At 59.5% G+C, this 67,811-nt stretch overlaps 5 protein-coding genes across 5 annotated transcripts in view; 3 read left to right on the top strand and 2 right to left on the bottom strand.

Moving 5' to 3' along the window:
* PTGES (prostaglandin E synthase) overlaps nt 1-3,606 on the top strand; it is a 10,314-nt gene extending 6,708 nt beyond the window's left edge. The window contains exon 3 of the mRNA XM_079113967.1: nt 2,557-3,606. Coding sequence (XP_078970093.1) covers nt 2,557-2,806 — 250 coding nt within the window. The 3' untranslated portion in view covers nt 2,807-3,606. The remainder of the gene's footprint in view (nt 1-2,556) is intronic.
* Nucleotides 3,607-11,329: 7,723 nt separating this feature from the next.
* PRRX2 (paired related homeobox 2) lies at nt 11,330-43,742 on the bottom strand. The gene is made up of 4 exons (XM_079113358.1): nt 43,304-43,742; nt 13,360-13,547; nt 12,599-12,777; nt 11,330-11,797 (listed from the first exon to the last, which is right to left on the bottom strand). The coding sequence occupies exons 1-4, from the start codon at nt 43,554-43,556 to the stop codon at nt 11,662-11,664; spliced, it is 756 nt and encodes a 251-aa protein (XP_078969484.1). The 5' UTR covers nt 43,557-43,742; the 3' UTR covers nt 11,330-11,661.
* Nucleotides 43,743-58,744: 15,002 nt separating this feature from the next.
* ASB6 (ankyrin repeat and SOCS box containing 6) lies at nt 58,745-63,945 on the top strand. The gene is made up of 6 exons (XM_079113350.1): nt 58,745-59,007; nt 60,329-60,510; nt 61,445-61,551; nt 61,645-61,753; nt 62,223-62,309; nt 62,424-63,945. Exons 1-6 carry the CDS (start codon nt 58,895-58,897, stop codon nt 63,089-63,091), a joined length of 1,266 nt encoding a protein of 421 aa, XP_078969476.1. The 5' UTR covers nt 58,745-58,894; the 3' UTR covers nt 63,092-63,945.
* A 558-nt stretch (nt 63,946-64,503) lies between these two features.
* The window catches only part of NTMT1 (N-terminal Xaa-Pro-Lys N-methyltransferase 1), a 6,174-nt gene continuing 2,866 nt past the window's right edge, over nt 64,504-67,811 (bottom strand). The window contains 5 exon segments of the mRNA XM_079113351.1: nt 64,504-64,863; nt 65,552-65,804; nt 66,520-66,552; nt 66,554-66,649; nt 66,651-66,738. Of these exon segments, the coding sequence (XP_078969477.1) occupies nt 64,607-64,863; nt 65,552-65,804; nt 66,520-66,552; nt 66,554-66,649; nt 66,651-66,683 (672 nt within the window). The 5' untranslated portion in view covers nt 66,684-66,738 and the 3' untranslated portion in view covers nt 64,504-64,606.
* Nucleotides 66,751-67,811, top strand: part of LOC306645469 (uncharacterized protein C9orf50) — a 13,265-nt gene continuing 12,204 nt past the window's right edge. Inside the window, exon 1 of the mRNA XM_079113356.1 lies at nt 66,751-67,811. This exon is cut by the window's right edge and continues 1,487 nt beyond it. The gene's annotated coding sequence lies outside the window, so the exon portion shown is untranslated.

The raw sequence follows: 67,811 nt of genomic DNA, 5'->3' as shown, positions 1-67,811 counted from the left end.
GCCCCTTAGATGTCACCCCATGAGGTCACTTTGCAGATGGTGGACCCAGGCCCAGAGAGACTGAGACTTGCCGGAGGTCCCGGCGGGCTGGTTCCCAGCGGCCGGAGGCAGCGGCGAGGCCCCTTTCTACAGCACCACAGAAATGCTTTTTACCCACTTGACCCGGCGGCAAAACCAAGATGGCCATTAACATCTGCGTCCAGCCCAGGTGGTGGGAACTGAAGGCGCACCTCGGGGTGTCCCCGCTGGGCTTTCTGGGTACACGCACGGCGCTCCTGGCAGCATCCCGAGGAGGGCGCTGTGGCCTCTCAGGAAGAGGCCGAGGGCCAGGGCTGGGCGGCCCCTGAGCTGCCCCAGCCCTCCCTCTGGGCGTCCCTCGCGTCGCCAAGCAGCTGCACCGTGGTGGGGAGCAGGTGGGCGGGGAGAGCTGCTGAGCGGCCAGCAGCGCCCCCGCTGCGGACCCCTCCCCACGGCGGTCGCCTGTCCCCGTGAAGTGCTCTGTGTCCCCGTGCTGTTGGCGGCGGGGGTGGCCGTGCTGCTGGAGCCCAGCAAGTCCCGTCTCGTGGGCTTGGTGACTGAGCTTAGAAACCTGTTATTGGGATGACACATTTCGCCCAGCGCCTCCCTACGTGACTCCCTCGGCGTCTGCACCGGGATCTGCGGTCGGCCGGCCGGCGGAGGGACTTTGCTCAGAGGCCCTCATCTCCCCTCGTCCGCCTCCCGGGGGCCCAGGGCCGGGTCAGAGCCCTCCCTGCCCCTTGCTCCCACGCTGGGGACCTGACCTGGTGGCTGCCCCGTGGCTGGGCTAGGAGGCAGCGGTTTCCAAGCTGGGGGCTCCGCAGGGCCCCTGCTGGCCGTGTGCTCCGCGCCTGTGCTGCAGGGAGACATGGCCTTTGGACGGAAGCTCTCCCCCAGTTTCGCCTTTTGAATGGGATGATTGAACCCAGGGGTGCTTAACACTGAGCCACTTCCTCAGCCATATATATACATATATATGTATATATATATATATATATATATATATATATGTATATATATAATTTTTTTCTTTAAATTTTGGGACAGGGTCTCGCTGAGTTGCTTAGAGCCTCGCTAAGTTGGCTGAGGCTGGCTTTGAACTTACCATCCTCCTGCCTCAGCCTCCCCAGCCTTTGGGATTACAGGCGCCGGCCACTGCACCTGGCACAGTGTTGTTTTTCCTAGATGAACATGCAGTTCTTGAACAGTCTTCAGGTGGCACGGCCTTGTGGTCACTACAGGGCAGCAGACCTTGTTTTGAGACGTGCTTAGCTCACTGGGGTTTCCGAGGGTGCCCCTCCAACTCGTGTGTGGTGGATGCAGGTGGTGGGGGCTCCCTAGGGTCCTGGGGTGGAGTGATTTGGGGGAAAACCCACCATTTCCTTCCTGACTTCCAAGCGAGGTAAGGGACTTGTTTCAGGAGTGGCTGTGGCGTCGGCCTGGCCCTCCTCCCTCCCTGGTCAGCACCCCAGGCTGCATCCCCTGCTCTGCCTGCTTTTTTCCTGGCCAGGCAAAATGCTGTGGCCCTCGCCTAAGATTCCTCTTTCCAATGGAGGAGGGAGGAAGCCTCCAAGTCCATCACCATGCAGGGGCTGCTGGGCCGGGCCTGGCCTGGTGACCCAGAATCACTGGTGAGGTGCATTCCAGCTGGCAGGCCTCGAGAAGGGGCTTCTGTTCCAGCAGAGTCCCCACATCGTACACATGCAGCCCGTCTTTGGAGGTCATGGCTAGGGCACTGGGCGCCTATTTATTTGCCCACCCAATGTGGCCACTGTGGCTTCTGGTGTTCGCTTGGAATCTAACTTACCATGCAACCTCTCCATCCTCCACAAAGGAAGCTGACCTCCGGAGGGGCCACGGAAGTGTGGGCCAGCGCTGGCAGAGCCCGGGAGAGTTTTCTTTCTTGGTCATGTATTTTTGGTGGGGTAGTGGCCAGCCTCTCTGCCACACATAGGCAGACAGTCCCTTTAAACAGAAGAGTGGGCAGTGCAAAGTGGGCTTTTCAGGCTCTGGAGGTAGGCTGCAAACAGCCGGCATGGGCCCATCTTGCTATCATCCCTGGGGAGTGGCTCTTGGATTTCAGAGCAGGAGACAGACAGACAGCTGGACGCAGGGGAGGCCGGAGCCTGCACGCGGGAGGCGGGCACCGGTTCCTGCTGGCAGAGGAGTCTGGAGTCCCAGCTCCACCCCGCCAGCCCTGACCCCACTTTTCCTGCCTGGCGTCCAAGGGCCAGAGGGACAATGCGGGAGAGTGGCAGGGGCTGGGTCCCCATGATCCCTAAGCTGCGGTGTGCAACCCCCACCCCCTACCGACCTGTTCACAGGCTTGGTTGTCTGGGGCAGAAGCAGGAGCCACTGTCCCTTGACTCCGCAGTGCTGCTTTGTCCTGGCCAGGAAGCGATGCAAATGCCTGGCACCCCTGGAAAGCCCCCAGTGGGCCGGGGCCCTACGGGGGCACAGTCCCAGCCTCCTGACATTCTCAGAGTGGCTGTGTCCCCAGCCCTGACCCCGGCTGACCACACCCGTTTGCCTCCCCAGAGCCCACCGCAATGACATGGAGACCATCTACCCCTTCCTCTTCCTGGGCCTGGTCTACTCGTTCCTGGGGCCCAGCCCTGTGGCCGCCTGGACACACTTCCTGGTCTTCCTCCTGGGCCGCCTGGCGCACACCGTGGCCTACCTGGGGAAGCTGCGGGCGCCCATCCGCTCCGTGTCCTACACCCTGGCCCAGCTGCCCTGTGCCTCCATGGCCCTGCAGATCCTTTGGGAAGCAGCCCGCCACCTGTGACCAGCAGCTGACGCCTCCTCAGCCACCAGACCATGGGCAAGAGCCGCCATGACTGTCCCTGGGGACCCCGTGTCCCTTCCAGATGGTGATGGGCTCCAGGTCCTGGCTCCTCAACCTGCTGAGGGTGTGGATCCTTGAGCCCAGTGGTCCTGTGTGCGTGTGTGTGTCTTAGCCCTGTGGATTCCTGGATAAAGTGACCCATTGCAGAACTGATGGAAATCCTTCAGTTCAATACCAGCCTTAACCCCCTCCCTCCTTGAGTGACCACAGGGGAGACTGAAGTGTGGACTTCACAGGCCCATTCCAGAGACCCTGGCCCTCTGTGTTTTGTAACAGTCAGCAAGAGGGCCCAGGCAATGGGCAGGCCTGGGAGGGCCAGTCCCCTCCAGAGATAGGGCCAGGGGCGGGCAGGGTGCTTGCGGCCCCTTTGGAGGAAGGAAGTCCACAGGGCGGGTGGGGTTATGCTTCTGGGTTCCCTGCGAACACTTTTTTGCCATCTGCCCAAATTCCTCTGCTGGATTCCTCTCTGGCTCAGGCGTGGATGGGAGGGTTCGAGGCCAGGGCAGCCTTCTCTAAGGCTTCACTCCCTCCAAGGGGCTGTCAGTCAAGGACAATGGGCTTTGAGTGACCAACCACTAAAAGGAACTTTCTGGCTCCTTCAGTATCTGTGAGGTTTGAACACTGCGGATTTCCACCCCTGTGGGGATCGTGTGTGCGTGTCTCCTCTCCTAGGTTCTGGTCTACATGTGTGTGGTAGTTTTTAATCATTAAACAGCAGGGTCTGACCCGTGTGGCCACCACCTATCCTCTCCTGTTTGACCTGGTGTCTGCCGCTACTCACCTGGCCTGGCACTGCAGCTTGCTGGGCATTTTGCTGGCAGGTGTCTGGGCCCACCTGGCAGGACACAGTCTCGCACACGGAGACCCCTGCCGGGTGTTCGGTCACACAGCCGTCGGCTGCTCCAAGCCAGCGTCCTTCCTCCTGCCCCGGGCAGGAGAAATGGCACCTGGTTTGGGGGTTCAGAATGCCGACTGCCCCAACCAGGTCGCCTCCAACTTCATGGCCTGACGCCATCAGCTGCAGGACACTGAGGCTCCAGGAGGTGGACACCGTGAGGTTCGGGGTCAGCTCCAGCCCAGGCTTCTGGGCTCCAAGCCCCTGTTCTGAACCACCAGGCTATGGTGCCCTGCCCTCCATGGAGGACCGCCCTGCCGCTGCAGGCTCTGCTGCCTGGTGATGAGACTGCCTGGGGGGTCCTCAGGGCTGCAGGGCTCGGGACCCTAGGCCTCAACAGGAGGCCACCCGTTCTGGGGGTGGGCAACACTGACCCCTGGTGGTGAGAGGGAGCCTCTGCTCCTGGGCTGTGGCTGCTTCGGCTGTGGCGGCCGCACCTGCGCCTGGAGAGAAGCTGAGACCTGGGCGGGTTGCGTGGCAGCTTGGGGCTGGACACAGGCCCTCTCCACACTCTCCACACTCGCCGGCTCCTTCAGACAATCCCTGGAGGAGGCGTTTCTGCCTTTGAGATGAGGGGGTAAGCAGCGTGGAGAGGCGGCCTGCCCGAGCTCCCTGCCCCAGGAGGGCAGGCTCCCGTCTCAGAACCTGCCATGTGCTGGGGCCTCTCATCTCACATGTTCCTCCAGGAAGCTGGGCAACATCAGCCCTGTCCCCTGCAGCTCCCGGGGTGGGGGCAGCATGGCTCCAAGGGCCGAGCTCCTGCTGGGGTGGGAGCCCAAGGGAGGGTCCTCACCCTGCTGGGGAGGGTCCGCTTCCCCGGGGCCACGACCTTAGGTGGTGGAGTAAGTCCGCTGGTTTGGGTGGGGATCTTTTTGTCTAGGGACTGGACGCAGGGGTGCTTCACCACCGAGCCACATTCCCAGCCCTTTTTTCATATTTTGTTTAGAGACAGGGTCTTGCTAATTTGCTGAGGCTGGCTTTGAACTCGGGAGCCTCCTGCCTCAGCCTTCTGAGTCACTGGGATTACAAGCGAGTGCCACCACACCCGACTGGCAGGGAATTTCAAATGTGGACATCCCAGAGCAAGGACAGAAGCGCTCCTCCGTTGCGGGGTCCCTGGGGCTCAAGACTTCTAAGTACAGGAAAGGTGTGGGTAGACAGGCGCGCCTCTTCAGTCCTGGGTGGCGCCCTGTGAGGCGGGGACAGCCTGGGGACCCCTCGGGAGGCAGAGCTCAATTCCTACAGACCTGGGGCCTCTCGGGTCCCCACACGTGCCTCGGGAGATCACTGCCATGGAGGATGGGCCTCCAGGCTGGCCAGAGTGGAGGAGGGACCCATCTCCGCTGGGGAGAGGCGTCGTTTGAATAGCAGCCTGAAGGATGGATGGGATTTAAAAATTAATTCCATGTTCTCACAAGTAACGGGCAAAGTCTAAGGTCTAGAAACCACAGAAAAGCTCAAAGCGGAAACCACAGGCCTGCGAGGGCCCCTGCACCCACCCTCGTCCCCGCAGCCACCACTCACCCAGAGCCTGGGGTGCCTGCTACTTGTGTGCAGAGCTTCCGGGGCTGTGTCCCACGCAGAGGAGGCCCGTCCTCCTGAGGAGAGAGGCCCCGAGGTCGCGGCACCACCCTGTGGCGGTGCTGGGGACGTGGGGCCCTGGGAACGGAGTGCTGTGCCCCAGGGCCGCCCAGCCCAGGTCCTGGCCGCTGTCTTCTCCATAACCTGGGCTCTCCTAGGACGCATCCCCGGGGACAGGCCGGGGTCTGGGCTGTGCCCTGGTGCCGTGTCCCGGCTGCAGGCCCCTGGGCACGCCTCGGTGAGCGAATGGATGCGTGATCAGCCGTGTCCACTCCACAGGGACAGAGATGCAGAGTCATTTTGATCCAGAACGGAATTCCACCACAAGGCATCAGTTCTGCAGCTTCTGGCACCATGGAGCCGGGGCATGGTTCAGATGTGGGGTGTCCATGCTCAGGGGCTCGCGGGCACGCTCCTGTCCTGCCTGAGGTCTCCCTGCCGGGCTCTCCGTGGTTCTGAACACGGGTTTTAGCCACACCCTGGCCTCCGCCAGCCTGGATGCCCTCCTCATTTATTAGTTGGCCCCTGTCGTGGGGAAATGCCTTTCACAGCTGTGTCTCACAAGCTGTGCTTGGACAGTCTTTCTTTTTTCTGTTTTTTGGTACCGGGGATTGAACCCAGAGGTGCTTACCCACCCGGCCACATCCTCAACCCTTTTTTGAGATAGTCTTGCTAAGTTGCTTAGGGCCTCCCTAAATTACTGAGGCTGGCCTCAAACTTGTGATCCTCCTACTTCAGCCTCCGGTCATTGGGATGACAGGCCTGAACCACTGTGCCCACGGCATACCTGTTTTTCATGGCTTGTGGGTACGTCTCGTTCTCCAAAAGGGTAGTTCCAATTTGGAGAAGATTTCAAAAAGAGTTTTGTCAGTTTTTCTGCCCAAGTAGAGAAATAATCTCATGTATATAAAAAGAATAGAGACCATCCACAGTCCTGCCTCCCTGAGAAACCCGTGGTCATAGTATGGCTCATGACTTCCCAGACTTTTTACTGCGCATATTAAGTACACAGGTAACACAGGACCCACGACCTGGACACATGCACGGGGCAGGGAGGCCGGGGTAGGCCGCTGCTTCTCCCCCACTCTCTCCATACCTGGGTGCTCGCCAGAGGCCCTGCACGCGGCCACTGCGTGATGGCAGCAGCACCTCTGGGTAGCGGCAGCCACCATCAAGACTTCGATGAGCTTCGCCTTTCACAGTTTAAGTTCCGGAAACAGTGGGAGGTTTCTTTCTATTTTCCAAATATAAAACGACAACATTGAATTGTATCTCTCTTTAAATTAGATCTGGGGACCGTCCAGAATTTACCTGGGGTTTTTAAAGCCTCTACCTGACGTTGCAGCCCTTGAGGAAGGGGCTTTTGCTGGAGAAGGTGGGTGGGAGGACTCGCTGGGACAGGGCCAGGGAAGGAGGGGGCTCAGTGGGCGGAGGGGACCGCGTTGACAGGGCTCTCTGGAGACACAGGGCTGGGATGAAGTGGGATTGTGGCCGGGTGGGGACAGTGGGCTCCAGAAGGAGCAGTGGACACCGGCCTGCGTGCTTGCACATTGCTGGGAGAGCCCTGGGCAGCCAAAGCAGCTTTAGGCTGGGGAGAGACCAGTCAAGCTGAGGTTTAGGGTGAGGAGCCTGGTGCGGTGCAGGTGGGCTGTGTCTGTGGCCAGGCAGGGAAGTGGAGCAGAGGGCTCGTCCTCTGGTCTGCCCTGAGGCAGGCCCGGGGGCGCCGCTGTGCACCGCAGAGAGCAGGGCTGGGCTGCCACGCCCCGTGCCTGCTCAGGACCACTCTGCGTTGCTGGGTCAACACTTACCAATGTACACACACGTGTGATCTCACGGTTTCTCTAAGCCAGGAGATGGAGCTCAGCTGGGTCTTTCTGCTCTGGGTCCCACAGGGGTGTCCTCAAGGTGTCACCTGGCTGAGGTTCCACATGAGGGTCTTCCTCCAGCTCATTGTATGGTAGGCACATTGGGAACCTGTGGTGTAGGGATGAGGCCCTGGCTCCTAGCTGAGTTCACAGCATGGCTGTTTGCTTGTTCATGGTCAGCACAAGGGTATCTGCTCCCAAATCTCAGGAGAGACCTGCATCATCTACTAAGGGACTCACCCGATTAGTCCAGACCCACCCAGGACTACTTCCCTTTTGATTAAGTCAAAGGCAACTGATATGACCCTTAATTACATCTGAAAATTCCCTTCACCTTGCCACCACCTGTTAGGTGGGAGCTAGTCTTGGTTTCCACTCACGCTTATACTAAGGTGGGGTGACCTGGGGTGGCACCATGGGACCATCTTAGCATTTTGCTTAGTGGAGTCCCTTTCTGACCTTGAGGGGCTCATTCCTCACCTCCTATTCCAAGTTCAACCCATTCCACTTCTAATGCATGAGCTAAGAATTAAGAGGTTCTCGAATACACTGTTTCCAACACTTGCAGTTTAAAAGGGGACTACCAGCCGGGCACAGTGGCAAGCGCCGACAGGCCCAGCAACCCGGAGACCGAGGTTAAGGGGGGGAAAAGAAAAAGAAAGCTCACTGACCTTCATTTTTGGATAGTTTTTATTTTTCTACGAAGTTATAATAACGTGCAGATGGGTAGATTGTGAGCCTCCTCTGTATAATTTAGGCCATCTCTTTTGGTGGCTTCCGGATCTTCCACCTTGCACCTATAAAATATGTGCAAACACCGCTGTGCACGCTGCTTTCCCCTGTTTCGGATTATTTTTCAAAGCGGGCTTAGAGGAAGAATGGCTGGACGGATATTTTCGTGGCTGCTGCAGACTTTTCCAAAATGTTTGTGCTGCTCCTACGCTGGGACCCCTGCGGGGCTTGAGGAGCCAGCCGGCAGCCCGCGCTGCGCACCTTCGCGGCCCCGCAGCGCCCTCCAGCGGTGGACACCAGGAGTGCAGGAGCCAGAGGCGCCTGTCTGGTTTCGTCCCTATGTTTGGTTCCCAAGAAGTGTGGGCACCGAGGGGACAGGATGGAGCCCCTGGACTGGGCGCGCGGGGCTTCCTGGACAGGGAAAGTGCCATGCCACGCCAAGGCAGGGATTATTTTGACCCCTTTAAACCCCACCGTTCACTTTGTCCTCTGTCACCCTGGGTGGTGGGTATCCATTTCACAGAGGAGGAAACCAGTTCTGGAGCAGCGCGGCTCAAGGTCACGGAGGCAGAAACTCTGGCCTCGGTTGCTTTGGTTTGGGTTGTTGCAAGAGTTTTGTCTCCGTGACTCTCTCCCTCGGGGACTTCCCCCGCCCCCGCCCTTTATTTCATATCAGACATAAAAGCGGACACACACAGTGTCCCCTCCCGACCTCAATGGCCAACAGGCAAAGGCAGGCAGGCAGAGGGGCGTGGGGGACTCTGGCCTTGTGGAAAGGGTACCCGGGAGGGCGTCCAGGACCTGTCGGGAGTGCCACCTGGGCACCGGCAGGGTTTGAGGCTGCTGTCCCTGGGGAGGGCCCTGGCGCCACTGCTACCCCCTGAGCAGCATGTGCAAGTGATTAAGCAGGTTTATTTTCTCTGGAGCGCAGGGAGGAAGCGGCATGGCCTCTTCATGGTCCGATGGGCCTGAGCCACGGTGGGAACGGGTCCCTGACTTTCTCCAAAGCTGCTGCTCCTGGGACCCACCTCTCGGGCCCCCCCAGTGGGACCCCATCTCTGGCACGTAGCCCCAACCTTCTCTTCTCATGGCGCCTTCAAGGCATAAAGAGGGGAGGGAAAGGGGGAGGACAGGGTGCACCTCCATTGAGCTCTGGGTCTCCCTGGGTACCGGCAGGGCTGCCATTGCTTGTTCCCATCTAGTGCCTCCAGGCATGAAGGAGGTCACAGTTCCAGGCTGTCCTTGGGGACACTGTTCTGGTCAGGGTGGCCCTCCACACTAGTCTGGATAAAAGGACAAGCCAGTCTCTTCCTCCTGGCACCCTGTCTGAGCTGCTCTCTCCCAGGCACTCATTCCTTCTCTTGCTACCTCCATGATGACCCCCAAGCCCGCCACTCGTCTCTATCTGGTCCTGCCTGGACACCTGCCCCAGCCTCCGCCGGGGCCTGTCTGCCCCCATTCAGCCCACAGTCCCCACTCCACGCGGAAACCAGGAGCAAGTCCCTCCAGCAAGCAACCCCCATGGCTCCCACGGACAGGATGAGGTCCCAAGTTCCAGACCCGGCCCCACCAGCCCCTCCAGCCAGCCTCTCCTCTCCGCCCGCACTCTGCATAGCAAGGCTTCGGAGGGAGGGTCCCCAGGTCTTCACGCACGCTGTTCCCTTAGCCAAAATCAATGTCCTACCCTCCTTTTTGAAGGGTGAACTCTTCTGGGGTTTTTGTTTTGTTTTGTTTTGTTTTGTTTTTGGTATCTGGGATTGAACCCAGGGGCACTTAATTGCTGAGCCACGTTCTGGATCCTTTTTATATTTTATTTTAAGATGGGGTTTTGCTCAACTGCTTAGAGCCTTGCTAAATTGCTGAGGCTGGCTTTGAACTCAAGATCCTCCTGCCTTAGTCTCCCAGTCTGCTGGGATTACAGGTGTGTGCCACTACGCCCAGCAAAGGCGAACTCTTGATCCTTCCAGGCACACCTCCTCCAGGAAGCCTGCCCAGGTGCCTTAGATAGGTCCAGTCCCTCCCTGTGCATCCTTAGACGCCTGCCCTGGGTAAGGTCACTTTGTTGGATGTAACTGTTGGTGTCCCAGGGACCTGACTCTTCTCTGCTCCTCCTGGGGTCTGGGGCAGGAGCCCCAACCCACCTCAGGGGTGTTGCAATACTCAGGGAATGAAGGGTAAACCAAGGCCGAGAGCGCCCCCAGGTGGAGGCCAAGCCGAGCAAGGAATGCAACTCTGGCGGCCCCGCAGCCCCGCGGCTCTGAGCCACCGGAGCCAGCTTCCCAGGCTAGCAGAACGCCCCTCCCCTCCGCCTTCAGTGCCCCTGCGGTGTCCCATGCTCTCCTGCCTGCGAGGAAGTCCCGTGGCTGCCCAGCGTGCCTGCTCATCCCAAGGGGCCACCGTCAAGCCACAGGACCCACAGCCCCACGGCACAACTGCGGGTGGAGGATGGGAAGAAAATGCAGGGGTGTGGGGTGTGTTCAGGGAGCAGAGCTGGAGGGGTAGCTGGAGGCAGAGCACTTACTGAGCACGCGCGGGCCCTGGGGCCCTTCCTCAGCCCCAAAACAAAAGTGGGGGCGTTCGGGTGCCGGGTGTGGGGGGAACAGTTGACATCCCTTATGCAATAATATTAAGACTTTGCCGTTTGAGGCCATCTGAAAGATGTGGCCCATGCCCGACCCTCCGGGGACACTGATTCCACGCAGGCAGGGCAGCGTATGGGCAAAGCTCTCACCAGGCCCGTGACGGCCTGTGCCCCCACCCCAGGGCTGGGGTCTTAACCTGACACTCCCAGGTGCTGATCCTCTGTGTGCCCTTGGGCTGGGGGCGCTGGCCTACCCGGGGGCTGGATTGGGGCTGCACCTCTACTAGCGGTACGCCCAGCAGAAGAGATGGCATGGGGTGGGGCAGCCTCGGTTCACGCCTCCGCCGGTTTATGCAGATCCCTCCTAACAGTGTCACCCGCTGGTGGTACAGGTGTCCTCTGCCACACCGGGTATTGGGTGGGTGTGTGGAGGACGGCAGTCCCTCACCTCCTGTGTCCCGGGCGAGGGGAACCTAATTCCAGCATTGCCCACACTCCCTCTGGCCACTCAGGAACCCGGAGCTGTCCACCCTGTCCCTGCAGAGTGGAGATGCCCCCTGTCGCGTCACACAGCGAGGGTCCTTTCAAGCTCCCGCGGACCCCTTTGGGCTCAAAATGGGAGGCGAAGCCCAGGGCATGTTTCTGTGCCCTGACCAGTCCCCAGCCCTGTGGCCCTGCAGGGTGACTGGGGACTGCCTTCCTAGGAACCGCAAGTGAGCCTCCAAGACTGCCGTCTGAGCCAGGCCCCGTGTCCCCAGAAGGCCCAGCAGCCCCCGGGCTGCAGCTCCCTTATCCACCCTCCCACGACCTTTTGAAGCTTACAAAAAATGGTTTTATTTCTTAAAGACAAAGCTTTTTGGTTTTAATACACAGAGTAATCGAGGTCCTTGGCGGTGCCCGCTCCGCCGTCCAGCCCAGCCCAGCCACGGGTCAGGGCGGCCATCTCTGGCCACTGGACAGATGTGCTGAGTGGCACTGTGGACACCCCTTGTGCCTTCTGAACTCAGGAGTCCAGGCTGGAGGTGTGGGCAGGAGAGCCCGGCCAGCCAGCCCTGGGCACAGGGACAGGAGAAGGCCACCTCCTGCTCAGTGGCCCTCTTTCCTGCTGTCAGACCCGACGGTAGCTGGGTCCCTGCAGCTGTCAGTTCACCGTGGGCACCTGGCTGTGGTGCAGGCTGAACTCCTTGGCCTTGAGACGGAGGCTGGCTATGCTGTTGGCCATGTTGACCCCTGGGGTCGTGGGGCCTGACCCCCCAGGGCTGTAGGGTGGCACGGAGCTGGGGGAGAAACACAGGGCACATCAGTGAAGCTGGCCCCCGCCCGCTCTCCTGGGGACCTGTGCCTGGGAGGACAGTGTCCCGAGGTCCACGCCAGGCTGGGCTGCAGGGTCTGGGATGGAGTGGGGTCAGAAACATCTGGAGAGGCGCTGGGTCCAAGGAGCCTTTATTCGGGCGTTCCTTGCTGACCCTCCTCAGAACAGGCCGAGGAGCTCTCCCTCGCCAGCTCTGGGCCTGTGTGGCAGGGCGCCTTTGGCGGTCCTGGCAAGGGACAGCGGTGTGGACTGGGGTCTGCCGAGCCCACCCATTCCACCCCTGCCCCCAGGGCCACAGCTCCGCAGGGCTGCCCGCCCAGACCAGCGCAGTCTGGGCCCAGGGGCCTGCTCGGCTCCTGCCCCTTCCTTCCTGCCAGTTCACCTCCAACCCTTTTTCAAGCTCTAATTTGGAAAAAAACTGCCCCAGAACTTGACTGTGCAGCCAGAACATGGGACAGAAAGGCCACTCCCTCGGTTCTTCCAGCCTCAGATTCCCACCTGGAGAGGGGACACAGGTGCTGGAGGCCCAGCCTCCCCTCTTCCTGTCGCACACAACACGTGCACACGATGCTGGGGACACACCGGCGCGTGCATTCATACGCGCACACGTGCTTTCTCCCCCAACACGATGCACACACTCGCAAACATCCAGGGCGTGCACACATACACCCTCGCCCGCCTGTCCACGTGCTTTGATCCCCAGAGGGGCGCGGGCCGCAGTGCCCCGTGGGAGTCCGCCACCCCTTCCAGCCTGAAGGGAGCTCACCTGTAAGGGGACGACGCGGGCCAGGGGAGATAGTCGGCACCCAGGGTGGCGGGCCGCGGTGCCACCGGCTGCTCCATGGCGGCCTCCTGGCTGTAGGACTTGAGCAGCGACGCAGAGCGGGTGGCCAGCATGGCGCGCTCATTCCGGCGGAACTTGGCACGGCGGTTCTGGAACCAGACCTGGGACGGGAGGCTGTGGTGAGCGCAGCTGGGCAGCTCAAGGGGCCTAAGGCCTGGTGGACCTGGGCATGTGCCTGCCCTGCTGCCAACCCTGGGCCACCTGTTTCCTCCTCTGTAAAACAGGGACCATGAACGGCACCTGATGGGTGCGTGCTGGAGAAAGGACTAACAAATGAACGCAGAAGTAAGTGACGGCTGAGCCCGGGCAGGCTTAACGGGAGGAGGGTGCGCCCTGGAGACCCAGCACAGAGTAAAGCTGCAAACTGAGTGGCCTTTACTTGTTAAAGCCCCATCAGGCAATGTTCTGAGCACTGTACAAAAATATTAGTTCCCTTAATTGTAATAGACCCTTACAAAATAGACCGACCCCAATGTTCATTTTGCAGGGAGGAATGAAAGCACAGAGAGGGTAAATAACTTGCCCAAGATCACACAGCTAGTTAAGTAGCAAGGCTGGAATTTGAACTCCAGCCCTGCTGCTCTTAAACACTCTGTGCCCCCTGGCACCTGCGTATCCCTGGGTGAGTGGTGGCTGCCTGCGCTGGTCGCGGCTCTCGCTGGTGCCCTGAAGGTCGTGCTCACCTGGACGCGCGCCTCACTGAGGTTGACGCGCCGCGCCAGCTCCTCGCGCACGAAGGCGTCGGGGTAGTGCGTGCGCTCGAACACGCGCTCCAGCGCCTGCAGCTGGCTGCTGTTGAACGTAGTGCGGTTCCGCCGCTGCTTTTTCTTGCGCTTGGCGGCGCTGCCTCGCCCCGGGCTTGGGCACTCGCCTGTGGAGAAGGGAAAGGGTAAGCAGGGTGGCGAGCGGCCCAGGTGCCCAGTGCCCACCCTGGCCCCCTGTGGGGCTGGAACACGCCTCCACCTTTCTCCCTGCTTCCTGCCTTCACCTATCCATCTGTTCATTAATCAACGTGTATTTCATGAGCACCTACTAAGTGGCAGGCCCCTGGTATAATGGTGAACAGCAGCAGCCAGGCCCGGCCCTGTGGAGCCCAGGGGACAAGATGAGGTCCATCATGGACCAGTGGCCTGGTCAAGCAGGGCCCAGGAGACCCTAATTGTCCCCAGTGCCTGGCCCAGCTCTAGGACACTGTGAGCCCTCCTTCCACACTTGTTATCGAATAACAATAACGAGGGTGGGGTGGGGAGGGTTACTTCAAAGAGCAGCAGGAGCCAAGGTGGCCAGGACCCCCTGCACATGGCTCCCTGGTCCCCAGGTCATGGATGTCCACAGGAATCCTAGGTGGGTGCTGTGGTCCTTGTCACTTGTCATTTACAGAGGGGGAGGGAAGATGTAGGGGCCAAGGCCTCTGGTCCCAGTTCAAGGGCCCTCTGAAGTCACTGGTGGAGGAGGGATTTGAACCCAAAAGTCTGGCACCAGGATCCTCATCTTATTCCTCTCCTCTGGGAGAGGCTTTGTGGGGTGCTGAGCAGCCGCCATGCGCCAGGGCGGTACTGGGGAGAGAGGAGTCCGCAGGGAGCAGGTGGGGACTCAGACACCACAGGGCCACTGGTGAAGGTGCCCAGCTCTGGGAGGCGGTGAGGAGTGGTCGGGGAGGGCCCTCAGAGGTGGTTCTCCCCCCACCCCAGTACTCGGGATTGAAGCCAGAGGTGCTTTACCGCGGACTGGGTCTCATTAAGTTGCTGAGGCTGACCTCAACCTGCAATCCTCCTGCCTCAGTCTCTGGAGTCCCTGGGATCACAGGTGTGCACCACCACACCCAGTGAGTTTTGTTTTGTTTTGTTACTGGGAATTGATTTGGTACCCATGGGTGCTTAACACATTCCTGGCTGTTTTTAATATTTTATTTAGAGACAGGGTCTTGTTAAGTAGCTGAAGCTGGCTTTGAACTTGCGATCCTCCTGTCTCAGCCTCCTGAGTCGCTGGGATTACAGGCATGTGCCATCAAGCCTGGCGTTTCTCTCCTTCTATCAAAAGAAAACATGCACTGTTCATCCCCCAGCTAGTGATTCCCCGGGGCTCCTTCTTCCTGGGCTTAGAAGCCTTTTCATGGCTGCATGGTACTCGGTGCCGCTGTACTGTGGCTTATTCAACCATGGGCACTTGGTGTGTTTCCAACATTTTAAAACTTAAAGAATGCCGCAATAAATAGCCTTGTACAAACAGCCTCTTCTATTTCTGCCAGTGCATATTTGGGACAGATTCCTAGAAGTGGAATTTCTGGGCCAATGAATGCTGCATGTGGCCAAGTCCCCCCGAAGGCCTGTACTCCTCTCTTCCCACCCGAGGGGCTTGGGCCTGTTCTGACCACGGTTCAGCCAGCACAGTATGCCATTGAGCTTTGGGGTTTTATTCTGTACCTTGTTTTTGTTGTTTCCCTGGTGACACTTTCCTCCCCAGTGCTGACCACCAAAGAAGAACATGCTGGCTGGCGACAGAGCTCAGAAGCGGGAAGCTCATGCTTGCTTAGCATGAGCAAGGTTTTGTGTTCCATCTCTAGCATGTGCTGGGGGGACAGTCTATGTTCTTTGCACAGTGCTGGACTTTTGTGCAGTTGCAACTGAGCTTCTAGAACGTGCCACGCCCGGCGATGGATACCACTTGAACCCTACATGTATTAGGTATTTATTTTTGCTAAGGACGGGTGGCCTCCAGCATGCTTGGCCAGCGCTGTCCTACAGAGCTGCATCCCAGCCCTGGAGCTGTTTTTGATGGTCAGTCCTGGAGAGAGCCCTGGGGTGGAAGGGAGAGGGCAGGGATGTCCCTAAGTGTCCTGCAACACAAGAGAGCTCCCCTCCAAGGGATCATCTACTTCAAAATGTCCATGGCGCTGAGGCTGAGAAACCATGGATCGGGGACAGCCGGGCATTTATGCAAACACGAAACAGAGCGGGTGGCAGGAAACGGGGAGAGGGACATGGAGTGGCCCCGCGTGAGCTGGCTTCGTCCCCTGGACCTGCTTCCCTGTCACTCCGCACCCCTCGCCTCAAAGAGGAGGCGAAGATGGACGAGAAAGCCCGGTGCCTGCCAGTCTCTCCACTGCCTGGATCAGGAGGAAACCCTACACCCACACGGCCGGGCGCGCTGAAAAGCAGCCGCCATCAACGGCGAAGGCAGCGATGGAAGCTTCCGGAACGCCGGCCACCGGAGCTGCCTTCCACCCTCCCGCGTGGCGCCGCTTGGGCACAGGCCCAGCACAGGAGGCTCTTCAGCCAAAAAAGGAGACTTTTTCGGGAAGTTTCTGAGCAATTCGAAACTGGGGGTGTTTAAGGGAAAACGTTTCTCAGCCCTGGCGTCTCCGACGGGCGACGACTCACAGTGCCACTCAGGCCAGCCAAGCGGCGGCCACTTGCGACCAACAGCTCACCCGCAGGATGGCATCTGCCGCCCCTGACCAGCGCCTGACCCCTCCCTACTGCCCCTGGGGTCCCCAGGGGCTCGAACCGGCTCTTCCCGGTCCCCACATGCACTGGCCAGGGAGGCGCCTGCGCTTCGTGTCGCCCACCCTGTGGGCCGGGCACACCGGGCAGCCGAGGCTCGGTGCCCCGAGGCCCGCGCACAGGGTCTGTCTCCCCACCCATCTCGCTGGCAGGGCCCACGGTCAAGGGCTTCCAGCCTCCCTTCACCTCGCGGTGCGGAGATGCCATCGGAGGCGCAGCCCCGGTCCGCCAGGAAGCCCCACTGGCCGGAGCTCGGGGACAGTGGCTCGTTGCCGTGAGGAGCTGAGCTCAGCTGGGCGCCACGGCATGGTCACTGCCCGACGTAGGTGCAGCCCCTTGGCACACGGCTCCGTGGGACCCCCTCCGCCTCTTTTCCTCGAGCCTGGCCCGAGGTGGACGCCTGGAGGCAGCCCCTGTGGAGGCTGAGGCGGAGGGGAGGCCCGAGACAAGAGGGCCCACGTGGCCTGGCAGGAGACCCCACAGTCCAGCCACCGCTTCGGCCCCAGCCAGGGGACGCTGGCGGGCGGACGCCCCAGGGCCCTGCAGCTTGGGCTTCAGCGATTTGAACGTAAACAAACAGCATCGGAGCCGCAGGCCGCCCGAGGCCGCCTCTGCCAGGCCTGCGGAGCCCCGTTCCCTTCTGTTCCATGGACGCCTTCCGAGCAGAGCGGAGGGCCCTTCCACCGCCACGCCACTGGACGCCCGCCCTCCTTCACCAGGATCACGTCGTCCTGGGGAGGGCACGGGGAGGAGAGGGCGTGCAGTTGCTGCCATTGAGCTGGCGCACACGGGCTGCCTGCGGGCCAGAGACACTTCAAAGCCCGCTCTGGGCCCAGCGATGGTGCGCGCCCCCTCCCCTCCCCCGGGCCCACGGTTTTTCTTATTCCGTGTAATTTAAGGGTCTAAATAGTCTGGAGGGAATTAACTGCAAATTCTTCGTAAGACAAATAAACTCAGCCTCTCTGTTTCTGCCTTTCTCAAGCTGTCAAGAGACACTCTCTGTTTGTTTTTGCTGCAAATAGTCAGTTTGCGCCTGACCCCGGGGCTGCTGGCGAGCTCCAACCCAAATAAATAATTTTTATTAATTAGCATTTATTCTGACCAAATAAGCAACCCCCTCCCCCACGTGATCTCTGCCAACAGGATCACAAAAATAAACAACGGGTCCTTGGGACCTTGATGTGGATTTAACAAATTAACACTGGGCTTTCATCAGAGGGGCTTGAAGCTGCAGAAATATTTACGGCCCAGGAAAGTCATGGGCAGGAAGTGGAGGTGGTACGGGGGAGGGGCTGGCAAGGCTTCCGCTTGCCCCGAACTTCCTTGGAAGAGACCTGGGTTCCTCTGAAGGGTCCTAGGAGAAGGACTCAGCCAGAAATTTGAAACCCGGTCCTTTGCTATCAAGAGACAGACCTCTCTTCTTCAGATAAGCGAGGGGGCAGTGCAGCCTAGTGGTCAGGGAGGAACCAGGTTCCATGTTTGGATCTTAGGTCAGTCACTAGCACCGTGGCCACTGCGACCGTTTTACCATTCCTTGGAATTGCACCTGAAGATGAGAATAACGGGCACCTCATTGAACAACCCTTGGCTCTTGGCTCAGTTTTGCAAGTTGCATGTTGCAAGTTGCATGGTGAGGGCTCAGGCCATTGAAGGCCAGCACTGGAATCTGAGCTGAGACTGCAGCGCACAGGGCAGGGTCTCTTCCCTTTCCAGGTCACCAAGCGAATCCACCTTGGGGTCTCCCCAGGGGGTCAGGGGTGCTCGGAGGGATCCAGAGGAGGGATGTGCATGGCCGCACCTCTGTTCCCGGGCTTGCCGGCTGGGGCTGTGTGGGGAGGCGTGGGCACGCTGACCAGGCCGGGCCGGAGGTGGGCTCAGAACTTCTGAAGGCAGGACGGGAGGAGGGAGGAGGGAAAGAGGCGGGGCTCCTGGAGCCCTGAGGAGCAGGCCAGAGTCCTGAACAGGGGCCGGAGCCGGTTGTGGTCACTGACCGCCCGGCCTCAGACAGCACGAGGGGCCAGGCGTAGGCAGGAGGGCAGCCCTGGGTCCTCTGGTGGGATTTGTATGGGCAGCCTCCATGGGCCACCCGGGCCATGGGTGGAGCGAGCGCTGGGCCTCAGGCAGTCCCAGGCTGCCCGCTGCTGCCCCGGGACTTCAGCCTCCCCTGTGGCCCTGCCCGGGTCTCGGATCCAGAGCTCCCGGGAGATAGCGCCTCTCCTTCCCTGGCTCACCTTCCGCTGGACAGAGGTGTGGCCTCCCCCAAGTGGAGACCCCCAGAGGGCCACACACTGCCCCCACTGGAGGGCAGGCAGGGGGTCACTGGGTCAGCAGGGACTGGAACTGGAACCCGCCCGGGGGCCCAGGACAGAGCTCTCTGCAGGTAAGTATTCGGAGTTGAACAGATGAGCCAGGAGCCCACAGAGGGCCCGGGAGACCGCAGAGCCTGCCCTCTCCTGCCATCTGGGCTCAGGATGCGGCTGTCTCCTGAGAAGATGTCCACAGGACACAAGGAGGAGGTGACCAGCTGTCCCTGCCATTACACCATCAAGGACGTTCACCTCATTAATTATTATCATTTTATTTATTTTTGATATTGGGAATTGAACCAGGGACACTGGACCACTGAGCCACATCCCAGCTCTTTTTATTTTTTATGTTGAGACAGAGTCTCACTGAGTTGCTTAGGGCCTCGCTAAGTTGCCCAGGCTGGCCTGGAACCTGTGATCCTCCTGCCTCAGCCTCCCGAGTTTCTGGGATGACAGGCAGGCGCCACCAGGTTCCTCATTCATTTTGAACCAAACCCCCAAATGGTGACACATTTTTGTAGCTACCATTGTGGAGGAGGAGACAGACATCTCAGGAAGAAGGTGAGGAGGGAAGAACATGGGGGACCCGAGGAGACAGAGGAGAGCCCCGGGACCCCTCTCCATCTCACGTGCAGCATGGAAGGATCCAGATGTGCGAGCCCCCATGCTCGGGACTGCCGTGTCCCCACCCCTCACAGCCTGAGGCCAGTGATCAGTTTGGACACGAGGAGGCCTCCATAGGCTTGGGATGAGCCTGGAGAGTGGAGGAGGCTTCTTTCTATTCCCCAGAGCCCCATCTGGAGTTAGCTGCTGTGTGCCTGGTCTCTGGGGTCTGGAGCCTCTTGCTGCACATGTTTCCACAGGGCTGCCGGACCCCTAAGAAGCCGCAGAGGACGGCCCGCATGCCAGCCAGAGTGGTCCTCAGCGGGCAACACAAGTGCTTTCCCACCTCAGGGCCTTTGCACATGCTGCCTGTTCTTTGGAGCCTCTTCCTTCTCCCAGTGTGCCCCATTTGCCTGGCTAATGCCTACCCGGCCTTAGGGCTCAACCTACATGCCCTGCCCCAAGAGGCCTTCCCAGCCCCAGCTTGGGGTAGGTTTTTCTGTCCTAGACACTCAGGTCTTCTCCCTTGCTCACACATCTGTTGTTAAGCATAATGGAAGACATGTGTTTCCGCTTCATGCCTGTCTATCCCACTCAACCCTAACCTCCAGGGAGGCAGGGACACGGTTTGCCTCGTCACTGCTGTATCCCCAGGACCAGGCAAGATGTTTGGGTTCAAAAATATTTCTGAAGAATGATTATGTAAACATAGAGATGCTTTATTCCAGAAAGGAGGGGAAGTCTCAACTCCAAAGCCAAGTACCTTTATTTTCAAAAGGGCCAGACAATGGTTTCTTTAGATGTGGCATTGGAGGCACAAGCACGTAAAGAAAAAAAGATAAACTGACCTTCATCAAATTAAGAGGTTCTGTGAATGCCATTGAGAAAGTGAAAAGAACCCACAGAATAGGAAGAAATATTTATTTGTCGTGTTTGATAAGGGGCTTATCTTCAGAAACTAAAAAGGACTCTGATCATTCAACAATAAAAACACAGATAACCCAAATTTAAAATAAGCATAGGATCTGAACAGGCATTTCTCCAAAGAAAACATACAAATGAGATGGTGCACACCTATAATCCCAGCTGCTCTGCAGGCTGAGGCAGGAGGACCGCAAGTTCGAGGCCAGACTCAGCAACTTCGCAAGACTCTGTCTCAAAATAAAACTCAAAAGTGGCTGAGGTGCAGCTCAGTGGTGAGCTTGCCTGTCATGTGCGAGGCCCTGGGTTCCATCCCCAGTACAGCAAAGAAGAAAGAAAGGAAAAAATATGCAAATAGCCAATGAGCTCATGGAAACCTGCTTGACACTATTCATATCAGTGAACAGCACAGTGAGACACCACCCACGCCCCTGGGAAGGCTGGAGTCAAGGGACAGATAACGCCCAGTGTGGGCGAGGGAGGGGGAAGCAGAACCTTCCAGCTGTTGGTGGGTATGTAAAATGGTGCCTCCGCTTTGGAAAACAGCCTAAGAGCTTCAGAAAATGTGAAACAGAGTTACCGATCGACCCAGCAATTCCACTCCCAGGACAAAGGAAACATGTCCACAGAGACCGACATAAATGTTCACTGGGCCATTACTTAAGTGGGAGCAGCCCCACTGCCCAGCTGACGGGTGGGCGTGGCCTATCCACACAATGGAGTATTATTCAGCTGTAAAAAGGGCAAACAGGGACAAACCTTGACAACCTTCTGTTCAATGAAAGAAGTCAGTTGCAAAAGCCCACGTGCTGTATGAATCCATTTATATGAAATGTCCAGAACAGGGCTGGGAAAACCACTCGGAGCCCCAGCACGCAAGCACGAGGGCCAGGGTTGGGTCCCTAGTCCCGCAAAAAAAGAAAAAAGGAAGAAATGTCCAGAATAAGCTGAGAGGCAGAGACAGAAAGTAGGTCAGTGGTCGCCAGGGGTTGTGGGAGGGCCCGTGCTCTCCTTTAGTGTGTGAAAGGGCCTCAGCGTGACGGACTCACAGCTGCACCCAGGACACGGAAACCCCGGACGCCTGCTGGCTGGATCGTATGGTGGCACGTTTAGCTCCATAAGTTGTTATTTTAAAATAGAACAAATCACGGGGATGGGGGAAACCTGGGCTCAGCTGAGGATCCAGCGAAGGAGGCCCCTGAGTCCTGGCGCTCCAGGTGCCACCAGGAGAGGTGTCAGGAGTGGGGGGCCGAGGGAAGCCCCAGCTGCCCTGGTGAGGGTCTTTGGGAGCTGATGGATGGGTGGCAGCAGCTCACTCAGGGACACTCGGGGACACTCGGGCAAGCCAGAGGTGGGGACAGGCCCGAACTTCTGAGGCCCAAGAGCCTTGAGAAATGGGGTCACTGAGCTCTGGTGTGGAGCAGGGACATTGGTGTCCTGTTCTCAGGCACAAAATAACGGGCCAGGAAGGCAAAGGCCAGATGCAGCTGCCTCCTCGGAGCCTGGAGCACCAGCGGGAGCTCCGTGGCGTGGCACTGTCCTCAGGCTGCCTCCCTCGCGGCACCGAGAACCAGGGGCTCCAAGTCCCAGGCTCCTCTGGTCACATGTGTGGTCATCTCAGTGTCCTCCACTCCCAAGACCCCCCAACCAAGCTCCAGCGAGTAGGCCACTGGGCCAGGGTTGGGGCGCAGCAGTGGTGGGAGTTGGGGAGTCTTCCGGGAGGAGGAGCTGCCCTGGGCCCCAAGTCCGGTCTAAGAAGGGGGTTCTGTCTGGTTTTGATCTAAGGTTGATGGCCAAAAGCCAAGTTTATTGTAAAATGTACATTCTAGCAAGGGGCTGGCATCTGCGGGAGCGCTGCCCCGTTAACCACTTCCTGCCCGGACGAGCTTGTGGCTGAGGGTCCACGCAGGGTGTCCTCTCCTGCTTAAGGGCCCTGGGCCTCCCAAAGCCCGCAGCCAGCTGGGAAGTCCGGGCTGGACACAAGATGCTCCAATTTCACGAGGCTCAGTTTGGAAACAAAGCTGCAGGCCACTCTGGGACGCAGCCTGTTATTCTCATCCTCTCCGCGGTCTGGAGTCTGAAGGGACCTTAGAGGTCAGCCGCCAACGCCCCTCATTTTGCAGATGGGGACACTGAGGCACGGAGAGGGCGGTGACTTGGCCAAGGGCTCCCAGCAAGGCAGAGGGACCCCGGTTCTGTTCACTGAAGCCTGCTGCCTGGGGAAGCTCACTGCTCCTTCCCTCCCAGTTCTGCCCCCGGCTTCTGGGCTGGATGCAGAGAGCTGTCTCTGACCCAGCCGCTGGGCCACGGGTGCAGCTGGCCGCCTGCCCAGATGGCACATGGTGGATGAGAAAGGTTGGGCCCTGGCTGCCCTGAGACTAGAGACCGACCTCCCCTCTTTTTTATTTTTTTGGTACCAGGGATCGAACCCAGGGGCCCTTAACCACTGAGGCATGTCCCCAGTCCTTCCTTTTTTTTTTTTTTTTTTTTTTTGTTCTGTGGTGCTGGGGATTGAACCCAGGGCCTTATGCATGCGAGGCAGGCCTTCTTATTTTTTGAGACAGGGTCTCACTAAGTTGCAAAGGGCCTCATTAAGTTGCTGAGGCTGGCTTTGAACTTGCAATCCTCCTGCCTCAGCCTCCTGTGCCCTGGCATGAGAGGCGTGCACCACCGTGCCCAGCGGAGCTCTCCCCTCGAGTCTCCCCTCTTGAGCCTCTGTGCCTCCCTCTCTGGTGGTGGGGATGGGCGGCCAGGATCTTCCTATGAACTCTGAACACGGTGGTGCTTCATCCCCCACCCCTCCTGGGGTCCCCAGGCGCACCATGGCTCCTTCTTCCCAGGCTGCTGGGGCCCACCCGACCTTGGCTGTGGACAGTGCTGCCCTCCCCGAGGCTGAACTTGAAGCACTGCTGGAGGTTTTCATGACCCAGTTGTGAGTTCCGGGCAAGCTGGAAAATGTGCGTTTGAGGCTCGGCTGGGCCGAGCTCCAGGGCTGTCCCGAGGGCCTCTGCCCTGCTGCGCCGCAGCCTGGGCCTGTGGTCAGGACGGTTCCTTCTTCCCCGCCCTTTGTTTCTTTGCTTCCATTTACTCAGCTTTTATCGTGCGCTTGGGCCTGAGTTCTAAAGCCCTGCCTTCTAAACGGTGGAGGGCTCTGTTGCTAAGCCTAGTTCACAGCGGGGACAAGGAGGACCACAGTGGGAAAGTAGCGAACCCGGGTCACACAGACAGGAGGGGCCAAACAGGGATTTATGTCCAAACTGTCCGTCCCCAAAGTGGCGAGGGGGCCGCTGTTCTTGGAACTCTCCATTTCCAGACCAGGGTGAGGTGAGGCTGCTGCTAACGACCCAGCGTGGGGTTTTCCTCTCCCATGTGAGAGCCACTGGGCCTCTCAAAACCCAGCCGGCATCTGCAGGGCCCACAGGGACTGTGTGTGTGGTGCGGCGCAGAGAGAGGCCCTGTTCCTGTGGCTCCGTGGACCTCCTCCCTCTACCTGAAGGAAGCAGAGTCCGGTGCCCACCGCCCTCCCCAGACGGGTGCTCCCTGCGGGGTGGGGGCAGAGTGAGCCCTGTATCCATCCCAGCTGCACCGTGCGAACACCCACACGCCCGCTCTCTGCCCAGCACGGCCTCTGGGTGGGTGCAGAGCCGGGCCGAGGATCTCCCACATCTCCAACACATTTCCAGTCGAGCCCCCCAAACAGCCAGCCCTGATTCTGGAAACCCCCCCTTGGCAATTGGTCTAACCATCTCACCATGGTGCCCCTACCCAGTTCTGCTGGGTTTAGATTGTGAAGGGGCAGCCCTGGGGACTCAGAGGTCACCTCGCTGACTCTCAAAGCAACTTTGACCCCAACTCTGGGGACTCCCCTGTCTCCTTGCCACATGGGAGCGCCCAGCAGCGGGGGAAGATCCCAGATCTGGATTTCTCAAATCTGGAATTGTCCACTGACAATTTGCTTTGGACATTCCCAAACCGAGTGGCCGGTGGAGGATCTGCAGCAGATTCTTTGGCACCTGCAAGTTTTGGAAGCAGGACGTCCAGTGCAGCCATCAGTGAAGGACACAGCTCAGAAGGACGGATAGTGATCCATGCCTCAGTCTGCCTGTCCAGCTCGGCAGCTGCAGGCTACATGCAGCCACCTAAACTTGAGCTTTCATTGATCAATGAAGATGCAAATCCCATTCCTGGGCTGCAACTGCATCTTGCTTTCCTGAAGGTAACTGCATTCGAGAGCTGGCTTCACACGCCAGCTAGGTGAGCTCCGTGAACAAGCGGCTTCACCTTCCTGAGCCTCAGATTCCTGGCTGTAAATGGAGACTGGGACCTAAAGGGCTTGACCACACCTGGCGCCCTGTAAGTGCTCAGGTAAACATCAGCTGTTGCATGGGGGGAGCTGAGTTCGTGTGAGCAGGTGGGGGCTCTCCTGAGAGTGGCTGCTCACTCCATCTCCACCCCTGCCCTCCGTTACTGTCTTCTCCACAGCCCTGGGGATGCGGAGACTGCGGGCCAGGCACTCCCCTCTCCTTGGACACTTAGGTTCCTCCCAGTTTCTCTCTATTGTAAACACTGGCGGGATGCCTCAGTGCTATAGCTTTCCGGGGGATTTCCGTGCCCACCTGCTGCAGCAGAAGTCTTTCCGAGACACTCCACTTCTGAGTTCTTTCCTATCACCTGGCTGGCCGAGGCAGTGCGGCCCAGGCGCAGTGGCAGGAGCTGCTGGATGCTAGAGTTAGGCTGCGGGTTTGAATCCCACCTCCATTGCTGCGCGCCCCCAAGTTACACCCTCTGGTTTCGGTTTTCCCAGTTAGAAATTGGGGGTAACAATCACACCTCCTGGTGGGGCAGTTGTGAGAATTACATGATTAATACATGCAGTTAATCACATACGAATGGCGCTAGTCACATTAGCTATGAGCGTGTGCCCTCGAAGCCAGGTCCCAGATTCAGACCCCAGACTTGCCACATGTCACAGATGGGAAGGTGGTGGTGTTGGGGGTCAGGTGCTGGGACAGGAGGGCCATACAGCCTTGCCCACTCCAGGGCCTGCTGTGTGAGGTGTTAGCTCCCCACCCTGACGGCCACTCTTCAGAACAAGGAAGGCGGCCCAGCTGGTTTTCACTATTTCCTGCGGACCTCTTCTCCCAAGTGGTGCCTGGCTGCAAGCGAAGCGCCGCTCCCCATCCCCAGGGCTGCGAGGCTGTCTCCTTAGGCCTGACCTCCTTTCTGCTCTCAGCTGAAAAGGTGGACCGGAGCGCCCCTCCTCATCCTCCCCTGCCTTCTTCCTAACCTCCCCTGCTGGGAGGGGTCTCCCGGAGGAGGCAGAGCCCTGGAGCCCACCAGGTCAGCATGGGCGCCCCAGAGACCTGAAGGGGCTGATCCGGAAAAGCAGAGCACCCAAGGCTACCGGGTGGGGTGTCAGGAGTCATGGTGGTGATCACCGGCGGGGGCTGGGGGCCTCCCTGGCTGATGCAGATTTGGCGCGCTACTGGGATGGGCCTCAGTGGGCGCCTTGTGCCTGAAGCCCCCTCCAGGGCCGCCCGGGTCCCCCGCCCCCTGCAGGCCCTTCTGGTGGCAGTCGAACTCCGGCCCAGGGGAAGCTCTGACTCAGAGCTTTGAAAGATCTTCCACGCAAACTTAAGAAAACAAACTTTGAGGGGCGGGGAGCCCCCAGCCCCGGGGGGAGGTGGGGCTCCAGGAGGCCACCCGTCTGTCCCCTCCCTCAGGGACAAGCCGCGGGCGAGGGCACCCCTGCCCGGGGACCCCGCGTCCCGCGCTCGCTGCCCCCGCGGGGTGGGGGTCCCTTGCCGCGCCCGCTGGGCCGGGGTCGCCGAGGTTCGGGGGGTGCCGCGCCCGGCGCGCCAGCCGCCGGGCCATGTGCGCGCCAGCCCGTGCGTGCGATCGCGCCGCGCCGGTGGCGGCCAGAGCGGCGCCGCGGCACATCTGGTTCCAGGCGAGCCCCTGGCGCCTGCCTCGCCGCAGACCCGCGGCCCAGACACAGACGTTAATAGCCCGGCGCGCCCAGCCCCGCGCGGCCCGCCGCCCTGGGAGTGGCCGCGGCCGGGCCCGGACAGGATTCGACGGGCGCCTCCCCCGCTGACCCCCCCTGCGCCCCCTGCCCGGCCCTGCCGCCTTCCGTCCCCATGCAGAGCGCAGGGCACGCGGACCCCGAGCTACTGAGGCCCTGCCCACCAAGGCCACCGGCTGCACGGGCTCGGTGCTGGACTCCACACGATAACTGGCCCCGCTGCTACTGTCCCAGCTGCACAGCGGGAAACTGAGGCTGGAGAGGGAGGCCAACAGCCCCAGGTCCCACACTGGACAGGCAGCAGGTCAGACACTAGGCTGAGCTGTTGGGCTCCGGTCCCCACCCGGCACCTGGACCTGGATCAGGGCCGCTCCTCTACTGCTAACCGTGCACCCAAGCCTGAGGTCACCCATGGGCTGGCAGCAGTGTGGGCCCTCACCAGGGCACGCCTCCTCTGCTCCCCTTTCTCAGGTCCCTCTGATTCCTTAGCAGAAGTCCTCCTATCCAAGTACCTGCCCAGGGAGTGTGGCCTCCTGGGACCTCAGGATTGTGGGTGACTCCTTTCCCTTGACGGGACTGCAAGACCTCACTTCTTGCAAATGTCACCCCATACCCAAGCCAGAAGCAGAGGGCACCTTCCAAGGACTGTCTCCTGAGAGAAGTGCTCTGCCCCACAGGTGCCTGTCCTTCAAGGCCGTGGGGCTGGTTTTGTTTGTGTGCCCTTCCGGAACTGTCCTTCACACTAGTGGACGCAAGCTGGTGGGCTGCTGGGTGGAGGTGCTGTGCCCCCCTTCAGCCCCCGGGAGCATGTGCCCTGGCAAATTGCAAGCCATCTGCTGGCTCCAGGTGACCCTGGATCGCTCTCCTCTGGGGGCTTTATAAGAAACGGTCCACATCAAAGTGCCACGCTTGCTCTTAAAGTAGGATAAGAGCCTTCCACGCCCCCCCCCAAGCTGTGCACACAACAGGGCAGAAGTTCTTCGCAGAACTTTCCCGTTAATTCCCTCTGAATTCACTTGGGGGGCTCGTTAACTTGCGCTGTCAGAACTTCTGGATTTTAGAACAAAACCGTGCTTGAACAAAGCTCCCAGCCTGCACGTAACAAGCCCGCGAGGGCTGTGGGGCACGTGCCCCGGGCACCTGAAGCCAGCAGAGAGAGTCCTTTTTGCTTCCCAGCCAAGCCCCATGTTAAATATTCTGTGCTGGTGGGGCCCTTGCTCCCTGCACCCTGCAAAGGATGCAGGAGCTGGAGGGAGACAGCAGGGGTCCAGAAATCTGGGCTCCGCCCAGCTCTTGGCCCTAGCCATGGGTGGTAATTTGGGCTCTCCCCTGCTGCAGCCAAACCAAACCAAACAAGCAAATTGGTCAAGTGGAGCTGGAAGCAAGTGACAGCCCATTTGGAAGGAAGCCCACTCTACATGGCAACCACCACTTCCACAGCCCATCTTCCCCAAAAGGCCGATTCGTGGGCACTAGACAGAGCTTTGCAGCATTTTCTGGTCATTTAATTCTTTCGCTCTGCCTGACTTCCACTCCGTGGCCTCCCTCCGTCCTCCTCAGCCAGGAAGCTCTGAGGAGGTGCTGACTGCCGGTGTGTCCACACTCATGGGCTGGGAACGGAGGAGGGGTCCTCCAGGAACATCCAGGATGACCCTGGATCTTCACGAGTCTGCCCTTGGCCAGGCCTGGCCACTGGCCTGTGCAGTGTTGAGTTTCTCCCTGGGCTGCAGAGTGGCTCCACCAAGAGCCAGAGCCACCGTCTCCCCACCCCTGTGCCCCCTGATACGTGCATTTGGGGAGGTTCTGCACAGGTCATAGAGTGGCATTCGAACTGTGTTCCGTTCTGCTTTTTAAAGGAAATAAATCAATAACTATCTGGCATGGCCAGGAGGCAAACCCTTGTCCACAGCCGGAAAAATTTTCTGACATATTTAAAATATAGACAACAGACCAGCTCTGCAGATAAATACCTATTGCCAGATTGTGTCGGCAAGGCAAGCTTTGCCCCAAGAGCTCAATTAATTTTTTAAAAATTCTATTTACCAAAGAAGAAGAAAAGAAAGAGAGAAAAAATAGACTATCTACCATGAGGTTTTTGTTTTTGTTTTTTTTTGTACTGAGGTTTGAACTCAGGGGCACTTGACCACTGAGCTACATCCCCAGCCCTATTTTGTATTTTATTTAGAGACAGGGTCTCACTGAGTTGCTTAGCACCTCGCTTTTGCTGAGGCTGGCTTTGAACTTGCCACGATCCTCCTATCTCAGCCTCCCGAGCTGCTGGGGTTATAGGCGAGCACCACTGCACCCTGCATAAGAACTTTTTTTTTTTTTTTTACAAACTTAAATCATAAGCAACCTGGTTAAAAATGGACAAAAGACCTGAGCAGATACCTCACCAAAGATCTACAGATGGCACGTGAACATACGAAGGATGCTCCACGTCATGTGTCATGGGGAACGGACCCTAGAACAAGCAGACATCATGACACACCTGCCACAGTGGCCGAGATCCAGAACTCTGACCACAGCCAAGCACACCCATTGCTGGTGGGATGCAGACGTGGGACACAGAGGCCACAGGCCCCACGACAAGAGCGCAGGGATAATGGACTGTGAGGAGGGCGAAGAGTGTGCTCCTGCTCACCCCACAAGACCCTGCTGGAAGGGAACTTCCTGCTGCCAGAACCCTCAGGCACACTTACGGGTCAGTGTCCCCACGCTGGCACCTAGGCTTGGTCTCCTGTCTCAGGCCCCGCTCTGCTGTGAGCTCCCAGGTCTCGATGTCTCTTTGGGCTCCATACTACTGAATAACAGTAGACAGAGTGACAGAATCGGCCCAGTGGGCCCTCCTGTCCTCTCTCCTGCAGAGGCACACAGACCTTGTCCCATGTCAGTGATGCATCTTGGGAGAAATATGAGATTGATGTACCAGTGCACGTGCTTGGGGGACAGGCGGGGCAGAAACCTGGGGCAGTTGTTGGTGAGCACCCACGCCATGGCCCCAGGGCCAGGCATCCCTTCAACAAGCCCCCTTCACATCACGGAGCCCCCCGCATCCTTGGCACCCCTTCTCATTCCCTCCAAGTGTCCATGCGCCCTGCCCAGGCCTGCGCAGCTGGGGTCTGAGCCAGTCTGGGCTGTGCTGCCGTTCCCTGACCAGCTTGTTATCAGGACCCATGGCCTTGGGGCCAGGGACCCTCAGGGGAGCCAGGCTGCTCTTCTTTCAACCTCCCCCTCTCTGCCTGCATTTCCCTGTCCCTACAGCATGCCACTCAGGGGCTGTCGTGAGGATCCCGAGAGGTGATGCCTGGAAGATGGTCAAGAGAGGGAACCCCCGCGGGGCGTCCCTGGCTGCCAAGCACACTCTGGCCCTCTGCACACCGCCCCTCCTCCCTGCTGAGCTGCGAGGCCACTTTCGCCCCCTCGGTCCCTGAGCCTCCCTGAGTGCCCTGAGCAGCCCACCTCTTGCAGGCTTTGGGGAGGAGGCGGATCCGTTCCCCTCTGGCTCTGTGGTCCCCCTCTGCCGGGGGCTGCGCTGCAGGTGTCTGTCCCTCAGCCGAGCCTGCAACGGGTGGTGCACGTTTGCATACTTCTCCCCACCCTGGGCCTGGGCTCCTGGGTTCATCAGCACTCTGACCGGCCCCTCTACCCCCAGCCACCCAGTCCCCCTGCAGAGGGAAGGGGAGGAGGCATGGAACCGGAGGGGCCGCTGGTTGTGAGGGTGAATTTCAAGAATTCTGTTCTTTTTCCTATCCAAGCGTTGGGGTAGAACCCAGGGTCTTCCTCAAGCCAGGGAGGTGTTCTACACTGAGCTACATCCCCGGGCCTAATTCCATGAACTGCAACCTCGTTCTGAGAAGGCCCTGGCTTGGGTGAGGCCACTGTCACCAAGGGGCTCACCAGGAGCCCACCTTGCACCAGCACAGTGCCCCTGTGAGAGCTCCATTCCACCCGCACCTGGATGACCCCTCCTCCCACCCTGGTCAGGAACCGGAGTGCTGGGCACGTGCCGCACACCTGTCTTCAAGGGACTGGGGAGGCTGAGGCAGGAGGTGCTCAGTAAACATCGTGGGGTGGATGAGCGAAGGGTTCCTGGTCTCCAGCCACTGAGCCTCTAGGCACACAACACTTAAGGCCTGGGAAAATGAAGGCCTGGAATCTAGTTTTTGAAATTACAGGGCAGAAGTATAATCAACAAATAGTTTGTGACGTATTGACCAGGGAAATGGCATGTCACCACTGTTCTTGGCTATGGGTCAAGTGTATTTGCCACATTGTGTCCAAGGTAACATGGCAACCTTGCTACTGGAAGTGGGTGCTAGGTCTAGCAAGAACCAACTAGCCTAGCTGCCCAGGCCTGGGCCACCTCCCAGGCTCAGGTAGGGCAGGGACGCCTCTAGCTGAAGCCACCTCCGGGGGTTGCTCACCACCCCTTGGCCCACACTGGTCTGTGTCTGGACAGACAGATACTCAGCCTCTGCGGCACTACTACCTGCCCTGGCAGAGAGGCCACGGGGTGGTGCCAGCAGTCCAGACCTCCTGGGAAGACATGGGTGGCGTTGAGAGTCGTGACTGAGACCTAAGTCCCCAGTGAGTTCTGCTGCTTTGCCCCCAAGTGGAAAGAAGGCCCTCGGGAAAGGTACTCCACCTCTCTGAGCCTCGGCCGCAGGCATGATGCAGTCCTTTCCTAAGGCCTGCGGGAGACGGTGCACGGCCAGCCAAGCTTTCTGGGAACTCCTCCTTCCTAGATGTGAGCTCTAGCCCCCCCAGGACCCCTTGGACGGCAGCCTCCCTCTGGGCTAAGGGTCCAGTGCAGCCTTGCCTCACGTTCCAGCCAATCAGCTCTCAGCTCCTGGCCACTGCGATTGGCTCAGAGATGGGCCAGGACCCCATGGGGCTCAGTGAGACTTTTGCTGGGAATTCTGGCATCCTTTCTTTTGGCTTCATGTGAGTGAGTGTGTGCAGTGCGTCTGTCTGTCTGTGTCCCCTCTAGGAAAAGGCGGAGACAGAGCCAGAGAATTCCAGCCCCAGCGCCACTGTTGAAGCCCTGATCCAGCCGTGCCTGAGGTTGCCCTGCGTTTTCCAGTTAGCTTGCGTCTCTTGAGTTTGTTTACGCTAGTTGGGGCTAGTTTTCTATCTGTCCTAAGTGATGGTCCTGGCTGACACACCGCCCAAGCTCCAAGGATACCTGGACCCTTGTCTCACCCTGGCAGAACCAGAGGAGTGCCCCCCTGCCCTGAGCCGCTCTCCACCCCTAGTCTGCAGCACTGCTGCCAGGGACGCGTGGGCCGCCTTGGGAATCCTCTTTCCTCGCAGCCCCTCGCCTGCCACAAGGGCAGGTAGGGGTCACTCTCCCGCCTGTTGGGAGGCCCTGGTTAGCTGCAGCCTCATGCAGTGGGGTGAGCAGGGACGGCGGGGGTGGGGGCTGGATCCTGATCCTGAATGTAAGCTCCCTGAGGGCTGACGGGTGGATGCCTGCGCTTAGTAGGGGCTCAGGAACATGCGCTGGACACAGGAGCCTCTATTTCTCGTCTGTGAAGTGGAGATTTTGACAGCCTTCCATAAGGAAGAGGGGAGAGCCTGCTTGTCATGGGCTTGGTCTGTACTGGGGGACCCGGAAGGGGGTGGTTAATTACTGTTAGGAAGGGGTCCCAGCAGGGGCTCCCTGTGGACACTGACATCACCCCGGGAGTCATTTTAATGATGGTGTGGCCGGCGCAGCACAGAGGCCTGAGCGCTGCAGGGTGGCGCTGGAGGCTGTGCAGGGAGCTCCGCCCTTGGGCTGTTCCTGGCCCAGTGCTCGGCCGGGCTTTGTCTGTCTGCTGTGCCAAAGGCTGAGTAGAACTGGAGACACCCGAGCAGCCCCCGGGTTGGGGCAAGCCGCCCGCACCCCTCCAGCCTGGTCCTGAGCCGCCAACAGACTGGGCATGGACAAGCTCCTGCTGGCGCTGCCCCGCCTCAGGGTGGGACTGGGGTGGAGGCACGGAGAGTTTGCCTTAATATGGAGCTAGTTTAGTTTGGGCTGGGACGCTTCCTCATCCCCGTGCTGGGAAGATGAGGGTCCCTGGGGACCAACGGCTGCCGGGCTGTGGCTGGGACCTCAGCCCATCTCCTCTCAGGGTCCCACACGTGAGCTCCTAACAAGAGCAACGGCAGTGGTCACAACGACGGGAGGAGCCTGTCGTGTGAGAGTGCTCCTGTCCCCTTTGTCCTCAAAGCCCTCCCTTCTGGGTGGGTGCCGGGTTGCCCCCACGTTACAGATGAAGAAACGGAGAGTCGGGCAGCTCCTTGCCCCAGGGACCCCGTGGAGCCAGTTTGATCCCATGGTCCCTTTCTGGGCCACCAGCTCCCCTGAGCTGTCACCTCCTGACCACACGTCTTCCTCAGGGACCTCCGTACCCACAGGAAAGTGGAAAGAGGAGAATTCGAGGTGCCCAGGACAGGCCCCTCTCCCAGCCACTGCTGTTTCCCCATTTTGACGAAAGCAGGAGACACGTGACCCCGGACAGCCCAGAAGCTGCCAGTGAGCTCCAGCACCCCCGAGGTCTTCCGCAGGGTCCCTGAGCTGGCCCTGCACACCAAGGGGCCGCCGCTGTCCTGCCTTTGGCCTCTCTGGAATGGGCTCTCCTGGGCTCCCATCCCACACCGTCTGCACCCCCAGACCCACTGTTCACTTAGATTTCCATCTGGTTCTGGTTTGGGGTGGAGGGTGGGCGGGTTTATGGAGAAGCCGAGAGCTGGCACCTACGGCGGTAACCCTGATCTGTCCGCTTCGTGTCCCCCACGTGTGACCCTCCTTCTGCCATCTGACTCCACAAACCCCAGGGCTGCCTTGTCATCTGGGAACCCAGCGTGGGGGTCGGCTTCCCCCTGAATGCCAGCACCACGTCTACGCCAGCTTTGCGGGCCCAGGGCGCCGGAGAGTGAGTACGCATGCGCGTGCTCAGCTCTAGCCGGGCCTGGAGGGCGGCGGAACCCTCGCCGACACATCTGAACACCCCAGCCTTCCTCCCAAGCTGTCTCACCCACGGATCTTCTGGAAGTTGCAATTAATCTCTAATTTGAATTTCTAACCTCAAACACCACATTATAAAAATAGTTGTGCTGTGTTTTATAGATGGTATTTGTCATGAAATTAGACACGGTTACAGTCAATGCTGTGGAAAATAAAGCAAGTCGCCTCCTCCCGCTCCGGAGCAGTGGTCAGGTCCGGCAGCAGCCAGGCAGTGCTGCAGCAATTCAGCATTGTCCCTCCCCAGAGGGGACCCCAGGACACCAGGTAGATGGGGCAGGGACAGAGGGATCTGGGTCCTGTGTGACTGGGGCACTGGCCAGGGGAGTCGTCTCCCTTGAGGACAGTGTAGTTAGGTTCCATCAAAGCCTCTGGGCAAGCTGCCGGGGCTCAGGGCTCTGCCTGTAACGCAGTGCCCCTGCCTGAGGGCCCTGGAAAGCTCTCCCACCTGGATTTTCCATCTGTGAAGGAAGTCCCACACTGTGTACCCACCCTGCTCAGTGGGCACAGAGTTGAGGCCCCACCTGCCTGACCTTGTCCACTCCCCGGAACAGCCCAAGCTCCAGGTACTTCCATCTTGCAGAAGAGAAATTCCAGGCTCAGAGAGATGAGCACTTTTTCCAAATCACTCAGCAAGCGAGGGGGAGGCTGAGGCCAGAATCCCCACAGCACACCAAGGCCTGGGCCCGACAGGCTGAGGGTGGCCAGGTAGAGGCTTGTGGCAGCCCCCTGTGGAGACTAGGGCATCCGGGCAGGCCCAGGGCAACTGGGATAGGGTTGCTGCCCCCACAGGACAGGGGACAGTTGCTCTCTCTGGAGCTCCTGGGGAGGGCCAGATCCAAACGCTCCAGATACCTGCACCAGAAGTAACCCCACTGCTCTTAAAAGTGGACAATCTGCTTCTCTGGTGCTGGCGATTGCACCCAGGGCCTGGCACGCGCTGACAGGAGCTCCACGCAGGGCTTTGCGCAGCCCTAACAATGGCAGAGCTTGGGCAAGACGGGCGTGGTGGGCCCCTCCCGCTCCTCTGCTCCTGGACCAGCCAGGCTCCTCCCACCCCAGCCTCTGCATGGTTCCCTCCTTCCAGAACAGTCACTTCCTCACTTCACTCATCCTTTAGGTCCCTTTTGAAGCTCCGCTTCCTCCAGGAAGGTTCCCTGAGATGCCCGACCAGGCGGTGAGCCCCATCATCTGCTCTCACAGCGCCCAGCCCAGACCTAGCATGTAGTAGGTGCTCAACAAACATGTGGGAAAGGAGGGAGGGGTGCCAGGGCGCCTCCCCCACTGCCATCCCTTGACGGGGAAACTGGCCCTGGGAAGGCAGCACCCTGGAGCACGCCCCTGCCGTGAATCTGCCGTATCAGCAACTCTTCTTTAAACAGCCAGCCTGCTTTCCGGTATCAGGTCTTCGCCTTTTCTGTTTTCCTTCCCAGTGAAACCAGAGCAGTCCGTTTTTACTTCTTGTCTCCAGCAATTTCCCGATCAGAGTCCTGACATTGTCCTCGCCGGCTGCGGTGGCCAGGCAGCTGGCTCTGTGGGCGAGGCTGGACTTCCAATTAAAACATGACGTCTCTAGGAAACCGAGCTTCCCGAGGCCGGGCAGCTCCCTGGCTCACTTGCCCATCCCTGGCGCCCCCAGCACAGCATGACCCAGGGCCCCTTGCCCGACTGGGCCGTGGGTCAGCGTCTGCTCAGTGGGCCCCTAGAAAGGAGGAGTCTGGATTCCTGGCAGGAAAGGGAGAGCTCCCGACTAGGGCCACTGCAGCTCCTCACCATCGGGGGTACCACCTGGGGCAGCTTGGGACCTGGGGCCTTAGACAAGTCACGTCGCCTCTCTGAGCCTCTGCTTCCTCAGCTGTAAGCTGGACTGAATGCCTCACCTCCCTCCTAAGGCTGCAGAGGCCACAGCAGAGCTGGGGCAGGCAGCCATGTTGCTGAGCTCGGCCCCACGCCCTCGGGGCCAGGCCCGCCCGTCCCCCACTTCCCAGCACCACGCACGGCAACAGCAGGCACTGAATGAATGAGCAAATCCCATCCAGCTTTCCTGGGGCCCCAAAGCAGAGCATATCTCGGTAGGGAGGGTAGAGGGAGGTTCATGTTCCCCGCTCTCAGCGGAAGGCAGAAGTGTCCCTTTTCTGTGGCTTCATCACAAAGGGGTTGGAACAAAGTGCCAATTCGTCTTCCCGCCAAACTCTGGGATGTTTTCTCTGGACTATTCCCCTCAGTCTGGGATGTTGCCCTTCCTCTCCAGGTTTGGGGGAGGCACCCAAGTCTCCCAACCCCCAACCTGAAATGATGTCTGCAGTTAGAGGCTTACAGGGCCCCAGGGTCAGGGGAGGGGGCTTTGCTGGGCCGCCCAGCCCTCGGCTGTGTGGTCTCAGACAAGTTACTCACCCTCTCTGAGCTTCTGATTCTTCCCTTAATCGGGCCAGCAGACACCCTTCTCAGCACTTCTCACGTGCTCGGTGACCAGCACTCTCACCCTCTATCTCCCAGGTCTTGAAGACCTGGTGCAAGGAGGGATGATTCTCCTCCTGTGTCAAATGGGAGCTGAGACAAGAAACCAAGGCCACAGCAGGTGCAGGCCCTAGCTGGGACTCAAAAGCTGGCCTCTGGTTCCACCTGTGCCACCCCTAACACGGAGGGCTGTGACACCCACCACCAGGCACCCTCTCCTGCACTCAGACCCTCCCCAGCCAGAGGAAAAGGGGGAAGGCCAGGAGGAAGGAGGCTCCCAGCTGCCTGGGTGCAGGAGGCTGGAGAGCAGGGGCTTCCAGGTGCTCCCCAGGGCCCCGTGCCGCGACCAGGCTGCCCGCCGGCTGGACCGGCCGACGGCGGCCCATCTTGAGAGCATTAGGCACTGCTGTTCACAGCTGTTTTCTGTTACGTGTTATTTGTTAGTCTAATGAAAGGAGGTGCACTGGCTTTCAAGACCTCGGCCCTCGGCGGGTTTTATATGTGAGGCCTGCGCACAGCTCTGGCGGAGGCCACGAGGCCCCTGCCAGGCGCGCCCGCCTCGCGGCTCCCACTTTGATTCGGAGGTTTGCAACCATCCGCATGGCAATTCCAGCTCTAGTTAAATGTCATTTTTAATAACGCCATCTCTGGCGTGTGAACGTCTGTGCCCACGGCAAGAAGGGAGGCCAGGGGGGAGGCCTGTGGCCAGGAAGGACCGGCAAGGAGGCATGGGGAGGGGACCACAAGACAGCCTGGGAGAAGTGCCTGTCCCCTTGGGGGCAGCGAATGCCCTCCCCAGGGGACCCCCTGGAGGGGAGCCCGTGGGAGGCATGACGGGCAACAGGAGTGAGGCAGCAGAGAGGAGAGGTGGGCAGGAAGCCAGGGGGCGATTTTCCAGAGACCACGGTGACGGAGACCCCAGTTCTGCAGGTAAAGGGAATAAGGACGCGGACCCCTTTCCCCCCGCCCCTTGGGCCTCCGAAGGCTGGTACAGGAGGTACTCCAGAATGCTGGTGGGTGGTTGAGAGCAGCTGTCCCCTCCTGGCCCGATGGCTTCCTGCAGCTGGGGGGGGAGGGACGTCGGCCTCCAAGCAGCTGCCTTCCTCTCCTGTGCCCTCTGCCGCTTCCCCGGAAGCTTCCAGATCCACACCGGCCAATGCACCTTGCGGCAGCCTTGCCTGCCTTCCCTGTGAAAGGGAAGGTGCAGGCGCACATCAGCTCTAGGGGAAGCCTTCAGCAGGGTATAAAAATCACCAGGGGCCCCGTTAAACGTGGAGTCCAGGCTCTGGGCCCAGAATCTGGTGCCATGAGCTAGAGCACAAACTTCAGCCAGCTTCCTGGCCGATTCCAAGGAGCCATTCATGAAAGCTCATAAAAAATGGCCAGAAACACACAGCCTGACCCTCTTGCTTTGCACACAGGGCACTGGGCTCAGCCCAACGAGGCGTGCCACGGTCAGAGGGTTGGCAAGGCCAAGTGGGAACCCAGATTTACTGGCTCCTAGTTGAGGACCCCTTACTGCATCTTAAGGCCCTGAAGCACCTGCTCGGCTCTGGAGTGGAGGGTCCCGGTGTGGAAGCCTCCTGGCCTCCAAGTCGCTAAGCACCCTGCCCTTCTAAGGCCTCAACCCAGGACCTGCTCAGAAGGGCACAGTCTCCGTCCAGCACGGCCTCTTGGCTCCATCCAAGCCCCTCCTGCCGACCCTCCAAACTGGAGGCTTCCGGCTGCCCATCCCACATGCCGAAGGGCAGAACCAATCACAAAGAGACCAAAATAATATCTTCCAGAGCCTGCTTCATTTTTAGGACACAATAAAAGATATCATTACCCGCAAAGGGCCTCACGCGGACCACGTCCTGTCATCACGGTGGTCCCCAGGAGCCAGGCTGGGAACACACAGCTTCCCAGATGTGGAGGGGACTCGGGCTCAGGGCTACGGGGCTCAGTGCGTTTTAATTCCCAGGACAGCTTGAGGTCTGAGGCTGCTGGGTTGGGCCGCGGGGGGCTGGGCCTGGCGCCGTCGGGGGTACAGTCTTCCTGGGCACCTGGGATTCAGTGCTGCCCTATGAGGCCAATGAGCACGGTGCAACCTGCCTCTATGGCTTGTCACCCACTGTGGCTGGATGCCAATGGACACCCTGTCCCTGTGCTCTGCTGGGTGTGGGAGCCCGACGAAAACCCCCAACCTCCTCCGTCTAAACAGGAAGCCCCCGCTCTCCCCGTCTGCCGCACTGCAAGAGGCACTTGACCCTTGGCCCACACGATGCAGGTCTGTCTGCTAGTCCACTAGCTGCCCACAGCCGCCCTGGCCACCAAGAGCCTGGGCGGGATCGTCCAGGCTGGACCGGAGCCTCCCGTGGGGTTCACGGGTGTGCGGTGTGTGTCTGTCTGGGAGTCGGGGACATGTGGTTCCCAAATGCCAGCCTGTTCTCGCCGACCTACCGCAAAGTGGGAAGAAGGTCAGTTGGACAGTCTTAGCCCACGTAAGCGGGCTGGAGAACCCCCTTTACTCTGAGATGACAATGCTAGAAGGTTCCTGGACAGTTGCTATCAGTGGCTTTCCTTGGCAGAATTTTCAAACTGCCCACTCTGTGCCAGTTCCTCGGAGCACCTGGAAGGAGCCACCAGGGCTGGGGGCAGAGGAGGTGCCCCAAAGAAGACTGAGAAAGGGAGGGAGGGAGGGATGAGCAGGCACTGGGGGCTGGCCGTCCCATCTCTGTTCTGCGGGGACCCTCCTTGGCTCTCCGAGTCCAGCTGGAGACAGGTGTGCAGAGGGCAAGGAGCAGGGGACTCTTGACTCACTCCATCACCTCCGAACCCCCAAAGCTGGGCAGTCCCCACCCTGTCAGGACGTGACCCAGGCCTGGCTGCAGAGGACATGGAGAAGACCCCTCCCCTGCTGCCTCCCAGTCCCTGAACGCAGCCGGCACGCCCGCACCTGCCTGGGGACACGCCTGGGCCACACCCCAGGCCTCCGCATGCCCAGGGCTCCAGGGGTGGCTCTGGATGGGGGCGAGGGCAGGGCTTCAGGACAGCATGGCCCCGCTAGAACACCACAGGAATGGGAACAGCCACCCTGGCACGCGGCTCCGCTTCTCTGGGCCTCAGTTCCTCTCTGTAAAATGGAACTAAAGGAGCCATTCCCACGGCTGGTGGGAGGCCAGCACAGTGTGGGGCAGGAGGCCGGGGCCAGCGCACAGGAGGCGCTCTGCTGGCGGATGCGCCCACAGCGAGGCCCACCATGGCCACGACTCTTGTCCCACACTCTTCCAGCCCCCAGGGCAGGGCGCGGGCACCTGCTGCAGGACGTGCTCAGGGACACACGGACTCCCCGAAACAACCCAGAGGGTCTACTCCCACAAAGAGTCAACCACCGTCCTTTTGGGCTTGGGTCACCAGGACAACATCCCAAGTTCTGCCCTGTCCAACCTGCCCTCACATCCCTGCCCAGGACAAGCCACCCAAACCCTCAGAGACCCCTGATGTGCGTGCACAAGGTCTGTCCCAACAGCCCCAGCTCCGAGGCCACCCCTCCCTCCCCGTCTTTGGTTCTCAGACTCAGGGACGTCTCCCCACAGCCAGCAGCAGCTCCTCCTCCAGACCCCCAGCCAAACACGGAGCCATGCGGGAGAGGGAGGCCCAGCCTTCCCTTCCCAGCGGGAGAGCTGGGCCTCAAAAAAATAGGCATGATGATCCTGAGCCCGGCCTGATTCGCAGCGTTACTGCGGGCACCTCGACAGCTGTCCTGGAGACCCTTCGTTGAGCACCTGCAGTGCTGGGCACCCCACACACACTCAGGGCTCACCATGCTGCCATAAGGGATGGCCCTTGTTCCCGTTTCACAGATGACAACACTGTGCTTCCGGGTTCTTTTTAGGCCTCAAGGGTGGGTGCAAGCAGATGCTCCAAAGGTACTTTTCCAGAATCTTCTGGGAGAAACAGCTGCAGCCTGTTGAATGCCACCGAAGGCAAGGGCCCCTGTAGGGTGTTGGTGATCTGAGGCCCCTGGGCCAGGCCCTAAGCTCCAATCCAGGATCTGCACAGAGGGGCAGGACCCTCCTGAAATAGCAGGTGTCCTCCTGCTTACAGAGACAGAGAGGCCCACCACTGCCCCTGCCCCTGGCTGCCACCAAAGGTCCTCCCTCTCCCTGCCCCAGGCCCAGGCAGGCCCCAGGCCAGGCAAGTGCCAGGCTCTGAGAAACTGCAACTCAGGGAATGAGCCACAGAGAGGTGGAATCTCAACCAAGTTCGGAAGGACCTCAGGGACATCCGTATGCCCTCTCCCTCATTCAGGTGGGGACCCATGGCTAATCTAGGACTCGCTGAGCAGCACCACTCACAGCAGGAAGTGGAGAGAGGGAGGGAGGCCAGGGGAGGAGCAGGAGGCCAGGGGAGCAAGATTGGCGTTGGAGAACCCTGTGTGCCCCCCTCAGCCGCTGCCGGCTCCAGGCCGCCTTTCACCAATGCCGCTTCGCAACCGTCACAGGCCCAGCAATCCGGAGTCAGCGCTGAGAACGGCACAGCAGTCCCGTCAAAAGGGAATCACCACAGGACCAGCAACCCCGCTTCCAGAAACACCCCAAAGAATCCAAAGCAGGGCTCGCACGGCCGCGTGCTTACTCATCTTTGCACCAGCACTATTCGCAACAGGGAGCGAGACCAAAGCACTGGCTGGGATGAGCGAAAGTCACGCCCACACGGCCAGGACCCCGCGGCTCGACCCGCTCCACCCGTGACCTCTCGACGGCGCGCTAAGGCAGGCACCAGCACCAAGGGACAAACACTGTTCGATTCCACTTATTCCAGCTCCCTAGAGTGGTCAAATTTATAGACAGAAAGTAGAGAGGCCCTGCAGGGACGCCGGGCCGGGGAGGAAGAGGTTATATATTGGGTGCAGGATGTCAGTCTGGGAAGATGCAAAAGCTCTAGAGGTGGAAGGTGGGGCCCGTTGCATGGCAGTGCGAGTGTCCCCAACCCCAAGGGTCTCTGCTCCCTACATGGTTAAACTGGTGAACCCTGTGCTAGGCATATTTTATTGCTACAAAAAAAATTGGAAGCAAGTCTGCCAGTCTCCCAAACTCAGGCCCTCTACTTGGCCCTGCTGGCCCCCAGTTAGCAAACCACATCGCCCTGTTAGATTCGGGGCCCACCCCAGGGCCACAGCTCGCCCTGGCCACCCCTTGCCTCAGGCTCCAAGCCCAGCAGCATCCTGGATAGCTTAAAGTGGACCAGCTGAGGATCTGCTTGGTCCCTCCTGCAGCCCAGACCAGCCCCAGCAGGGCCGGGGCCTCCCCTGGCTGGGGGTCTCAGCCCTGCAGCCTCCGGGGGCTTTGTTTATTTTCACAGTGTGTCCACGTCCTGGTTTCCGCCCTGCCCACAGGAGGGAATGCTTTAGAGAAACCCTGGCTTATTAATGTGGGTTCTTTTGTTGTAAGTCACTGCAAAGGCGGCGAACGAGGGTTTATTTTCCTAACGTGCTTGGCATAGCTCAGCGCCCGCGCAGCCCTGAGCGTTTGATTTGGGAGGAACCCGAGACCCCGGCTGGTTCTGAGTCATGGGTGAAGCCACAGCCTCCCCGGCCAGCTCTAGGGGAAGACAGTCTTGGAAAGTCATTGGCAGGAATAAGCTGTACTACTGGTGGCTTTGAGAAAACAAAAGATTCTAAAAATTTTTAAAATCGTCAAGCCTGCTAACCCAGCAGGTTGAAAGCTATCAGTTCTCCACCCGCTGGTCCCACTAGGCCTCAGTTTTCTGATAGGTGGCCTCTCTCTTTGCCAGTCTTTTCCTTTGACCCAGAAAGAGCCCCAGAAGCCACAGGAAAAGACACTTCCTAGTAAGTCTGAACCCTCCGAGGAGCCAGGGCTCCGGAAGGCCTAGGATGGGTCAGTGTCACAGCCCACAGCCCATGTGTGCTGCCCCGGGGGTCTGGAGTCCTGGCACCCCCAGCCCTGGGTGCCCGCTTTCAAAAGGGTTCAGTGGTACATGCTGAGCTCACCAGGAGAAAGCCCACCACCTTTGGCTCCTCAGGTCTTGGGGATCTAACAGATGGCGGTAGGAAGAGGCACATGACCAGAGATGAACAGGAAGCTGTCCCCAGCTGCCTCCCTCCACTTCTGTCTGCAGACCTGGACCCAGAGGCAAGGCGGGGGAACTCTCACCACTGCAGCCCAGCAGTCCTGGGCAGATCCGGGTGTGGCTCCTGAGGCAGAGGCCAGCTGGTGAGCAACTCCTTGAGCCTAGCCCAGACTGTCCCGACTGACTCCACGGGGACCCAGCATGTCCTCTACCCCTCCACGCACACCCAGTGTGCAGGAAGTCCCTCCTCAGGAGGCCTCATGGGCTCCTGGAGAGGGTGGTCAGGCCCCAGGGGGCTGCTGGAGACACCCACTGACCCAGCCACCCAGAGGCTCGGTGGTTCCATCAAGATGCTCACATCCCTAGACCACACCAGCCATCTGGATCCCCCCGGGAAGCCCTCCCTGGAGAGACCTTAGCGCTCCTTCCCCGGAAAGCCCAGCCTCCTGCCCAGACCCTGCCATCTTCTCTCCTTCTCCTCCCTTCCTCCTTCTATCCCACCTGCTGGTAAAACCAGGCCCTGCCTCCTCCCTGAGGGGAGCCAGCCCAGAGCCCCCGCCAGGTCCGCCAATGAACTGGGGCTGCCATGGCCTTCCCCCACCTTGAGCTGAGGGCCCTCTCTACTCCTCGCCCAAACTGGACCCCTTCCCTCCACCTTTCCATCAGGGGTATAAACCCAACTCCCAGAGCCATCTGCCCACCTCATGGTCACCTAGAGGGTAGCGAGAGCAGCCAGGCCACTGTGCCTGGCAGGAGGCAGACACCCTGTGGCTCTCCTCCCAGGATGGCAGCCACAGGATGGGTGTCCTCGGAAGGTGCTCTGTGGAAGGCAGTATGACACTATCCCAAGGACACACATGCTCCCAGACGGGGTTTCAAATAGGCTGCATTCACCTCCATTGTCCCTGTCCCTCCTCTTGAGGGAGAAGCCAAGGCTTGCGGCCAGCCTGGGCACTCCTGGAACCAGGAGGCTGGTGCAGGACACGGGTCCCAGAGCTGGGCAGGAAGGTGGGGATGCCAGGCCCTCCTCCACCGTCTCCCCAGACACTGTTGGTGGATTAGAACAAAGCCAGGTGGTCCAGAGCCTCCAGCAGGCCCGCCCGCTCCCCAGAGCTAGGGGACAGGGGCCGTGGCGGCAGGTCGGGTCAGCTGTGGGAAATCTGGTCTTGTCCTCTGCTTTGCTTCCACTGAAACTGTCCTGGCTGGGAACTCTGTTTCATTCTCCTCTCCTGCTCTCCCCACCCCCACCACTTCTTACCAAGGACTGGGGACTGTGATCCTGTGTGACTTTTTGAAAAAAGCCACTTGGGTGGATTGTTTGTTTTTAAAGCCCCTTCCTGATGACCTTTAACCTCTGCAGGGGAAGAGAGGCCTGGCTGGCTCTTCAGGGCTGAGCCCTTCCACCAGGACTGCTCCAGCACCCCAAGAGGCTTCTGTAGCAGCATTGGGCCGGGCGTGGGGGCACTTGGGAACCCTGCGGCCCGACTCCGTGGCTTTGGCCCTCCAGTTGTAACCCGGCACCGACTGAATGGCACCCGCTTCCCGGGCGGCACGCACGACTCGGCGGCTCCGGCCCAGAGGTCCCTTCCCCTACTCGAAAGTTCCAGACAGCGGCGGTGCCCCGCGCCCCAGGGTCGCGGCGCCGCCTCCCTCGGGCGCCGCACTCCGCCCAGGTCGGTCCCCGCGGTCCCCACGCCCTCGGTGGCCCGGGCCCGCGCCACTCACCGTCCTGCGGCGCCGCCTCGCTGCCGCTGCTGCCCCCGGACGGCTCCCGCGCCGCGCCCTCCCGCGCCTCGGCCCTGGCCGCGGGCCGCGCCGCCAGCCGCCCTGCCGCCACCTCCTCCAGGTCCAGGAGGTGGCTCACCGTGAAGTTCTTGCGCGCCTGGGCGCAGTCGCCGGGCCCCAGCGCGGGCGGCGGCGGCCCCGGGCCCAGCGCTGGCTTGTCCAGCGCGAAGGCGGCGGCGGCCGCGCTGTCCATGCCGCGAGCGGCCCGGGGCGCGGGGCCCCGGCGGGTCGCGGGCGCGGGTGGAGCGGCGCCCGGGCCGCCCGCTCTGCCGCGTCCCGCCGCCGCCTGGCCGGCCCGCGCTGACGTACGTCGGGGCACAGGCTTCCCGCCCTCCCCTCGCCGCGCCGCCGCTCGCGCCCCAGTCGCCGGACCCGGGCGCGCCGGCCACACGCCCCTCTTGAAGGACCTCGCCCCCTCCCCCTCCCGCGCGCCCCACCCCGGCCGCGGGAGGGGTCCGTCGCCGAGCCGGCTGGGGGCGGGGCCCCGAGCCCCGAGGCGCCGCCCCCACCCTCCCCACCCGCGTTGGGCAGCCGCGAGCTCCCGCGCGGTGTCCTGCCTTTCAACCCCGCACGGAGGGGCCCGGCGGGTCAGGGCGGAGGGACCTGCACCTCCTTCCGAGCTCCTCCGCAGGTGGAGGGGAGCGCGGCTCAGACGGTTGACAGGGAAGATGTCCCAACTCCCAGCTCCACCCTTACTGCCCCCAGCGCCGCCCCGCCCGACGGAAGGAATCCGCGGTCCACTTGGACCACCTTGTTCGCTCCTCCCAGCCCCAAGATGCCCCCCCAGAAAGCCGGGGTGTTGGCTGCGCCCATTTCTCCCGTTTCCTACTGAGTGATACCCCTGGCATTCCTCTGGCGCTCCCCAAGGAAAGCCAGCTGGGAGGAAAGAGGCTTCCTTCAGAATGCCTAATGTACACACAGGGGATAGGCAGCCAGAGACAGCCAGACTGACAGATGGGTGGCAGGGAGAGAGGGGCGGACTTGGGTCTCAGCTCTTGTTTTTGTTTTCCAAGGAAAGTCCAGAAAAGCCCCGAGGAGTGAGCAGAGGGCGATGCGGAGCTCTCTGCTCACAGGTCTTATCCCAGGACTGCCGCTAACTGGCCTGTCCCTCGGTCCCTCTGCTATCCCCAGAGAAAATAACCCCACCAAGAGACCTGAATGTCCCCTCCGGACTCTCGCACAGAAAAGGGGCCCTGCACACATCCCTGAGACCTGCCAGTACCCTGGATCGTTAGGAGTCATTCATTTACTTTGCCCCCAGATATGAATCACCCCCAGGATGAGGCTGAGCGGCCCCCAAGGACTTCAGTCCCAGCTAGCCATGGAAGCGCAGGCCTGGGTAGGTTGCACGTCTGGAGATGGCGTGGCTCTCTGTCCTTGGACATTTGCCCCAAGCAGTAAGTGCCCAGTGAGAAGGGCTGGCAAGGAGGCAGCCACCTCCCTTCTCCCAGGGCCCTGGCAGGGGCCTCCTGCACCAGGGGTTCCCAGGCTACCCAGTGTGTGTGGCTGATAACTTTCTGAGAGATAGAGCAGCCTGGAGCTCTGAAGGATATTGGAGGGGAGGCCCTGGCTGGAGCCCCCAGCAAGCTTGCAGAGTGGGGGGACCTCATCCCAGGAAGCACAGGACCCCGGGGTGGGGCTTTCTCCCAGGGTCAGAACAGCTTGTGTCAGAGACCAGATTCCAGTCCAGTATACTGTGTACTGCTGTGTGCCCTCAAATGGGAAACCTGCCCTCTCTGAGCCCAGCTCCTCCCCTGTAGATCACGGCAAATTGATACGGGCACCATGGGAATTTTGCTGCAGGTGAAAGTCTGGGCTCATAAACTAGAACATGGGGTGGGGTGCTGCCCACATCAGCTGCGGGTGCTGGAAGGGGCCCGAGATACATCTAGGTCCCATTTCCTTGTATAACCAATCGGGAAAAGGAGGCAGCCAAGGCAGCCAAGGCAAGCCTCTTTCTAGAGCTGGAAGAAGCACCAACATTGTTTTGTTTTGCAGATGAATAACGCAAGGCTCAGAGCAGAGAAGGGCCATGTGAAGATCTCTTCCTTGGTGGGACTGATGGTCACAGTGGCTTCCTGCCTCCTCTTCCTATTCATTGCCCTGTGCATGTTGAGGGGTGAGGCCAGTATTTCTGGAGGACGGTGGTGCCCTGGCTGCAGCCCTGGCTCAAACGGGGACCTTGCCGCGGGCCTTCAGCAATTTACTTACCCTCTTTCTGTCCTTTGCCTCAAGTGCGAATGAGCTGTTAGGAGCTCAGGTATCAACGATGAGCTGATGGAGGTGGGACACCCCGTACCTAGTGAGCACTCAGTAAGTGGGGACGGAAGCCAGGGCCTCACACGCGAGGCAATCTCTGCCTCTGGGCAGAGCCCAACAACGACAGCTCTTGGAACATCTACTCCAAGAAGTAGCACAAGGCAGTCCAGCCGCATGGTCTGGAGCTGGGACAGGCGGGTTTGAATCAGTTCGCTGCCATTTACTAGCTGTATGGCCTTGGATAAGTCCCCTGAGCCTGCCCCATCTTCAGGGAAGTCGGGATGGAAAAGGAACCAGTCCAAGTGGTGCTGATACTGAGTCGTCAGTACCCTTGCCGACCCTTGGATGAGGGCAGGGTGGCGCAGCATGCCAGAGAGGGGCAGGGCGGCAGCTCTTGTCAGCGTTCAGCCCTCGAGCAAGAGTTTCAGCCAGCCCTGACTCAGCCTGGAAGTACACCTCAGGGAACGCATTTAAACAGGGAGCTGAGAACTCAGGGACCCAGGACCCCAAGGGATATGCCTCACAAATAACTAGTTTCTGTAGTGGTTTGGATGCAGCTAAGATGCTCACCCAGAGTCACAGATGAAGGCCGATGGGATCCCAGTTTTGGTTATTGATCCTGGCACTGCTCTGGGCAGCAGGGATGGGGATAGCAGAAAGAGAAGCCGAGAGGGGTCCTGTTCTGGTCAACCGGTGCCTCCAGGTTGACCTGGGCCTCGGGTCTCGTCCTGAGTGAAAATGCTTACTTGCCCCCATGTCAAAAGCTTATGGTTTTTTTTTTTTTTTAAGTTTAACTTTTCTTGTCCCAGAAGTAATATCACCGAGGTTTTAGAAAGCATAGGTGAAATTAAGAAAACAAAAATACCAATACCTCACTCCCAAAGATCCCTGACGCACACAGATATTCAATACATTTAAAAAAAGTTGGTGTAATGAAAGTAAATAGAGAAGATCATTCTATCTATTCAATATTGGATTGAAGGCCTAGACAAAGCAATAAGACAAGAAAAAGGAAAGACCTAAAATAATTTTTTGACCTAAAATAATTTTTATTTTATCTCTCTAGCTTTTATCTCTCTGATAGACTGATGGAGAAGCAATCATAAATCTCAAAAAAGTGGAACTACATTGTACCAACTATTTTATAACCTGCTCTACATCAACAGTTACTTTCTTAACACTAAATACCTAAAAATAGGATATCTGGATGTGATAGACAAAAAAATGGCCTCACAAAGATGCTGACATCAGAATTCCTTGACCCTGAAAATGTATCAAAGAAGATGAAATGAGGTTGCTGATCAGTTGAGCCTGAAATAGGGAGGTTATTTTGGATGATCCAGCTGGATCCAAAGTCTATTTTTTTTTTTTTTTTTTTTTTTTTTTTTTGGTACTAGGGATTGAACCCAAGGCACTTTACCACTGAGTCACATCCCCAGCTCTTTCTATTTTTCATTTTGAGACAAAGTCTCACAGAGTTGCTTAGGGTCTTGCTAAGTTGCTGAGGCTGGTTTCAAACTCAAGAACTCACGATCCTCCTGCCTCGGCCTCCTGAGCTGCTGGGATTATGGGCATGCACCATTGCACCAGGCCCAAAGTCATCTTAAAAGTGGAAGAGACAGGACAGTGTCAGAGTGACGTGGGATCCAGCTTTGCAGGTGGAAGAAGACAGCCAACAAGCAAGGTGGGCAGTCTCTAGGAGCTGGAGAAGAAGGGAAAGGATTCTCCTCTGTCTTCTCTGGAAGGTCTTCCCCCAGAGCCTCCTGTGGCAGCTTTATGCTCACCCAGGACCCCTAACATCCAGAATGGTAAGATAACGAAGGTGGATGGTCTAAGGCATAGGCGTGTAGCCCAGCAGCACAGCGCCTGCCCGGCGTGCATGAGGCTCTGAGCTCCAGCCTCAGAACTGGAAAAATAATCAAGACAGATGTGTGATAAGATGTTACAGCAACAAGTAGAAAATTCACATACCACGTCCAAGATTCTGCAAGAAAATTTAAGACTGGGTACTTTTTCCATATTGGCTCCAAAAAGGTTGTATCCCTGTCTATTCCTGGAGGCTTCTCTGATTCCTTGCTGGCATGAGCTACTAGAATCATTCACCTTAAATTTCAAAAGGCATTTCTGGGTTTTAATCTGCATATCTTGAATTATTGCCGAAGGCGTCTGTGGTATGTAGTGGCCACTGGCATCTCTTATAGGTGAAATGTCTGTTCATGGTCTCTCCTGGAACAGTTCTGTTTGGCGTTGAGTTCCATCAGCACCAGCTACTAGCCCTTCACCTCCGATGACCATCAGTCACTCAGGGCCCAGGCCCTTTCCACAGATGGAGAGACAGAGACAAGGACCAGATGAATTCCTGCAGCCCGGGCTCACCTGGGCACACGCAGGAGCCTGTCTGAAGGAGGCAGCGGAGCAGGGTCAGCACGCAGGGATCCGGGTGAGATTGTGGTCCCCGCTGCACGTCTGGGGAATCATAAATGCCACAGGCAGATGTGACTCAGACGTGACCAGGCGTGACCGTGACAGATCACAGCCTTCTGTCAATATTGTGTCAGGCTGCGATCACAGCGGGCTCCCAGGCCTGTGTGCCCGGTGGGAAGAGCCCTGGCCGGCTGGGCAGGGTTTCTGGCTCTGTCAGCTACAAGGCTGGGGCACACAGCTCTCGGTGAGCCACGGTCAGCCCCCCAGATCCACGGGTTCGGCGTCCCTGGGTCCTACCTAGGATGGAAATATGCAGAGACAGAGTGGGGAGGTGGGACTGCAGACGCTAGAGCTCAGGGACGGGGACTTTCAGGGAGCCCTGGATTCAATCTCCAGTCCTGAGAAAAACCTGCATCCATGCCAAACAAGTATTTTCTTGTCATTTTTCCCTGAGAAACTCGGTGAAGCAGCTGTTTACCTAGCACTTCACTTCCCTGTTGTCTCCCAGCCTCCCAACACTCACACAAGGAAGGGAAACTGAGGCTCAGAGATTAAGTTTTGTGTCTCCATAAGTTGTGTCAGGCTCCAAACCACCAGGCCAAGGTGTTCCATGAGAATTTAGGGATAGGAAGTTATCTTCTCCTCTTGAAGAACTAGCCTTTAAAAATAAGAACCAAATAATGAGACACATTGCTCGTCTCTTCGCCTTGGCTACCAGGAAGCCCAAAGCCAAAGTGAGGACATAATCACAGTACCTGTGTTCAGAGGGTAAGTCAATGCATTAACTTCGCTTTCTCCTTCCATGTGGATCTTTGTTTTCCTGTTTTTGTTTTAAATCTTTTGTATAAACTAGCCATGTAAGTTGGAGGAAATAATAGCACCTGCCTCTAAGGGACATTGGGAGAATTAAAATGATCCAAGTAAAGAAAAATGCTAACACAAGACCAGCTGTGAAAAATATTCAGCAAGCATCACTCCAGCTGTGAAAAGATGCTTTGATAAAGCCAAGGTAGCACAGAGAACTTCTTCAGTGGCAGGCCTGTTGGAGGGCAGCCCCGATGGGCTTCCTGTGTGATTTTGGGCTACCCACTTTCGTCTCTGTGTGTCCCGAAGCCTTGCAGAGGAGAAGCAGGCACGTGGTGGGCTCCATTCGTGGTTATCCCCTGAGCCAGTGGCCAGTGCAATGGCTCGTGATCAGGATCCCCTCTGTCCAACTGGCAGGAGATGTCTGGCCACTTGGTGGGCCATATGACGCCAGGGTGGCACAAAGGTGGTTCTGAGCTCCTGAGGACCTAGTGGGCTTGGACATCTGGGTCTGGGGTCAGAGGACAAGCTGCTGTTGAGTACATCCTTGGTGCAGGGTCTGGTGGGTGGGGCCGGGCACCCGCAGCCAGGTTCTAGATGCAGCGTGGCCACCTCCCTGCAGGCTTCCCAGGGAGACAGACCCGTGGGACACGCCCCTAAGTGAGTCACCCACAGTGATTTATTGAGCGCACCCTGGGGCATCCCGGGTGAGCATGTGGTCATAAACCCTGGTGGGTCAGGCCTCGAAGCCGGGGCACAGTGAACTGAGCTCAGGTGGGCGCAGCCACTGTTCCAGCCCAGGATTCTACTGAACGGTGGGCTGTGGGTACCCGGACCGACACCACTTCCAGGACCACCCTTGGTGGAGAACTCCCTCCTATCACAGGTGGCTCAGAGGAGAGACGACCCCCGCCACCAACCTGGTACCCACCCACACTGGCGCTCCAGGGATGTCTCCTGGTAAACTGCCCTTGCTTCCCTGAAAGGGGGCCCGGGGGGACCCAGGGCCGGCACAAAGCCTCCCAGAGCCCCGAGGCCCTGCCCGCGCTCTCCCCAGACCAGCCACATCTTGGTGTGATTACTCCGCGGTGAGGCTGAGGCGGAGTCGTGCCAGGAGGCCCTCGGGTGCGCACGGCGCGGGGGGCGTGTGCAGAGACGGCGAGGCGGGGGAGGGGCGGGGCTCCTGGAGGAGGACAGGCTCAGCTCGCGGCTTAATTGGGGATCTATAGTTATTATTATTTATAGCTTGCTCTTGAACCCTGGCCAGGAGGGTGTGTTCACAGCCCGCCGACCTAGGCAGGCGTTAAACAATTAAACCAAGGGTCTAATCGGCGGCGAAACTCCCCGTGGGCTCCCACTTCCTTAGTTCGTTGATTGCTGATATTTTTGGGGTGAAATACGACCATTTTTACGATCAAAGAGATCAGAGTTCCAAATGGGGAAAAGAAACGGAAAACGGCGGGGGGGGGGGGGGGGGGGGCTCTTCCAGTTTTCCTTGCCTCCGACCTAGTGGTCTGCTGAAGTTTCCTTAGACATGCAAAGATTTACACACCTTCCTGCAGGGAACCTTGAACTACCCGATCCCTCCCACGTCCCGGGCTGCAGCCTGGACAGTAAGTCACTGAGAAATGAACAGGCCTCCCGTAATCGCTCGGCGGCCTCTGGGAAGGAGAATGCCTGATGACTTTTTTTGAAGTCGAGGTCAAGGTTTTTTAAATAAAACAATCTGTATTAATGCAATTTCCTTTTCAGCAGAGCCTTGCCCGCCACCACCCCCTCCCCCGCTTTTTTTTTTTTTTTTTTCTTTTTTGGAAGAGGGAGGTAGCCTGGGGAAGGGCTTCATTTTTGCCCACCCGACAACGCATGCCTAATGAGATACATTTATTTAAAAAGTATATATCATCACCTTGTCAGGGCCCCCAACTGGGACCCCAGTCCTTGGGGATTACTGGCCGAGGCCGGGGCCCTGTGGTCAGACTGGCTCCACTCCCTCCCCCATCTGATCTTCTGCATCTTAGGAAGTCTCCTTGGGCTCAGGTCCTCCGCCTCTCCCACCCCGTCTCCCCTATGACTCCCCAGATTCCTGAAGGGCTCCCTCCTCACCCCAGGAGGAAGTACAGCCCAGTGGCTATGCCCATGACTCCGCCCCACACAGATCTGAGTTGAGTCCCTGTCCGGGCACCTCACCACCTAGCGACTGTGGGCCAGCTACGTGGACTCCCCTAACCTCCCGTCTGCATCTGTCCAATGGGTAAGGACAAGGTCACACAGACTGCGGCAGGGCTGCCCAGCACACCCCTCGGCCAGCCCTGGCGCAGGCTGCCTGCCGTCTCCACCATCGTTGCCCCCTGCACCTGGAGCAGGGGAAGGCAGGCCCTGTGCTGTTTCTCCCTCTTGACCTGTGGCTCCCACTTGGGCCACACCTAAATCCAGGACTTAGTTGTTCCGTCAACACGTTTTTGTAGCATGCCTCCTCAGTCCGAGTGGGCCGGGGACTGGGTGGGCAGGCAGGCCTGCAGAGAGGTCACCAGGCAACACTCATGGAGAATCAGGGGACAAGAAGATCAGGGCCGTGTGTGAGGCGGGAGAGGGGTGTCGGAGCAGGCCTGGAGGACGCAGCGTTCAGCCCTCAGAGGGCAGCACAGGATGCCCAGAGCGCCCGCCCCACTGATCCCAGGGCTGACTGGCTCTGGTTCTGGCTGGTTCTCCCCTCTGTGCTTCAATTTCCCCTCCAGGCCAGGAGCTCAAGTTGATTCTTGTTTTTGTGTGTGTTTGTTTGCTTTTTGTTTTGCTACAGGGGATCGAGCCCAGGAGTGCTCAACCTCTGAGCAACATCCCCAGTCCTTTCTGTGAGACAGGGTGTCACTAAATTGCTTGGTCGCCGCTAAGTGGCTGAGGCGGCCTTAGCTCCTGCTCCTCCTGCCTCAGTCCCCCACTGGAGCCACAGGGATTACAGGCATTACCACTGCACCCGGCTCAAGCAGCATTTTTAAACTGCTCTGTATGCACCAAGGTCATGGGACATGGAGTCCATAAATATGCACCAAGGTCCTTCCCCTGCCTGCTCTAGGCTGGGCTGGGGTCACATAGCAGACCCAGTGGAGCTGGAGGGGCTGCACTCAGCCATTATACCAGGGTGGAGTTGGGGCAGGGCCCCAGGCTGTTCCTGAAACCTGCCCCTCCACAGCAAAGTCTCTGCAGGGGCCAAAGCCACATTGAAGTAGGTGGCTCGGGCTGAGACTGGGCTTTAGGGGAGGAAGGGAGGTACCCAGGTACCCTAAGCGTTGCCTCCCATGCTCGAGTCCCATCCTGCAGCCTGGTGGTGGGAGCATGGGAGCTGCTGGGGGCATGTAAGTTGGGCACTGGGAGGGGCCTGTAACCTTGGAGACCAGGGACAGGGTCCTGTGCAGGAAACTGACTGACAGAGAGGCCTGGCCATTGTCTGATGGCTCGACCTTGGGGGATCGAGGCTCGCCAACATCCATCCACATCTGGCAATAACCTACGGAGGGTCCTCTGCTCCCGCCTCCCCTCCCAGACAACTCCTGCGGCAGTGTAGGACCCGCTTTCACCTCTGCAGACTGCCCAGCGAGGCCAGCTTATTGCAGCTCCAGCTGGCACCCTCTGGAAGCTCGTGGCCTACTATCCACACTGCCCCTCCGTGGAGCCTAGTCCCATGGAAGACATTGCGCCAGTCAGAGTGACCCATGCACATGTCTAGACACTGGACACTGTCTAGACAGGCGTGGGTTCGAATCCCAGCACTGCCAATCATGTGCCCTGTCCTCCCCTCTGCTGTAAAGGGGGAGCACAGCAGAGTCTGCCCGGGGTGTTGGGAGGATTCACCGAGCAGGACAGGGGCTTGATAAAGGCTGAGTGCCTGAGGGACTCTGGCTGGGTGTGCGGATTTCTGGAATCCTCCGGGGCTTATCCTCCCTCCCTCTACAGTGGACCTGAACCCCACAGCCGCCTGTCTGGCCCTCCTCTTCCCTGCCCTGGTCTCCATCCATCGCTGCCTCCCTGCCCCTCTGTCTCTGTCGCAGTCTCACTTTTTTGGTTTTGGTCTCTGTCTGGTCTCTCCCCTTCTCCATCTGCCAGGAATTCTGTCCCCGAGGAAGTAGCTCTCCAAGGCTCTGCTCTGCTCCCCTTTACGGCAGTGAGATGGGAAGGAGAGAGAAGGGGAAAAATCAAAGCCGCATATTGGTTCCAGATGTGGCCCCTCTCAGCCGCTCCAGCAACTTAATTAAGCTCCCCAGACGGCCAGGAGGGGTTCTTAATGATCAGGTTTCCCCAGCTCCCCCAGCAGCCGCTTCAGCCCACTCTGTCTCCCTGACGGATGGCCGACGGGTTCCTCCTGCCCTGCCGTCAGCCTTGCCAAACAGGGCTGGAGGCGGTGGAGCGGGGGCTTCCCAGGGAGCACAAAGGATCCTGTTCCCCAAGGGTCCAAGTCCTGACCAGCTCTTGGCAGAGCCTGCTGGGCAGGGCTGCAGGGCTGGAGGGTGCTGAGCCAGCCCTCCCCTGATCTGTCTGGAGCTGGCTGGCCAGGGACTGAGGCCAACTGGGTGCCCCAGGGGTCTCTGGGAAGGGGAGATCTCTGGACTCAGGATGCTGGGTCCACTTCCCAGCCAGAGGTAGGGCAGGCTGGGTTCCTGGGCACCCTCGCCAACCTTGTGTGGCAGGATGACTGAAGCTTATAGAGGGTCAGGGCCCTGGCTCAGTGACATGGATCTGCTTGCAGAGGCAGAGGCAGGTTGGCCAGCAAACACGGGTTGAAGATCTCCCCGGGATGGTCAAGGACATGTTCGTGACCTTGGGCTGCTTCCCCACGGGAGGACTGGGATTATAGGCAGAGTCCTTGCCTGCTTGGCTCCCAGTAGGACCCCTGACTTCTGCAGTGGGAAGGAATCCAGGCAAGCCCCCATCTCAGCCAGGCCTGAGCCCAGGCCCCAGAATCTGTCCACCCCAGCATGAGGGGCCAAGGGGCTCCAAGCACCTTGTCCCTGTGCTCTCCTGGCCTGGGATCCCTGAGGACTCACCTCACCTGGAAGAGTCAGGGGGCCAGGTGAGGTCTTTGATGTCTGCAGGCAGAAGGCAGAGAATGGGGTCCCACAGTAGCGCCCCCAGGCTCCGAGCTGGGGGCTCCACCAAGCAGCATGACTCACTGGGCAGCGTCTGGGTCAATCAGTGACAGGGTCCCTCTGAGCTGGGGCTCTGGCCAGCAGGGTAGGTGGGCAGAGGAGGGCCAGGGCAGCCCTTGGGAGCACAGAGCCCTGGGGGCTTTTTCAGCAGGAATCGGGCTCCCCCAAATGCTCCATGGTGCTTCTGAGGCAGGCAAACAGTATGGGGGGCAGGGATGTCCCTCCCAATGGCTGCCACCCAGCGCCTGCCCCAGCGACTGGCCTGTTTCCCTTCAGCCCATGGAGGAAGCTCATGAATTGGGGCCCTGTCCCTCCAGCATGGGGGCTGTGGCCAAATAGGGCCAAGCAAGCTGGACCTTCCCAGTGACACTCTGGGTCATGAGGGTCAGAGGTCAGGGTGGGGTCAGGGCGTGGGGAAGGGGATGGGGCTGGGGCCAGAGAAGGGGGCAGAGGGAGGGCCAGGGCTCAGTCCTCACGCAGATAGATGCTCATCCTGGCCACTGTGTCTTGATGTCCCCAGTCCTTCTAGGGGCTGGCCTGTGGTGGTGACTAGGTTTCCCCAAGCTCCACCTGATGAGCAGACAGTTAAATTGAAAGAAAGAAGGAACAGAGGGCTGGGGAGATAGCGCAGTTGGTAAAGTGCTTGCCTTGCAAGTACAGGGCCCTGGGTTCCATTACCCAGCACCCCCCAAAAGAAAAAAAAAAAAGAACAGAAAGAAAAGAGGGGCCACTCCCCTCCCCCACCTCCGGGGTCTGCTGACCACCGGAGCTGGAGGGAGCTGCCACAGGGGTGCGTGGATGGGGCTGGGGACACCGGCTCCCTGGAGCGGCCCACTGCGGCTGGCTGGCTGGCTGGGACAGCAGGGGCTTCGTGTGTGCTTGTGAGTGTGCGAGAGACGGGCCGCCCGCTGAGTGGGTGTGCGTGTGCGCAGGCGTGAGGGAGAGAGCAGGGCGAGAGCCCAGTCATGGGCCAGGCGGGAGTGGCCCGAGGGGGCGGCCAGGGCAGCCCGAGGCGCCCAGGCTCAGCGCAGCGGGCCCTCGGAGTCCCGGTCTCCTGGGCCTTCACACCGGTCCTGCTGCTCCTTAATTCCAGGGTGTCACGACGAGTCAGTGACCTGAGTGGTGTTGAGCTTCTAAACTAACGCAGGGGACACCGGCGCCCCGAGGCAAGGGCGGCTCTTGTTGCCAGTGACCGTTCCTCTCCCCGCCGCTGGGGGCGGAAGGGAGCTGCGCCCAGCCAGGCTGGGAGCGCCCAGGGCAGGGCGGCCACCAGAGGGAGACACACCTGGACACACCTGGACCCCACCCCCGAGTTCACGGTCAACCGGGCAGGAGGTCAGGGCCAATTCTCAGCCTCCGAAGTTGGGTTCCGAGTCCCAGGTAGGACGCACGCGTTTGAAAATAGGTAGAAAATATGCCAGGGGGAAACAAAAGTTCCTGAGTTCCAGAAACACCCAGCGGGGACATCTCAGCCTCCAAGAATGATCCCTGCCCAGGCGCACCTTCCTCATGGGCTCATACAGTACCTCCTACTTGGTAATCTGCTTTGTCGAGTGCCTGCGGACGGGTCTCAGGTTTGGCAGTCCTGTTTGTGACCCATTAAGGTGGTTGTTGGGCTACTAGGGAAGCTGACCACCTCTCTTGTTTGCTGATAGTTTTTTTGATCCTTTGACTCACCTGTTTGTGTCCTTTGCCCATGTTTCTAATTATTTTTTGCCTTCTTATTGATTTTTGACAGTTCTTTATATATTACGGTTACCTCCCCGTTGGTTGAATAGTCAGTTACTCCCTGGGGAGGAGGCAGGCCCACACCCCACCAGGTCTGAGCTTCGGGTGTTGTGTTCAAGACCCTCATCCAGCTGAGGAACCCTGGAGCTGGGAGGCAGGAAGCGGCTGGGTTGGCCAGGCAGTGAGCAAGGAAAGGAGAGGGAAGGGTCACAGCTGAATCAGGCCCTGAGTGACAGAGCCTTAATGGGACGCAGATGGAGGAAACAAGGCTGCCCTTGCTGACAGGGGGGAGGTCAAGGGGCATCGAGCTTTCTAAGGATAGGAGCCTAAATGACGGGCAGGCGGTGAGGCCGGGCTCCCAAGGACAGAGGTCAGCTCCTCCCTCCTGCACGCCAGATCCTCTGCAGGGCAGAGACAGAGGAGCGTCAGGGACACTTGAGCCCCAGAGGTCTGACTGCAGACTGGGTTGCAGACTAGGTTGGAGTTGCTGCCTAGCTATGGGTTGGGCAAGTGCCCGACCTCTCTGAGCTCGGTTTCCTTGTTTGTGAAATGAGATGTACTGTGGCCTAGGACTTAAGGAGACCAGTGTGGTGACTGTTTGGCACAGTCCCTGGCACGTAGAACGGGCCCCATCAATAGAAGCCAGCTCTTGTGATTGTTCCTCTGGTTGTCACCCCTCCGCCCCTTGCTGTCAGCAGAGCCCCTCAGGGACATCAAGGAGCTCTTCCTTGGTTCCAGGACTAAGAGCTGGATGGTATTAAGTTACAGGGAGGGAACTGAGGCCCAGAGACCAGAGGGCCATGCCAGGATGACCATCAGAGTGGTGTAACTGTGCTGGGTGCTGGCCTAGCCTGGGTACCTGGAAAGTGACCATATTTGGAAAAAGAGTTTCTTTCAGGTGGAATCAAATTAAGGTGAGGTCATGCAGGGTTAGGGTGGGCCCAAACCCAGTGGCCAGTGTCATTCTGAGAGGAGAAGGCAGTTTGAATGGAGACAGAGACGCAGGCCATGTGGATGGACAGAGGCAGGGGCCACAGTGATGCTGCCCCCAGCCACAGGCCGTCTCTGGAGGAAACATGACCCTGCCACACCCTGAGGTCGGATGTCTGTGCTCAGCACTGTGAGAGGACACATTTCTGCTGTCTGTGGCCAGCAGGCTTGTCCTGCACCGGGCTGATGGATCTGTGGGTTCTGCGCCCATGGTTTTGACCAGTTGCACATTGAACATGTTTAGAGGAAAAAACTTCCTCCGCGAGTGGGCTGCAGCAGCGAGCACCTGCAGCCTCAGCTCCCCCGGAGGCCCAGGCTGGAGCAGTGCTGGAGCCCCAGAGTACAGGCCAGCCCAGGCAGCATAGTGAGGCCGCACCTCAAAAACGGAAAATCAAACAATAGTGTCTGTACCAAACATGCACGACGTTTTGCATGTTATTATCCCTAAAGGAGACACGGGAACCGCTGGCATGGTGTTACGTTGCTTCAGGGGTGGTTGGAGTGTGTGGGAGGATGCCCAGAGCTCATGTGCAAACACCACCCCGCCTTCTGCCAGTTTGGTTCCTTGAGGATCCTGGAGCCAATCCCCCTGAGGGACACACTATTTATTGCAGCAATCCGGGAAACTAGGTGAGGCAGGGCCTGTGCCAGGTTTCCCCTGAGCTCTGCTTCAGACCCCTCCCCAGAGGGGCCGCTTCCATTTCCTGCCATGTGGCCTTGGGCAGGTCAGGCCAGGCCAGGCCTCAGTCCTCTCACGTGTGTGATGCAGCCAACAACCCTGGATCAAATGAGAGGGCCTGGGCCGGCTGCAGGGGCTGCGCCATTCAGGAACTTGCCATACAGAGGCGGTGGGAGGTCTGCACCCTTAAAGCATGGGCGGGTATTTATCTCAACCCCCAAGACAGCCCGTGGGAAATCTAGTACACACGGAGCGGATGCGCCTCCCTGGTGCTCACTGTGGCCACCTGGGAACTCAGGCCTTCGAATTTTACAAGACAAGCTGGAAACTTCCATCTCTGTGTGAGCAAGATGTCCCTGCATCACTCGGGGAGGAACCATTTCTTCCTGGGGCAAGGAACAAAGGCAGACGTGCCCTGGGTGCCACTGTGACCCACCGTTGCCTTTGGGTGGCCCAAGTTGGCATGGCGTTACTGGGTCCTAACCCGGCTGCAGCCCACGCCCGCCCTTCCTGACACTTTATGCGGTGAAGCGGGAGGCAGAACGAGGCCCTGGACGGCCTGAGGGTCTTCCCTAGCTTGTTCGATCTGCGCAACGTCGGTAACAATAATAGTATCGAGCAACTGCCAGCCCCGGCTGCATCCTCTACACCGACGGATCCCCGGGGCTGGTCCGGGCGCGCTTCGAAGTCTCCCTCCGCGCGGAGGGCCTCGCTCTGTCCGTGCCTCGTGTGCACCGTGAGATAATCCGGCTGTTTTGAAAGGCGCCTTATCGCTGTTTGCTGGGCTGGGCAACTCGTGCGCCAGGCGTGGGAGGCGGGAAGCGCGGGGTCGCCCGCAACCTTCCCGGGGGGCTTCGGCCTTGGGGCTCGGGGTTGCAGAGGACTCCACCCGCCCGACACCTGCGGGGGCCCCTGGGCGGGCGCGACCATCCCCGCTACAGACCAGGAGAAGAAGGTCACTGAGTGCTTCACGGGGAAAGCGGGAAAGGCAGCAGCCTGCCTGGCCACCTGTGCCCTGCGCCTGAGGGGCGCGCGGGAGGGCGGTCCTCCCGCTCCGCTCCGGGTGCCGCCGCCCGGGGGAGGCGCGACCCCAGGCGGGCGGGGTGCGGCGGGCGGAGCTCTGACGGCGCCCAGCGGCCGCGGGCGGGATGGCAGGCGGGCCGGGCGGGGCCGGCAGGCGCGGGCGGGAAGGCGGGCCCGCGGCGGGCTCGGATCGGCTGGCTCGGCCCCGCGCAGCCCCGGAGGGTCCGCGCCAGGCCGCGCTCTCCGACGCGCCGCGGTCCTCCGAGCCCGCAGGGGGCGCTGTGACCGCGCGCTTCCCGGGGCCGACGCGGGCCGGAAGTGAGTGATCCAATCACTTCCGGCGCGGAGGAGCAACCTGGGCGGTGGACTCGGCCGGGCGCGGAGTGCGGACCAGTTCAGCCCGGCGGGACCCGCGGCCGCTCTGTCACGCCCAGCTGGCGCCTCGGCCTTGCGAAGAGGAGCCGGGCCGCGCGCCCCGCCGCCGCGATGCCGTTCCTGCACGGCTTCCGCAGGATCATCTTCGAGTACCAGCCGCTGGTGGACGCCATCCTGGGCGCCTTGGGCATCCAGGACCCTGAGCGGCAGGAGCCCCTGGACGGGTGAGGCGCTGTGACCCGGGGCTGCGTCCACTGGGTCACCACGAGCCGGCTCTGTCCCCCGGTGCAGATGCAGGGCCTCGGCGGAAGCGCGAGCTCCTGCGCGCCGAGCCCTGGCCTGCCCGTGCGGGGCCGAGGGTGCTCACGGGCAGCGCCCGGAGGGCAGCCAGGACCCGGGTAGGGAGGCGGCGGGCCTCCGCCTCAGCGCCCCACCCCGTGCAGGGAAGCAGGGTGGAGTCCGTGAGGGCCTCAGTTCTTCCCCCAGAGCGGCGCGAAGAGGAGCTTTTAGTGGCTGAGTGTGCTTTTTCTGCAGGCGACCGGCCTCTCGGTGAGCCTGTGCGGAATGCGCTGGGGCGTGAGTGGGCAGTACGCTCTGCCGCTCTGTGCTAGGCACTAGGGTGAGCTGGACGAGGCCCCAGCCTTGGTGAGCTGCTGCCGCAGAGAGGCTGACACGCATAAGCATTTGCGTGGGGTGCAGAATGTAGTGGAGGAGAGCAGAGAAAAGGGTCCGCGTGTGGGCCCGGGGCTGGTCCGTTGGCATTTCGAACAGGTTGACATCTTCAGTGTGGGCAGGTCCTTTGGTGAGAGCTGGGACACTCTTGGTCTGTTCGCTGGGAGGCTGTCTCTGAAAACGCAGTGCAAGGTGTTTCCCGAACCCGGAGGTAGTACTGGGCAGGGCAGTGCAGCGAAGCATGTGGGGCCTGTTGAGGAGCCCCAGCCTTCACGCTCTGTCCCCAGTCCCCATGTGCGAAGCCGAGGGATGAGAGAATCCTGCGCCTGTCAGTTTGAAGGGATGCAGATGGGTGTAACCAGGGGAAGGGCCAGTGGAGCACGGTGGAGAAGAGAGGCCTCACCCGAGGAGGTGGCAGCTTGTAAAGGAGTTTGGGACATTGTCAGAGCTGTGTGCAAGGGCGCCGAGCTGTCCCCGCGCCTGTGCTTTGAGGGAAAGCCAAGACAGCTCTTAATAGTGCTGGCCAGGGAGGGCAGAGGGCGGCGGGGTGGGCTGGGTTGGGCTGGGTTGGAGGGTCTGTGTGTGCTTGTCCTGTGACACCTGGGTGGGAGGGGAAAGGGCTGGGCCCACTCTGGCCAGCTGTGGTGGCGTCCTGCAGCTCAGGGAGCACTCGGAGTGCCAGTGCGACTGGAGGCAGGGGCAGAGGTTCTGTGGGGGAGGAGCTGCTGCAGTCAGGCCCAGCTTCCCTCCACTTCAGACCTCCCAAGAAAGACTTCCTGCCCCAGTCACGGTCCCTTTTCATGGGTAGTTAGAGCAGGGCACCCCCGCTCCCACATGGCTCCGGGTCTCAGCTGGCCTGCCTCGCTGCCCCAGGCCCAGTTATGCCGCCAGCGAGGAGAGCCGAATCCTGGTTCTCACCGAGCTGCTGGAGAAGAAGGCCCGCTCTCCATTCTACCAGGAAGGCGTGAGCAATGCCCTGCTGAAGATGGCAGAGCTGGGGCTGACGCGGGCAGCTGATGTTCTCCTGAGGAATGGCGCCAACCTCAACTTCGAAGGTCAGCTGGAGCCCAGAGGAGCCAGGGGTGGACAGGGGCCTCCTCAGGCCTCTGCCTCTGCTTTTATTTTCTTAGGAGCTACTTCATTTATTTCTTGGGTGACACAGGCCAGGGAAGCCCCTGTTGGGTAGCTGTCAAACAGCTCTGTCCCCTCTGCTCCCAACCAGTGTAGTGCTGCTGCCTCTACCATGATTGATTTAGCAAACCTGCCCAGCTCCCAGATCAATCCTGCTTCCATCAGTGTGAAATGTGGCTGCTGGCACTGCGCCCAGAGCCCAGGGAGGGTGATTTTCTGCCACTCACTCTGAGCTGTGCTGTTTGCTTATGCCATGGGGGGAGGACAGGTAAGCCATCTGGGTGTCAGTCTCAGTGGACCCAGCTTCTGGCTGATAAGCATAAGAGAGGGGTTTGATGGGACTGTTCTCCTGGGCTCTGTGGCTTTCCCCTGAGGGCAGCTGAGTCAGGAGAGGGCAGGGCTGCCTGGACAGCAAGTGTGGGTCTGTGCTGACCCAGGATGTGGCCAGGCATGTCGCCCCTTGTCGCTGGATGACAGCTCAGAAGCTGCTGGGCTGCTGGGCTTGCTGAGGAAGGAGGGTCTGGCATGCAGTCCTTTGGGTACTGATCAGGTCCCAAGAATATGCTCCATGGCCAGGCTTGAGCAGAGGGGCAGCCACTCCGTGACTCCCCAGCAGTCTTGTGAGGAGAGGCCGTTTTATGGCCCCATTGTATAGAAGAGGAAACTAAGGCCCAAACAGGTTAAGTAGCGGGCCCATTAGAACGTCCCCAGGACCCTCTAGTGTCTGTTGAGGGCAACATTGACAGGGGCCCAGTCCCGCGGCTTCTGGTGGGAGTGCTGGAGCTGGGCCCTATGGCCAGGCCCTGGGCCCTGTGAGAATGTGCTGATGCAGGACTGACTCTCACTCTGCGCCGTCAGACCCTGTCACCTACTATACGGCCCTGCACATTGCTGTCCTGCGGAACCAGCCTGATGTGGTGGAGCTGCTGGTGCGCCACGGGGCTGACATCAACCGCAGGGACCGGGTAAGAGCCAGCCCAGACTCCTAGGGGGATGCACGAGGGTCCCAGAGCAGCCCCAGGCCCCATGCCAACCCAGCTGGTGCTGTCTTGGCTCAGATCCACGAGAGCAGCCCCTTGGATCTGGCCAGCGAGGAGCCCGAGCGCCTGCCCTGCCTGCAGCGCCTCCTGGACCTAGGAGCAGATGTCAACGCAGCTGACAGACACGGTGGGTGCCTCTGAAGGAAAGCCAGACACCCGGGCCCTGGGCACCTTGGGAGGGAAGCCAGATGACCCAGGAGGGTGGTGTGGTGTGCTGGCTGGGTGCCAGCCCTGCTGCGCATGCCCTGCTGGAGCACGGCTGGGTTCTGCTGACTCGCCTCGTCCAGAGGCTTTCGAGAGGCAGTGCAGTCACTGTCCCCTTGCCGCCCTGAGGCCCAGCTACAGGAGATGGGACTGTGCATCAGCTTTGGGGATGGTGGCTTGCTGTGTGGAGAGGCCCAGTTTACCTCAAGACAGTTGCCTGGGGTGCAGAACCCTGTATATCCTGGCCTTTCTGCTCCCAGACTTGTGTGGGTAGAAAAGGTGCCAGAAGCCTGCCCCCTCAGCCCTGGGAAGTCCTTCCGAAGTTCTCCGAGGCTGTGTTCCCCTCTGCCCCTCAGGGGGCTGCCCTGACCCCCTTCCTCCTCCCCTCCTAGGGAAGACTGCTCTGCTGCACGCTTTAGCCAGCAGCGACGGGGTGCAGGTCCACAACACGGACAACATCCGGCTCCTGCTGGAAGGAGGTGAGCTCGCCCAGGCTCCAAGCACGGCCTCTCTCCTGCCTGTTCCCCACCCTTCAGGCCCGCCTGGGGACACTGCAGGCCTCCTCTCACCTTTTGTTCTGATGGCTCTTCCAGGGGCAGATGTCAAGGCCACTACCAAAGATGGGGACACCGTGTTCACCTATATCATCTTCCTGCTTGGTGAGACCGTGGGTGGGGACAAAGAGGAGGCCCAGATGATCAACCAGTTCTGCTTCCAAGTCACACAGCTGCTGCTGGCCCACGGTGCTGACCCCAGTGAATGCCCAGCCCACGAGTCCCTCACGCACATCTGTCTCAAGAGCTTCAAGCTGCACTTCCCGCTCCTGCGCTTCCTGCTGGAGTCTGGGGCCGCGTATAACTGCTCCCTACACGGCGCATCCTGCTGGTCTGGCTTCCACATCATCTTCGAGAGGCTCTGTTCCCACCCGGGCTGTGCGGAAGATGAAAGTCACGTGGACCTTCTGCGCAAAGCCGAGACTGTCCTGGACCTCATGGTGACCAACTCGCAGAGGCTCCAGCTGCCCCAGAACTTTGACATCCACCCAGTGGGCAGCCTGGCAGAAAAGATCCAGGCCCTGCACTTCTCTTTGAGGCAGCTGGAGAGCTACCCGCCACCCCTCAAGCATCTGTGTCGCGTGTACATCCGGCTCTACCTCCAGCCGTGGCCTGTGGATGTGAAGGTCAAAGCTCTGCCCCTGCCCGATAGGCTGAAATGGTACCTCCTCAGCGAGCACAGTGGCACAGAGGAGGATGACAGCTGATAGGTGCTAGACTAGGGGACAGGGTTTGGACAACTTAAATCCACCTGCTTGTAGACCTGGCACCTGTGATGACCTTAGGGGAGGGTCTTCTGACCTGGAATGTAAGGCTTGACCGTACTGAGCATGAGGCACACAGCTGTGACCAGGCCAGTGGGAGAGACACTGCTGCCCTTCTTTCTGGCAGCATCCTCCCCCACCGCCACCCGTTTCAGACCACTCCACACAGATCAGTTGTGTAGATGGGTGGAGTTCCTGCCCCCTGCACCAGAGAGGAGCCAGGGTGTCTGCAGAAGCTGGGCAGCACTAAGCCTAGGCAGCCCCTGCTTTGTCCTGGGTAGAGGCATAACTAGAGCCTTCTAGAGGGAAGCTGTGGCTGCTGCCCAGCTGAGACCCCATCCATGCCTCTTCATCCAGACCTGTCTCCATGAGTGCTTTTGGCAAGCTGGGGGAGAAAGCACCGAAGGCCACCACAGGTTGGCCTTCCTGGTGATGAGGCCTGCCCTGCTGACTCTTGTGGCTGACCCTTGACAGCTTTCCCACCTAGGGTCTGGGTCACCTGTTGCCCTGCCCACCGGGGTACCAGGGCTGTGCTCTACTTGTGCCAAACCCAGGGTCTCAAGGACCATGCCTTTTGCCAGAAGCAATCATGAGTACAAAGCCAGGGAAAAGCCCCTTTCAAGGGTCTGATTTGTGACCAACTTGCTGGGAGCCGAGACTGGTGCCACCTGCCCTACCCAGCACTGATCCCTTGAGGTCACTTCCAGGTCACATTGTCATCAGGAGCTGTGTAAATACCTTTGGGAATAAGCTGATATGTTTATATTATAAAATTAAACTGATGCTCCTGGCCTTGAGGGTCCTGTGTAACATTCTGGCTCTTTCCTCCTTATTCGGGGCAAAGGATTCGCAACAGCCAGTAAGGAGGAAGGGGTGGGAGGCGAGAAGATGCAGCACTTGGGACAACTCCCCACAGAGCACCACTTTGGACTGGCAAGGGCCTTAAAAGTACAGGGATCTGCCCTTTATTTTTGCCTGCCATGAAGGAAGCCCAAGTGCAGTGAAGGTGCGGCCAGACACCTCCCCTGGCTGCAGGCTGTTGTGACCATCACGAAGCCGCCACCAGAACGGTCTTGGACCATGAATGTTCCCATAAGTGGCTCCGCCCGGCAGGTGCCATTCTGGGTCCATCCAGCCAGCAGTGTGCAGATGTCCTCAGCTGCCCCACCTGGCTTTGCTCTAGGTGAAGACACTTCTTCACACTTCTGGGCCTCTTTAGCTAAGTTAAGGTGACTCCCCCTCAGGCAGGCACTTTGGGAGCGATCACCAGGTCCCGTCATGTAGGCGGTGTGGCCTGTCTGCGGCAGAGCCCTCCCCAGCGGCTCCCACTTTGCTTTTTAAGAAGTGAGTCTATAGCGAGTGGACAGCAGACATATATTTAGTGGCCCCTTGACACTCCTGAGCCACACCAGCTGCCAGCACCCCCCGCCCTGGTTCTGGTCCCTGGCTTTCTCCTGCTCATCTCAGGGCAAAGCTGTAGACGTGGTAGATCTCATCAGGGAGGTTCTCCTGCCTCTCCTCAGCCAGGAGACTGAGGCCTGCGCTGCGGATGATCCTGCGGACCACGTCGAGGTCCCGGCACACACTGCTGTCCACGTCGTCCAGGATCACACCCTCCTGGGCCATGTTGTCTTTGATGACAATGATGCCATTGGGGCGGAGGCCCAGCTTACAGCGCCGCAGGAACTCAGCCAGATGCTGATCAGTCAGGTGGCCTGTGGAGGGTGAAGGCATGGTCACCAGGGGTGAGGCCAGTGCGAGCTGCCCCTGCATGCGAAGCACTGTGCGGCCACCTGGTCAGCAATCCTGAGCCCTGTTCATTTAAAAAGCCACTAGAGCTCAGAGGTTCCCTATGCAAAACCACACACTAAGCCTGCAGCTGGGACGGAACCCGACAAGGTGCCTCCAGCCTGCAGACACCAGCCCTCCTAGGCTTGGACTAGGCAGAGGGCTGGGTGAGGCGGGAACACCTGAAACTGCCCTCCCTACAGTCCACACGGTTTTCTTAGGACCACAGTGTACAGGGAGGGCCGGGCCCAGAGGGGCCACAGCAGGGCTGTGCTGCTGGCTGCGTCCTCAGCCAGGGCACAGCACCCTCCGGCCTAACCCGAGGGCGAAGCTGTGGCGCCAGCAGGACTGCTCCAGCAAGCTGCCAAGGCAGCCAGAGTTCAGACTCTTCACCTTACTTTAAAAAACTCTTAGCAAAGCTGTTTCATTTCTTGAATGCAGACAGGCATTGACATTTAATATTTTTCAAAAACTGCCCCTGGACAGATGGCAGGATTTGATTAAAAGAGCCTAGGAGAGGAGATCTGCCTTTGAGACCGTCTCTCCAAGGGCCTGGGGACTCTATAGAGTGGCAGGGCACGTGCAGGCAGGTGGGGAGGGCTGTGGGACACTCACCTATCACCCACTGGATCCAGATAACGTCGTAAGAGCCAGGCTCCGGCCTGAAGTCCTGCAGACCGCAGCAGAAGTAGTTCCTTACCCTCTTGCCCTCCTCCCCCAGGTAGCTCTTGGCTTTGGCCAGAAAGTCCTCTGTCATGTCAACCATATCCACCACTTTAAACAGTGGCAGGAGCAGCCGCTTGGTGATCCTCCCAATGCCAGCTCCACAGTCCAGAGCACAGGACGTTCCTGTCTTGTTTGGGCCTTCCTAAAAAGCAGAAAGCACAACTCACAGGGACCCCGTCACTGCAGAGGAGCCTTCCTCCTGGAGTCAGGAGCCAGCACCCGTTGTCACCGGACACTTGCTGGGCCTTGTGTTTCTAAGGAGAAGGGCCATTTCCACACGAAGGTGACAACCAACAGGTGCATCAATCTTTCACTACTGAGACCTCAGAAAACAACAGCACAGTGGGTTCAAGAGAACTGGAAGAGGGTCAACTGGTGAACAACGGTGCAAGGATGGGCAGTGGGTGCAGGACGCTCGGGAGAGAACAAGGTGCCACGCCCTTCAGTGCGCGCCAGGAGGGAGACAGGGAGTGGGCCTAGAAGGCTCCAGCCACCAGCACCAAGCCTGCCCAGCAAGTAACTAGGAGGTTGCGGGGGGCAGAAGGGCCGTCACCCATGCCCCAGTACCCACGGACACAACAGGAGCCCTTGTCCCCAATTACACGGAAGAGTCTGAAGCAAGACTTCCATTCCAGCACCTAAGAGCCCCCAGCATAACCAATCCTGCCTGAAGTCTTGAGACAGTCGAGTCTAGAAGCTGCAATCCCCCACCCCCAGCTCTAGGGTCTTAGTGCAGGCACTGATGGGGGACCAGAGAGCTGGCAGTGTTTCATGTGCAGGTGGCTCCCCATGCAGCCCCGCCGGTTGCCACCAGAGCCACAGCCTCTCCTCCTGGAGTGCACATCAGACCTGCCTACCCTCAGGAACCTCTGCAGGAACTTCCGGGAGCCTGCTGAGGTCGATGTTGGAGATGTGGCCATACCCCCCAAGCATGCCGTCCACCGTGGGTGGGATCTGCTTCCAGTACGTCTTGGCCTTTGAGTAGAACCTGCTTCTCGTCTTCTATCACCTCGCTCGTCATGCTGTCACCAGCTCTGGCTCTGCTCAAGCTCCCACACTCGGCAAGGGCACCCCTCCTGGGTAGAACAAGGAGCAAGTCAGCCCGGCCAGGTGCCACCCCAGGGTCCTGAGCCACACAACCCTGCAGGCACCCAGAACACTGGGGCTGCTAACCCTGCTCCACCCTCTGACGACAGCCCCTCCGGAAGATGTAGGACTCTTTCCTGGACAGCAGATGGCCAGCAGCCCAGAGAAGGACAAGGCCCACTCCGCATGGGGAGCCCCCCCCAACGCACACAATCTGCGGCAGAGGCAGTGACGGTGACAACATGTGCCACCAGATGAGACGGCAGGAGGGAGAGGATCCTGAAGGAGACAGGCGTGGAGAGTACATGCAGAGGGCCCTGGGTCTCCTCTGTCGATAGCAGGAAACCAAGAGCAAGGGGATGTGTGGGGACTACCCTGTGGCAGAGGAACTGGGAAATGCAGTGACAGTGCCAGCTAACGCGGGACAGGCAGTAGCAGCAGGGGCAGCTGATGACTCCTCGGTGCTTTGACTGCCCAGGGGATGGGCACTACCACCACCAGCTTGCAGACAAGGGGCCCCGTGTACAGGAAGAGGTCGGGGCCCAGCACACAGTGAGTGCATCCCCACAGCTCTTCCCGCCACGCAATGCCAGCCTAAGTGTCAACCCAAGCATGGCCTCCCAGAGGCCTTCCCCGGGCCGCCCGTGTAAAGTGAGTCCTTCAACACCCTGGGCTAACTGCAGGGTGTATTTCAACCTGGAATCACACTGTCCCCTTCTGTCCCTCAGCCTTGACTAGAACGAATGCTCTACAGAACAAGACCCTGCCATTTGCCAGGAGGCCCCTCCTCTCCATCCCAGACCCCACTCCTGCAGCAGATCAGGGCATTCTTCATAGGCAAGGTCGCACTGTCCTGCTGAGGGAGCAAAACAGAGGTGATCACACCCATATGCCCGAGGAGGGTCCAGTTCTCTGTAGGCCCGATTTTACAGAACCTGCTCACAGGGCCCAGGGAGAAGCCTGCTCAAAGCCCTCGTGGGATCCTGAACCAACTTGCAGTCTGATCCACCACTTCATCTTGAGGCAGAGGGGCCTGGGGTCACAAGAAGACAGCTAACTGAGG

Source organism: Sciurus vulgaris (genome assembly GCF_902686455.1).
Source record: "Sciurus vulgaris genome assembly, chromosome: 15".
NCBI lineage: Eukaryota > Metazoa > Chordata > Mammalia > Rodentia > Sciuridae > Sciurus > Sciurus vulgaris.
Note: the sequence above shows the minus strand (reverse complement) of the source record. Positions and strands in the feature narration are given on the sequence as shown.

Excerpts from the sequence above, each read along its gene's own strand:
- PRRX2 (XM_079113358.1), bottom strand. The coding sequence starts at position 43,556 with ATGGACAGCGCGGCCGCCGCCGCCTTCGCGCTGGACAAGCCAGCGCTG. Across the intron at positions 12,778-13,359 it reads TCAGTGAGGCGCGCGTCCAG|GTCTGGTTCCAGAACCGCCG; the intron begins GTGAGCACGACC and ends CTCCCGTCCCAG. Across the intron at positions 11,798-12,598 it reads CCCGCGTCGTCCCCTTACAG|CTCCGTGCCACCCTACAGCC; the intron begins GTGAGCTCCCTT and ends TTTCTCCCCCAG.
- ASB6 (XM_079113350.1), top strand. The coding sequence starts at position 58,895 with ATGCCGTTCCTGCACGGCTTCCGCAGGATCATCTTCGAGTACCAGCCG. Across the intron at positions 59,008-60,328 it reads CGGCAGGAGCCCCTGGACGG|GCCCAGTTATGCCGCCAGCG; the intron begins GTGAGGCGCTGT and ends TCGCTGCCCCAG. Across the intron at positions 61,552-61,644 it reads ACATCAACCGCAGGGACCGG|ATCCACGAGAGCAGCCCCTT; the intron begins GTAAGAGCCAGC and ends GTCTTGGCTCAG.